General features: G+C 44.5%; 4 protein-coding genes and 1 long non-coding RNA gene across 5 annotated transcripts in view; all 5 read right to left on the bottom strand.

Annotated features, from left to right (window-relative positions):
- Window positions 1-387: 387 nt before the first annotated feature.
- On the bottom strand, window positions 388-7,795 carry LOC144075143 (immunoglobulin-like and fibronectin type III domain-containing protein 1). Its single transcript, XM_077601922.1, has 15 exons — window positions 7,657-7,795; window positions 7,463-7,573; window positions 7,233-7,395; window positions 6,895-7,167; window positions 5,013-5,137; window positions 4,681-4,822; window positions 4,303-4,596; window positions 3,916-4,212; window positions 3,663-3,842; window positions 3,077-3,205; window positions 2,692-3,000; window positions 2,540-2,625; window positions 2,270-2,462; window positions 1,875-2,171; window positions 388-725 (listed from the first exon to the last, which is right to left on the bottom strand). The coding sequence occupies exons 1-15, from the start codon at window positions 7,708-7,710 to the stop codon at window positions 388-390; spliced, it is 2,991 nt and encodes a 996-aa protein (XP_077458048.1). The 5' UTR covers window positions 7,711-7,795.
- A 100-nt stretch (window positions 7,796-7,895) lies between these two features.
- On the bottom strand, window positions 7,896-8,653 carry LOC144075142 (immunoglobulin-like and fibronectin type III domain-containing protein 1). The gene is made up of 5 exons (XM_077601920.1): window positions 8,521-8,653; window positions 8,324-8,460; window positions 8,133-8,232; window positions 8,017-8,058; window positions 7,896-7,945 (listed from the first exon to the last, which is right to left on the bottom strand). The coding sequence occupies exons 1-5, from the start codon at window positions 8,606-8,608 to the stop codon at window positions 7,896-7,898; spliced, it is 417 nt and encodes a 138-aa protein (XP_077458046.1). The 5' UTR covers window positions 8,609-8,653.
- Window positions 8,654-10,903: 2,250 nt separating this feature from the next.
- On the bottom strand, window positions 10,904-30,697 carry LOC144075141 (immunoglobulin-like and fibronectin type III domain-containing protein 1). The gene is made up of 24 exons (XM_077601919.1): window positions 30,671-30,697; window positions 28,592-28,667; window positions 25,291-25,410; window positions 24,503-24,645; window positions 24,329-24,428; window positions 24,213-24,257; window positions 23,383-23,419; window positions 23,060-23,249; window positions 22,836-22,974; window positions 21,734-22,009; window positions 20,481-20,885; window positions 15,616-15,719; window positions 15,331-15,534; window positions 14,771-14,912; window positions 14,399-14,692; window positions 13,609-13,905; window positions 13,284-13,463; window positions 13,076-13,204; window positions 12,688-12,996; window positions 12,505-12,590; window positions 12,129-12,321; window positions 11,736-12,032; window positions 11,340-11,666; window positions 10,904-11,070 (listed from the first exon to the last, which is right to left on the bottom strand). The coding sequence occupies exons 2-24, from the start codon at window positions 28,635-28,637 to the stop codon at window positions 11,066-11,068; spliced, it is 4,068 nt and encodes a 1,355-aa protein (XP_077458045.1). The 5' UTR covers window positions 28,638-28,667; window positions 30,671-30,697; the 3' UTR covers window positions 10,904-11,065.
- On the bottom strand, window positions 16,126-19,585 carry LOC144075704 (uncharacterized). The gene is made up of 3 exons (XR_013300609.1): window positions 17,881-19,585; window positions 17,041-17,145; window positions 16,126-16,315 (listed from the first exon to the last, which is right to left on the bottom strand). It is a non-coding gene; the product is annotated as an uncharacterized LOC144075704 (long non-coding RNA).
- Window positions 30,698-50,336: 19,639 nt separating the features above from the next.
- The window catches only part of grm4 (glutamate receptor, metabotropic 4), a 120,980-nt gene continuing 112,563 nt past the window's right edge, over window positions 50,337-58,753 (bottom strand). Inside the window, exons 10-11 of the mRNA XM_077603015.1 lie at window positions 55,416-55,662; window positions 50,337-52,745 (exon numbers count right to left, since the gene is read on the bottom strand). Coding sequence (XP_077459141.1) covers window positions 52,696-52,745; window positions 55,416-55,662 — 297 coding nt within the window. The 3' untranslated portion in view covers window positions 50,337-52,695. The remainder of the gene's footprint in view (window positions 52,746-55,415; window positions 55,663-58,753) is intronic.

Here is a 58,753-nt window from a genome sequence, read left to right as displayed (position 1 = left end):
CCGGAAAAAACCCACACAAGCCCAGCAAAAACATGCAAACTCCACACTGTGAGGAGCCCCTTGGGATTGAACCCTCGACCCCAGAACTGTGAGGCTGACACGCTAACCAGCCATTATTAGACAGACAAAATAAAATAACTAGTTGAAAGAAACAAACATATTTGATCGTAAATACAGTGTAACATAAAAAAGTGAATATTCTGGAGAAATAATGATAAACTACACATTTTTGCTTCTTATTTTTCTCCCACATTCCAACTCTTTATTTTGAATAGCAAGTAAAACTTAAAAGATACATGCAACTAGCAGTTTGTTGTCTGCAAAACTGACCGGCAAAGATGAAAACGAAACATGCTGAAAATGTTAGCCCTAGCTAACCAATACAAATTAGATTGCCCCCTTGACGAGCAGTTTAGTGGAACATTGTACCCGTCCCAGAGCGTTTTCCGCCATGACCACGTACTCCCCGCTGTCCTTGGGCCCCACCTTGAGGATGGCCATGGAGCACACCCCGCACGTGTTGCTGACGTAGTAGTTGCTGTCGGCGTTGATGCTGACGTGATTGCGGTACCAGGTGACCGAGGGTTTGGGATTGCCGGTCACCGCGCAGCTCATGTAGCACTCGTAGCTTTCCGTGGTTTGGCGCATTTTTAACGGCACGGAAAAGGCGGGGGCGGCCTGGAAATTGCAGTCCTTTGAGGCCGGCGCATTCAAAGAAAATGTTCCTGGAGGAAAGAAAATAGGAAGCGTCCATAATGGAGACCATTACTGTAATCGTTAGCTTGAAATATTCTGGCGCAATTTTAGCTGCAGTCTATTCCCCCGTCCTTCGCGTTCATGCCAGCACTGATGACAGGATTTTTTTTTTATGATTACCCTGACAGATTCTTGTATGTTTAGGGATGCTAGAAGTGACATTACACTTGATAGCTTCTAGGTAGGCATTGATCAGAAATCCCAATTGCCAGTAGGGATGTCACCATCTGATACTTGGTATTGGTATCGTGGCCTAGTGTGGGAATTTTTGGAGTCTCCATTTTGATCCAGTAGTCGCTTGCGTATTAGAACCGTGGAGTGAGACTACTTGACTCTCTTCTTAATTCTTTAAAGAGTAATCAGAGCATCTTGTAAAATTTCTAAACAAAGCATTTCTTAAGCAAGGCTGGCTTTACTACAACAAATATGATTTGTTATTTCCTGGTTACTTTTTTAAAAATCCATCTGAAAAGATGGGCATTGGTATCGGAAAAACGCATCCTGAAAAAATGACTCCAAAGTCAAAAATGAAGTATTACAAATCCCAAGCTATGTAAGTCGAGTACTTGTCAAAGACCAGAACTCATCTAGACCTCGACGAGACCCCCTAAAGTCAAAAATGAAGTATTACAAATCCCAAGCTATGTAAGTCGAGTACTTGTCAAAGACCAGAACTCATCTAGATCTCAACAAGACCTCCCTAAAATCCCAAACTTTATTTAATGTTTGTTTTTACAGTTGCATGAAAGTGCCTTGTGTAGTGGAGGATGTTCTGGCGACCACTCACCCAGCCCAAGTGTTTTAGTAGTAGTAGTAGTAGTAGTAGTAGTAGTAGTAGTAGTGGTTTTTAAAGTTGTGCAAAATCGAATGAAAATCCTGGGTCACCCCCCAACGGCCAGTACCAGACGTATAATGGCTTGAGGCGTTTGGAAATCTCGACAGTACCAGATCAAGACTTCAAATTTGGACGGTTGCGACACTCCTGGCGAAAATTGTCTTGTGTTGTCATTAACTCCAAAGATATCGGAGGCATGTTCATTTTTTTGCGACTTGATTTAAGATTTGCGATATGCTGAGACGTCACACGCTAAACAGACATTTAAAAAAAATCTACCTACCTTTTTCTCGCTTGACTTCCCAGTTTGGCGACTCGGAGGCTTTCGACGTGCCCATGTCGTTCTTGGCGTAGACGCGGAACTTGTACTGCCTTCCTGGTAAGATGTTGATGGCGGTGAACTTGTTGTTGAAAAGACGGTCCGCCAGCGTTTGCCAAGTGCGCTTGACCGAGTCTCGCTTGGCGACCGTGTAGTGCAGCCTGTCGTCCTTTTTTTCATCTGGAGACGCTGTCCAAGAGATGGTCACCGTAGAAGAAACGTTCTCCTCTAGCTCCACCGGACCTGGAGGCCTGGGGTCGTCTAGGAATATCGTCCACACGAAGGAAAATGGCAGGCTCTTAGAGGAGTCCAGTCTTTTTGCCATGGAAGACCCACCCCCCTGAAAAAATTCAAATTACCCGTGACTCTTATTTCAACCGTGCATGCCTCCTGACCAACGATATTCCTCAGGATGAGAGTGTAGATCCCGGAGTCTTGGCGCTCAGACGTGGCGATCATCAACCGCGATGACGTGTCGGAATTGCCCACCGTCACGTGCTTGGGAAGAGGCATCCCGTCCTTAAGCCACGTAATCGTGGGTAACGGAGAAGCCTGGTAGGAGACACCTTTAAGAATCGTCTCGTTATCCCCCCACCGCATAAAAATCAGCTAGTGCTTTGTTTTCCAACCTGGAAGTTATAGTTGATCCTGGTGCAGTTGCCGGCTCTCGTCACGACAAAGTTTTTCATTTTTCGGTCGGTAAAATGAGGCTTGACTGGGGTCAAAAAAGAAGACCGGGTCAGGTCGAGATAAAACTGGATCGGTGGACTCACTCACTCACCCGCCGGAGGCATCGCCGTGATGTAGCGGTCCAACTCTTGAGGTTCGCCGTCTCCGCCCTCGTTGTTGGCGATCACCCTCAGCCAGTACGTGGCCATTGACTTGAGACCCAAGACGGCGAAGGAGTTGGTGACGATGGCGCTGGAGTTGCAGCGAGACCATTCCGTGTTTTCGGTGGGCCGGATGTCCACAAAATAGCCCTTGGCCTCGTCCCGGATCCCCCCTTCCACCTTTGGTTTCGTCCAGTTCAGAGACGTGGTGCTGTACGTGGAATCCGTCACCTTCAAGTCTGTGACTTTTCCAGGGGGCCCTAAAATGGTCAACCAGCGTTACGGTACCGAGGTCGACTTGATGACGGACGGGTTGGATTTTGCCAGACTTCTTACTTTTGGGATCTCGTGCAAAAACAAAGTCAGAAGGCGCACTGGGCTCTCCGGCACCGGAAATGTTGATGGCCGTCACGCGGAACTCGTATTCGACGCCTTCCACGACGTCTTTGGCCGCGTAGTTTTTTCCTGGCGTTGAAGTACGGAGCAGTTCATTCAGATTGGAGTGCTGCTCCATTTTTTTTTATCAGCAAAAATTATTTACTACCACTCCTTTAGAATCTGTAGCGCCTTATGTATGAAACTCATTGAAGGTGAGCCTTATAGCGTGGAAAATACTATGGGAAACAAAAGTACTTAGTCCACAGTGGGTTTTAATGGAATTATTTTGGTTTTAATTTAATGTAGTGAATATAAATAAAAAAGAATAAAAATTGTTAAATGTTGAAGCGATTTCACGTAAACAAAGTGCAAAAACGAGTTCCCCTCCCAATTTGTGCTGTTAGCTTGAGATACAAAATGGCTTCCCAAAGATCCATTGAATAATCAAAATCAATTGATTAACCAGTTGCTAGATTTTAGAAAATGTAATCTTTTTTTTTTAAATCATGGCAATGAAAAAAAACCTTTGTCAGAAAATGTCTACCTTTGATGAGCTGATCTGGCGGGTTGAGGAGGCCCCACAGGTTACTTCCCTTTTTTCGCTTTTCCGCGTTGTAACCCAAAATGTCGCCGCCACCAGTGTTTGTCGGCGCAGACCACGCAAGGTGGATGCAGTCCTTAAAAGCAGCTACAATTTTCAAAGCGGTGGGCGGTCCAGGGTAGGCTACAAAAAGGAAAAACCAATCCATTTTCAAGTCCTTCAACTCATTATTTTGAGACGACTTATCCGTGCGTACCTTTGGTTCCCGCTTGAATGTGGCTTGTTTCCATCACCCCCCCGATTCCTTGCTGGTTCTCAGCACGGATGAGATAGCGGTACTTTCTTCCGTGATCCACATCGGAATCCCTGAATCTGGCCCGGGGCCCCGTCTCGCCCAACTTCTTCCAGCGGTTTCGGCCGATTTGTTGCCGTTCCAGGACATAGTTTGTTATCGGGGAGCCGCCGTCGTCTTTGGGGGGCCGCCATCCAAATTCGATGCAGCTGGCCGAACTTTCCACCACGTCCACGGGGCCGAGAGGCGCTGTCGGTTTGTCTGGGTTTCAAAGGCAAACTGCCCTGAGTCGGGATAGGCTCCAGCACCCCCAAGGACAAGCGGTAACAGAAAAGGAATGCGCACACGTACCCAGGACATCGAGGCGAGTGGCCGCTTCTTTGCTTCCAAATTCATTTTGAATCCTGATCTTAATTTCCCCCGAGGTTTGGCGGTCGCACTTGAGGAGCCGTAGGCGAGTGCGCGCCGCCGACCGCTCAATTTTGGTCCGCGGGCCTTCCGCCAGCTCTTCGCCTTCTTTGTACCAGCGGACTTTGGCGGGCTCCCGACCAACGTAGGACATCTCGAAGGCGGCGTCTCTTCCGCTCTTTACCACAAGCGGCTTTAAAAACTCACACAGGTCGTCTTTGTTGATTCTCAGGGGATCTGTGGGAAGAGCGTGTTTTTGTTTTATACTCTCTAGACTCGTTTGAAGATTTCTCGTCTTTTTAAATTCCCTCTCGGCCCTACCTTCAACAATCACCATGGCCTCGGTTTTACGCCCGTCGGCTTCAAAGCGGTACTTTCCGGAATCCTCTTCTTTGCAGTTTTGAAACACGAGCTTGCGATAGCTCCCCTCTTTGACAACGGAGACGTTGTCTGTGGATTTGATCTAAAAACAAATATACAGTCATCGTCGAAATGGTTGTCATTCGCCATCTAACCATCGACGGCCAATAAAAACTGGCAATTCCAGTTGTACGCCCTGAAAAGTCCCTCAAAATGAATCGTAAATAATCCAAAATTGACCGAAAGTGACACGCAAGCCCCCCAAAAATGGAAGTGAGGCAAAATGGACTGACCCGTCTGCCGTCTTTGAACCAGGTTCCTTCGCAGTGGTCGGCGCTTAGTCTGCAGACCAAGTGGGCCTCCGTGTCAAGGACGGCGTTGAGGTCGGAAAGACCACTGGTGAAGTAAACGCCCGTGTCTGCGGAGTAGAAGGTCAAAACGATGTCGCTAGGAACGGTCCCTCCCTCGCCTCGGTTCTAAGGGAAGCGGTTTTTCCTCAAGGTCTTACCCAGGACAGTATCTGGAACTGGTGGGCCTTTTCTCACTTTCTTCTTTTTCTCCACCCTTGGCTCCTCCTCTTCGATATCATTGAAGACTTTGGCAACGGCAGCGACCTTTGCCTTTTTAGCTTTTGACCTGTTTGTCTTAGGCTTTGATTCTTCTTCTATTTCAGCTGCTTCCTCCATTTCTTCTTCTTCTTCCTCTTCTATTTCTGCTTCTTCCTCCAATTCTTCTTCTTCTTCCTCTTCTATTTCTGCTTCCTCCTCTTCTTCTTCTTCTTCTTCTTCTGTTTCAACCTCTTCAGATTCCTCATGATGGATTTCAACGTCCTCCTTTTCTTCTCCTACCCGTTGCTCCTTTTCTGTCACGGCCGATTCTCCGATGGATTTTGTTTTTGCACCATCTTTCCTCTCCAGCTTCTCCACCTTGTTCTTCTTCTTTGCTTTCTCTTTCTCTTTTGCTTCGGCTTGGAGTTCTGGCTTTGCTTTCACTTGATTCACTGCTTTAGCCTTAGCCTTAGTGTTAGCGCCCCTTTCAGTTTGAGTTTTGGCTTCTGTTTTAGCTTGAACGTTAGTCTCTCCTATTCCTTTAGTCGCATCTTTTGCCTTTGTTGTCACTTTGCTATCTCTTTTTGCTTTAGTCATATCTTCAACCTCAGCCTTTACTTTCGTCTCTCTCTTTCTTTGAATGATGTCCTGAGCTTGAAGGCTAACTTGAGTCTCTTTATTTGTTATATTTTTATCCCACGCTTGAACTTGAACTTTAGCCTCTCCTTTTTCTTGACTTTCACCCCCGGCGTTATCTTCGACTTGAGTTACTTGTTTTGCTTTCGTCGTCGTAACTGCCATACTATCTTGAAATTTATACTGTCGTCTTGTTTGGGTTTTATCCTCTGTTTCAGTTTTAAACGCTCCAATTTTGGCTTCGGCCTGAACTTTAGCCTCTGCTTCCTCTTTAGCTTTAGCTTCCGCCTTATCTTTAGCCTCAACTTTTGCCTTAGCTTCCTCTTTAGCCTTTGCCTTAGCTTGAGCCTCAGCTTCCTCTTTAGCTTCTGTCTTACCTTCCTCCCTAGCTTTAGCCTCAGCTTCCGCTTTAGCTTCTGCCTTAGCTTCCTCCTTAGCTTTAGCCTCAGCTTCCTCCTTAGCTTTAGCCTCAGCTTCCGCTTTAGCTTCTGCCTTAGCTTCCGCTTTAGCTTCTGCCTCAGCTTCCTGTTTAGCTTCTGCCTCAGCTTCCGCTTTAGCTTCCGCCTTGGCCCTAGCCATCACTTGGTCTCGGTCCTTCTGTAATTTAGCCCGTTGCTCCTCCGCCACCTTTCGCAGAGCCGCTCCGCCGCCTCCTGCTCGCGTTGTTTTGCGAGCTTTCTTCTTTCCAACCCAGTTTGGGTCGTTGTCCTCTAATTCAACAAACCATACAGATAGGAGTCTTAGCCGTGTGCTGTTTGGCATGTTCATTTTACCCGTCGTTGCATTTTCCCTCGGGCTAATTCCACTTGCGCTCGTGTCTTTGCGATACGATTCGTATCGCGACTCACCAGTCTTGATCCGATTCCAGCTCGATTAATGCCGATATTACGCTTTGCAATTTTTGATCGACTCGAGAATTGCGCAAGGTCTTATCGCAGAATGGTTCTTTTTCAAATTATTTTTTCAATTTTTAAACACCTTGACCACATACCTTCCACGATGAGCCAAGCACTGCAAGACGCGAGGTCCGCCACGGCCGTGTAGATCCCCTTGTCCAACGGCAGGCAGTCCTTAACCACCAGAGAATGGACCAGCATGTCCTCCGACACCTCCATATGGTATTTGTCTCCTTGCTGTAGCGTGATGTTCTTGGCCATCCAGTCGAGTTTTTTCCTGGGCTGCGATACCACGCACTCGAACACGGCGTCTTCCCGTTCTTCGGCTTTCACGTCTTGGATCTTGACCAAGAAATCGGCGGTGGGAACTGCACCAACAGAACACGTTTGGCGTCAGGCGGAAGCCTGACACGGACTTTGGCGCCCATCTCACTTTTTAACTTGGTTGAGAAGATCTTGACTCCGTCGACCTCCACTTGGTATAATCCGGCGTCTTCCGTACGAATGCCGTTGATGCTGAACACAAACCTCTTGCCCACTTGCCTCAAGACGTGTTTCACCTCCACGTCGCTGTCAAAGGGAACCATGACGCCGTCCTGCCAAAACATTCGTTTTTTCCCCCCGTACTCACTCAAGTTTGCTTTTGAGAAGGAAGCGCCTGACCTTGTACAAGAAGATTTTGCTGGTGGGGTCTTTAAGGGACATTTCCAGTTCAAACTGCGCTCCGGTACCGATCATCTGAATGGGCTTTAGATTGCAAAGCCTCTCCACAACCTGTTTTTATTCACAAAGACGATGGTGAAACCGATCTGCGTAAAATTGCCACGTGACGTGACACGCCGTGGAAGGCAAATGACCTTTTCCCGCTCCTGTTCCCTCTCCAGCTTCTTTAGGTTGAGTTTCTTCAACATCCAACGGAAATCGGTCACGCCGTACTCCCCGCAGATGCTCTCGTAATCTTTTCTGTCCGCACTCAACAAAAGCTCCCAGAACGCCTGGTCGACGGCCGGTTTCGCTTCGGGGTCCGGTCCCGCGTCGGCCCTTGGCGAGACACCGAAAACCAACCGACACGTGGTGGGATATTGCCACACGCCACTTACGTGCTTCTCAAGAGCTTCTTGAAGTTTTCGGGTCCTTCTCGCATAGCTGGTTCGGGGAGAATTCCGTCAACGTACGCGTGACTCGGCACGGCCAACGGTGGCGGAGTTCGTGCGTACCTGTTCTAGATTTCTGCAAGGCTCTGCTCTTATTGTAACCAACTGGAAATGGGAGGAGGATCCCGTTTTTATTTCCCAGCGCCATTTGAATCCCATTCCCTCGTTCAGCCACTCACCCTCGATGACATTTAAGGCGGCGGTGACGACGGCTTTTCCGTACTCGTTCCTGGCAAAACATTTGTAGATGTCCGTGTGTTCCACCGCCACGTCCGGTATCTTGGCAAGAAACAAAAAAGATGCCGATCAGACAGTCACGGCAATCATCCCGTTCTCCGTCGGTGCATTTGGCTCGTTTTTGTGAACCGACTTGGAGCCGGTGCTCCCCGGAGTGCGCGTCGTAGACCATGTCGTAATCCCCTCCGTCCATTTCCCCATCGTTTCTGGTCCACGACACCGTCGGCGTCGGTCTGCCGACGACGATGGCTTTGAGGACGGCCAGCTTTCCTGGAAACCAGCCATCTGGTTGCTTCACCAAAAGGGAGCGGTGGCTTTTATATTTCTTACCTTCTTGAATGGTCAGCGCGATGGGTTTCCTGGTGAAATCTGGGGTGCTCTTGCCAGCGGGGACTTCCTCCACAAACTGAGTGATCATCACGCCTGGGACGGTGGATTTCTTTTTTATCCTCACTGTCCCAAAAATCATGGAATTGTTTGAAAACATTTGACGGACTGAATTTCATCCTTTCTGGGACTAAAAGTCACCTTGCCCAATGGCAGCCGGCTCCGCCTCCTTTGTGCGACATAGCTTAAACATTTTGATCAATGTTCACCGCTTGGACAGGCGTTCTCTGAAACACGAACACGGAATGAATTAGTGCAATAATGGAAGAATTGATCTTTTGTATTTAGCCGCGTGTAATTGGAATCTTTTGGAGGAAACTTGACTACATTCATTGTAGAAAACCAAATCAACAGTGTATAGTAAACTTGTTTATTGGTAACGTCTATCAAGTGTCATTTTAAAGTAAAGTCCCACCATTGGACACGAATAGCGGAGAGCTGACATCGGGGGATGGTCGTATAGAGGCAAATTTGAGAGGAACGGTTCAGATATCCACAAGCCAGTCAGTAACTCCACACGTGTGGCGTAAATGCCAGAAAGGCCATCCGTGGTCATCAAATACTCGCCGGCCACCTATAGATCATCGCAAGTGACCAGCGCCACTTTTTGCAGCCATTTTGTCATGCAACGCAGCTCATAAAGCCATCAGTCACGGAAAAATAACAAATTATACATGTATATACCGGACTATAAATCACACATTTTTCATAGTTTAGCTGATCCTGCGAATTATATTAGGGGCAGACAATAAGTACAGTACTACGTACTCTTCAGTTGGATTCATTAGTTTTTAAATGAATGTTGTAAATATATTTATCTACATATGTACATAAATGTGTCTTTTGTTTTTCTCTCTGACCGCCAACAGCTTATGTTGTGTTTATCACTAGTAGACGTCCAATCCATTTGAAGTGGGAGAGTGGCAGCAAACGGACGTGGGTTCATTCGCTGCCAGCCTCCTACTTCAAATAGGTTGGACATCTCGTGCCGTCAATACAGTTACAAATCTGTCCTTTCAAAGGCTTGACATGTCATTTGTTGTCTATTTCATTATTCTTGGGACTGTTTTATTTTATTTTTGCCGTTGTGGACGTCGTTCATGCACCTACCCCACCCACCCCCACACAATTTTATCTCAAGTTGTCGCCCTCCCCATTAATTAGCTGGTCCGCAGAGAGAAAAGAGTCTGGGACTGCTGGTTTACCAGTACACATTTGCTTTAAAATTGCATAAAGCGTTCATTTTGCGTCATAAGCAAAGGTACAAAATCGAACTCCCGAAAAGTTCTTTTGCATCTCGTGCTTTTTCCACTCACCCTTTTGCCACTGGAGTTTTCTCTCCTCCTCCTTTTCCCCCGCCGACGACGTGTCGTTGCCAACTGGATGGCGAGAGTGGCAGTGAAAACCTTGGAGAGGCAATCTTACCCTTGGCTTTTTCAACCTAGTCCTCCGGGATAGGTTTTCCCCACATGCTCTTTGGACCGAAAAAAGATAGGGTTTCCTAAAAAGGGGGGCGCGGGAGGATAGTAAACCATCACCCTTGGCCCCTCCCTCCCTCCCTCGTCACCCAAACGTTGACGTACAGTATTTTGTTGGAATTATTTAGCCGGAGCATCTTCGCCCTTAACCGGATAAATTCCGACCTTGAGTACTAACTAAAGCGACGACTCCAATCCACGTATACAAATGATAAAAATTCCCAATTTGATTTGATTTCTTCACCCCACGTCAAGGGCCCTTTGGCCTAAACCTGAGAAGTGGCCTCCCGCCGAGGGAAGAAATGTTTGACCCCTGCTTCTTCGCTGGGACTAAACTTGGACCTGGACCCCCTCTTAAAAAAAATATGCACTGCGAGGTAATACAAGAAGAGGTGGACATAAATTAGCTGCGATAAATTAGCTGCGTGTATACCTTCAGCAAGGGTCTGGGTCGTTTATACTTTTTGGCTATTTTCAGGCTTCATGAATGAAATTGAATTGAATGCTTATATTGTCATAATCCGAGTACAATGAGATTTAAAGCTTCAGCACAACGTTGAAAATTGAAGATTTGGAGATTTAATTTCTGTCAACTCGTTGGCCAGCGTCTGCGGTGCGAGACGTCCAATCCGCCACGCTGTCAATGGCACTGAAAGGGCCATTTGTAGGTCACTTCCTCTTCATTCTAGGGCAACTATACATCATTTCCTGTTCTGTACTTGGTGGTAAAAGCATTCAATCTCATTCTACTTGTATCATGACAATTAAAACAACATTCAATTCAATTCAAAATGAACAAACAAACAGTAGTAAGTGTCCCAAAACGCCCCAAAATCAACAGGACCACATAGTCTTTGAAGTATTTTTAATCTTTTGGGGGGTTATTGCAGGAAGCAATTTTAGGGGAAAATCAGAAGGGGTGTCAAAGAACAACATGCCGTTTCAACTGTGAAGATCAGCGCCAATCATTTCAGGCGAATGGCGGCTTTCCTTTCAAGTCTTCCGTCTTCTTAATCTGGAACACAGAAAAAAAAAAGGTGGAATTTTTGATGACTTTTTAGTCAACAAAACCGCATATACCAGGGGTGTCAAACTCTTGTGTTGGTGGGCCACATTCATGCCAACTAAAGCTCAGGCCAGTATGAACCAGCTACAAATTAGCAGTCAGGAAGTGACAGGGAGTGGCCCGCTAGGGAGTTGGATGGGACTCCCCATCGGGCCACTTCCACGTTTGACACCCCCGCCATTTACCACGCAGAAATCTCCCGCGGGGTAAGATCTCACCCCTCACGGTCAACTTGGTGGAGCACTCTGCTCTCCCAATGGGGTTTTCCGCGACCACCTTGTACTCTCCGGTGTCCTTGGCGCCGACCCTCAGGATGAGCAGGGAGCAGACCCCGCACGTGTTGGAGATGTAGTAGTTGGTGTTGGTGTTCAGGCTCACGTTGTTGCGAAGCCAGGTGACGTGGGGCGTCGGGTCGCCCTTCAAAGCGCAACTCATGTAGCATTCGTATCCTTGGGGAGCCGTGTGCATCTTCAGGGGCACCAGGAACTTGGGGGGGCACTGGAGATCGCAGGTCTTGGACCGGGGCATCCTCAGAGTGAACTTCTCTGAAAGAAACGGTCCATCGGAATGAGCTCCTTTTCGGGAACCAATACCGGTTTCCCCGGACAACCAACCTTTCTTGTTGGATATTAACCATTTGGGCGATTCGGAGGGTTTGGAGGAGCCCATGTCGTTCTTGGCGTAGACCCGGAATTGGTACTCTCTGCCCGGCATGATGTTGCAGGCGGTGAACTTGTTGTTGAAGATGCGATCGGCCACCGTGTTCCACGTTCGCTTGCTGGAGTCTCTCTTCATCACCATGTAATGCAACCTGTCGTCGCGTTTCTCGTCCGGGGAAGGCTGCCAACAAACGGTCACGGTGCCGGGCACGTGTTCCTCGATCTCCACCGGGCCTGGAGGTTTTGGCTCGTCTAGAAACGTGGACCCAAACAAAGGATTGGTACGGACATGCCGTTTGTCAAAGGTAGCGTTGCTCACTTATTTGCATTTGGAAATGGATCACTCACCCGTAACTCTTATTTCAATACTAAAGGTTTCCTGCCCCACAATGTTCTTGACGACGATGGTGTAGACGCCAGAGTCGGAGCGCTCGGCAGAAGGGATCAGGAGCTGCGAGGTCCCTTCCGCGTTGCTAACGGTCACTTTTTTCCCCACCGGCACGTCGTCCTTCAGCCACGTCACCTCGGGCCAAGGGGAGGCCTAGGGTTTTAAAAATGGATTGTCGGTAGGGATGTCCCGATGACATATTTTTCAGTATTTCTGAGAGACCCAGTTTTTGGAGCCCCTCAGTCTCAGAAGACTTGGATTTGGGTCCGAAAATAGGTCAACTGCGATCAGCAGATCGCTTGAAATGAAGCGTTTGCTCGTTTCTGAAAACCTCACCTCAAAATTCAATGTAAGTCGTGCCGAATTCCCGGCTCGCACCACCATGAAGCTCTTGATTTTGGTGTCGGTGAAGCGTGGTCTGACTGGGTAGACAAAAGAAAAGGCTTGTGTTTTGAAAGACCTTCATTTTCACCATAAAAAACGTTCGCTTGGTTCAAGCGTAAAAGTAAGCCTCTTCACCAGGGGGCGGCATGGCCAGGACGTAGTTGTCCAGTTCCTTGGGCGCTCCTTCTCCCCCGTCGTTGACGGCGATGACTCTCAGCCAGTACATGCCCAACGACTTCATGTTTTTCACCGTGTAGAAATTGGTGGTGACCGAGGTGGTACTGCAACGGGTCCATTCCGTGTTTTCCGCCGGCCGGATCTCCACAAAGTATCCCTTGGCTTCGTCCTCCACGCCTTCAATATCTTTGGGTTTGGCCCAAGCCAAGCACAGGGTGGTGTAGCTGGAGTCGGTCACCTTTAAATCGATGACCTTTCCGGGAGGTTCTGCCAAACGGTCAAAGCCAAGACTTTTCACGATGATCCCAACGAGTCGACCTCCATTTTTTTCCCGCCGGCCGCTTACTTTTGGGATCTCGGGCAAAGACAAAGTCGGAAGGCGTGCTGAACTCGCCCGCCCCGGAATTATTGATAGCCGACACGCGGAATTCGTATTCCATTCCCTCCACCACGTCTTTGACCGCATAGGCTTTGGCTGCGGGAGGTGTCAAAAATCGGCCTTCAAACGGCGATTTCCAAACGTCGGCGACCACAATTGGCATCGCTCCACTTACCTCTGATCAATTGCTCTGGCGGGTTGACTTGACCCCACAAATTGCTTCCTTTCTTGCGCTTTTCTAGGTTGTAACCCACGATGCTGGTCCCTCCCGTGTTGGCGGGGGGAGACCAGGAGAGGTTAATGCAGTCCTTGAAGGCGCTGGCGACTTTTGGGGGAGATGGGGGCCCAGGGTATGCTGGATAAAAAAATAAAATAATCGGTGCTTTTTCTGGGTAAAAAACAAACTAAATAATAATCGGCGCCTTTTCGGGTTTCTTTTGGCCCGTGAGACTCGTAGTACGGTTTTCAATCAGTACTTAGTGTGAGCGTGAAGGATTTACCTTTGGTCCCGGCTTGAATGTCTTCCGTTTCCATCATCTCACTGGTACCCATTAGAGTCTCCACCCTGATGCGGTAGCAGTACCTGCGCCCATGGTCCACGTCAGGGTCCCTGTATTTAGCCAGAGGACCGATGGGCCCCACCTTTTTCCAGGTGTTGCGCCCGACCTGTTGGCGCTCCAGGATATAATTGGCTATCTGGCAGCCGCCGGCGTCTTTGGGCGGCCGCCACTTGATCTCGATGGCCGAGGACGAAGCTTCCGCGATCTCCAGGGGGCCCATCGGGGGACTGGGTTTATCTGTCCCGAGAAAGGATTCAATGGATTTTTGACCATGTTTGAAAATACAGCCCATCCCATTCTCCAAATTGGGGGAATTGGGGTGGAGGTCCATGTCATTTTAGTCGCAGGCCACATCGTAGTTGCGGTTGCCATTAAAACTGTGTCTTAATAGCAATGGTTCTTTGGTCATTTTATTTGTTTTTGTTCAAAGCTTTTTAGACTTAAAGGACAATTTTTTTCTCACTAGGAAAATATGACCCTTTTTAAGCCGTTGACCGTCAATATATTTAAGAAATATATTTTTTTGTATTTAGATTCAAAGTCAAAGTGACGGGAAACTTTCCCTTGCCTTTATTTTTTAATGTACTTTTTGACTGGGGAAAAGCTTTGTATTTATTCTAAACTAGGCATAGGCTTGATTCCAATTGGATCCGAAAAGCCAAAGTGGACATGATTTATTAGCGTGGCCGGCAATGGAATTTGGGGGATGGAACGGCGGCACCGGACGCACCCAAAACGACGAGTTGCGTGATGGCCTCGGCAATCCCAAACTCATTTTTCAGCTTCAACTTGACTTCCCCGCTGTCCTTGCGCTGGAGCTTGATGAGAAGCAGGCGCGTGGAGCCCTCCGACATCTCCAGCTTGACGTTGGCCTCGTCCGAGAGTTCTTCGCCCTCCAGGAACCACTGCACTTTGATGGGCAGGCGTCCCACGTAGGCCAGCTTGAAGGTGGCTTTGTAACCCTTTTTCACCGTCACGGGAGCCAGAAAGGTTTTCAGTTCCTCCGGGTCAAACCGTGGCGGATCTGAGGAGAACAAAAAAATACATTAGAACTTTTACGGAAAGTGGAGCGTTTTGAATATCGCCCCGTCGCCACACTTGCCTTCCACGACCACCGTGGCTTCGGTCTTTCGTCCGTCTGCTTCGAATTTATATTTCCCGGCAAATTCTTCCGGGACTTTGTGCAGTTGGAGCTTATGGTAGCTCCCTTCTTTCAGAATGGTCATGCCCTCGTTGGACTTGATCTGGAAACAAACGTATTGTCCTGAGCCCAAGGGTCCGAGAACCAGCCTAATCTTGTTTATTATTCCTTCGCTGGACAAATTCTTGCGTAAAGATCTTTTTCGGCCGAACATTACCGAGGCTTTTGCACCAAAACAAACTAACAGAGCATTTTGAATTTGTTTTGCAGTGCTTTGATTTGAATTAAATGTTACTTGAAGCGTTATCTACTTTGATTGGGGCTTTGTTTTTAAAAAAAGGTTTTATGACCATTTGGATATTGTGACCAAAAAGTTCAGGTCCCAAGGTGGTCTATTAATACGTAATATTTCAAAAGAACAGCAGCCGTGGATTTTTCTTACCACAGCCTGTCCATTTTGGAGAAGCTTTTTGACTTGATCTTGAAAATATGCTATCTAAACAGTGTGTCCATTTGTTTACCTCTTCCCCGTCTTTGTACCAGATCCCCTCGCATTCCTCGCTGCTGAGCTTACACACCAGTTCTGCGTCTTCCCCGATGATGGCTTTACAGTCGGAGAGTCCCACGTGGAAGTGGACGCCCGGATCTGAGGACCGATCGAGCCACAGGTTAGCCACGCCCTCCGATGGTCGCAAACTTCCCCATCCGCACCGCAACGCACTTTCCTTGTTGACATCGGAACTCACTCACCTTCAGTCGCAATTCTATTGGGTCCTACGAACTTCCAAACCGAGATTCTACGCTACGACCGAGGAGGCTCCGCCCTTCAAAAATGTCTCTCGTCCCTCCTCGAACGACTCCGAAGTCGAATCGTACGACCGAGGTCGGCCAATCGCCCTTCGTCTCGACTCTGACGCCACGCAAGACCGCCGTGCCGTTCGGGTTCGTTTGAGTAATTGCCCTCAACGCGTTGACGAAGGGGCGGGAAGCAAGCGAGATGGTTAGCTAACATGAATGCACACGTAGCACAAACGGCGGTGAAAACACACACACAACACACACACACATCCATCAGACAATACGTTACCTCTGGTCATCGGGGCTAATTAAGACGCAGATGCATGGCGAGGGGTTCCCTGGCGGGGTGCCCTCGCGAGTGCATCCCATTGGATTAGCATATCCACCAAGGCACTCAAAGGTGAAATCAAGGCACTCCTGTCAAGAAACAATGACTGGAAAAGGTCATTTCTTCCAGTCGAGTTTGGACACACACACTGAAAGGAAAAACTCGGCCACAAGTCGTTAAAAGTCATTTTTTGGGGGGGGCTAGCCAATGACTTTTTCATTAAAATCCAAAAGTATTTTGGCATGCGGCGGCAACAAACGCCGTCTTACCGATGGTGGTGTCCTCGATCAGCGGGCCTTGCCTGACTCGGACGCGTTTGACCGCTGTGGCTTCTTCTTCTTCCTCCTCTTCCTCGTCCATCTCCATCGCTTTCTGACTTTCTGTGTCGGTCGGGTGTCGGAATGGCAGAGCATTATTATTTGCTCCATTTGAGTTTTTATAAAAGAGGAACAAAAGTGGGAAAAAATGGTCAGAAACAAAGCGTATTTCCGCAAAAGGAGGGAATTCATGCAAGTTGGTGTGTCGCTCAGTTGTGTGTTTTGCTGCTATTGTGGTGGCCTGGCTTCAAATCCAGGTTGGATTCAGTAGCCAATTATTATTATTATTTTTAAAGTTCAATTTCTATCTTGCTTTATATTGCTTGTCTTTGTGTAAATTGCATTGTTTTTTTCCTGATTGGAAAGGTTATTAGCTTTTGTTTTCATTGTCCCTTGCTAATGTCATGTGATTATAAGAACATTGAATTAGCTTGCGTTGAATTGCGCTATCCAACTCAATTAGCCTTTTCTACACGTGGCCGATAATTGCAAAAATATAGTCATTCCACACACAAGTACACACGCGCGCACACATCCATTTCACGTCCATGCTTAAATGCAGATTGCTTTTGAGACTAAAAATGCCCTCAAAAGCACAAATGTTTGACACGTGGTGACGCACACGTTTTTACACTTGACAAACACAATCACTGTTGATATGAGGCTTTTGTGATCAGTCAATGAAAATGGACTTTAAAAACAACCTTTGGAAATGCCATCCCCACTCGGACGCACATCAATATTTTAATTCTCGCTAAAGCCACGAAATGATCTGGGGAATTTCTTACCAACGTCAGCGTCTTTGCCGTCCGCAATTGTTTCTTTGGGAGGGTTTTCAAGAGCCTCAGACTTTTCACTCTTTTGCTCGGCCGTTTCCTCATCGTTTTCATTTCCTATTAGTGATAATAAATGGCACTTTTATCCAAAATATCCATGTGTTCCACGGCGAAACTATTCGCAATCGTCTCCGCTGTCGACTGAGATCGTTTTTTTTTTAACTAGGGATGTCCCCGGACCTGCACTCGGGTGCTAAAGATCGTGATTAAAATTTTAAGGCTGCTTCCAAGTGACTGTACAGTCCATACGTACAAGTATCTTTCCAAAATAATTAAAAATCTAATTTTTTTATTCCATACTGGCGGAAACAGCGGAGGGTGAAAGTTCTTGTAGCTCTCGTGGGAAGCTAACGCTAAAGCTAGCATCCTGATAGGAGGGTAGAAATCTCAGTGGTGTAGAAATATGCGTTTTTTTAAAGTATCTGTCGGGGACAGTTTGGGTATCGGCACCCCGATAAAATCAGCTGACTCGGATTTAAGGTAGAAAAAAATGCCATCGGGACATCCCTAGCTTTAACGCGCGGTCGTGTATTTGTTGTTAAATGTGTCAAAAGTGGGGTAAAAACACAAATAATTTTGCGGTTTAACTGTTTTTCGAGAGTGCGATTAAAAGTTTCTTTAAAAAAAAAATCAGGAGTTTAGGTCCAGAGGTCAAGATAGGTACGACATAAGGTCACGTTTAAGTAGCGATTTTCGTGCGGCGAACACTCCCAATATTTCCAATTCTTTGTGAATACCCCACTTTAATCCCCAGTTCTGACCGGCCGCTAATTTATCTGCAGCGTTTCTTACCCAAGACGGCGTCTTCCTCGTCCGCCAATTTCACTTGGGGAATTTGTTCTTTTTGGCCTTTGACTTTGGTCGTTTCCGAGCCTTCGTTCTTGCCTATTGGTGAACGATATCCGTTATCAAAAAAGCTTTCTGACCAGTCATCGCAAAAGAGATGGCATAGCGTTCCACTGCCCGATAAAAATGATCTAATATTTCCAACAAGCTTAGCTCTTTATTTTAGAGTCAACTGCTTTCTTACCGACAGCGACGTCTTTGGGCTCCGCCATTTTGGCTTTGGGAGGCATTGGTTTCGCCGCAGACTTTTGACTTGCCTCCTTTCCTAGTGGCGATAATACACGGCAGCTTCGTGAAAAAAATGGCGGCGCTTTTAACGAGATGTTTGTAAAACCGACATACGACTCTGCAAGTCAGCACAAGAGCCATTTAAACAAAAAAAAACATCAATTCTCCAAAGCGAGCCATTGACTTTTAACGGAAGTGTCTTCAAATCACGCGGGGCCTTTAAAATCAACTTTATAGGCACGGACGACGATGTATCCTGGTCTAAATTAACGGGGCTGCCTTTAACTTGGCCTTTTTATTCGAGTATGCAATTTATGGAATCCCAATTTCCTTCGGATTCCGCAATTTGGCTTGCGACCATGTTGGAAGTTTTTTTTTTTTTTTAAATTATCCTTGACTTTCCCATTGGTGATCATGAACCCTTTCACTGTGATTGACATTTCAGGTGCGACGGCTGAAATGGAGCGACAGCGTCCCATCCAGTTTGACTCCCAGTCCAAATGGCTCGATCCCACGTCAATTGTATCGCCGTCAATGCGTTAAAGCTCTACGCGCAACGTGAAAGGTTCGTATTTGATATTTGCTCTCATATCTGTTATTAATACACACTTTGACACGCACACTTTGTACTACTTACCTCCAAGTTGCAACTGAAACGTCAGCGGCCGTTCCGGTTTTTAATTTAGCGTCATTTTTGGGAAAACATCAATCAACTTTGAGACACACTTGATTGATGTCTTCTTCTTAGTTCAAAATAAAAATGACTTTAAAAAAAAAGGACCAGTGGCGGCTTGTCAAAATTTTAGGGGGAAAGTACAGACACCGCATACATCTAATCAAAGTGCCGTATTTCCGCACTATAAGATGCAACTAAAAGACTATAAGCCGATGACAATGGATCAATATCGGGTAATCGTTGAATGAAATTCCCTCTAGTTGGCTACAGCTCCATCTAGTGGATGGATAAAGGGATTTTATTACGACCATTACACCTTGAATGGGGGGGCCAGCCAATCGCAATTTAGCTTACAATTAGCCTAGCACGCATGTTTTTGGGGATGTGGGAGAAAACCCACGAAGGCAAGCCCGGGGAGAACATGCAAACTCCACCCTGGGATCAAACCCTTGACCCCAGGACTGCGAGGGCGCCGCGCTAACCACTTTACCACCGGTGTGTTTCATAATTGATATTTCCATTTTATTGAATGTTGCTCATTATTCGCCTGAGGCTTTTGAGAAATAATTATCAAGCAAGAGTAGGTTAGCTGCTAATTTAACACTCAAGTGATATTTGTTTTTGTAATTTAATGTTTACTTTAATCGGCTTTCCTTGGTGTCCTTTCATATTCTGACAATTGTCGTTTTTATTTTTTGCAATATGCGTTTCCCGGACAGTTATGTAGCTGTGCCCGTGCGACCTTCCCCCAAAATTGTTTTTTTAAATCACCAGCCGCCACTTTTTAGGACATGGATTGTCTTCAAGGGTAATGCTGCTGCAAATCCATGAAAAAGCAGACACGGTTAAACATTAAACAACACAAATAAGGCATAAAAGAGGAAAACAAAACTAGAACAGCAACATTTCACATGAATGAAATAGGGCTAATATCATATAGCAACAGTAAAAATGCTCCCAATTTTTGACCAGGTGAGCTCCTATTTTTGCTCCATGTGTGAAAACAAACAAATAAAAAATGGATTTTCTTTTTCTACCCCCCCTTAGGTCAAAGTCGATAAAAATACATTTTCTTTCTTGGTTGATGTCGGTAGACGGTCAAGGATGAGTGGCAGATGAAAAAAACATGGATTAGACGCCATCAAAAAAGTGTCCAAAACACAAAAAGATTCAAAGGAACGTGTGAAGAAAAATACTTTTATGGGGCGTCCATCCTCTAAATTGAAGTTTTTGTCCTTTTCAATGGGAATAAAAGCTTTATATTGAAAAGCCAAGTATATTTACAATTTAAAATATTTTTTCATAGGCATTGTAAACACTTTATATGGTGTGACGATGCAAGTTGTCGCATAATCTCTTATTACTAATTACAGGGAAGACTTTTTGATTTGTTTATTTATTTTTTGCTCTTAAAAAAAGATCAAAAATCAGCATTCTTCCTCGGACCTTTGTGACTGTCAGCTATAAATGTAGCCGCAAATCTTGGTTTATTATGGATTGGGACTTGAACGTTAGTGCCATTGGAAATTGGACTTTTTTTTCTGGGTATCAAACCCACGTTTGGTCACCGTGATGCCTCCGTTTGGAACGTTTTGGCCAGAAAAAAAACCCAAAAGTAATCAAATCTTACCATCCCACCTACCTTGAATGATCTCTTGGACGGGGGCCACTTCTCCCCCCGTGGCTTCCACTTCCTCGTGCGATTCTATGAATAAAGAACATTCCCCAACGTCTTCATCTTCTTCCACGGGAGCTTCGGAAGGCTCCTCCACCACTCTGGCTTCTGCCGTCTCTTTCCTGGGGGCGGCAGCTTTGGCCTCCGCCTTGGCCGGGACGGCCTCCTTTTTAGCCGCCGCCGGCGGCTCCTCACGCCGCGGGGGTTCCGGACTGGCGAGCGGTGGCGGTGGAGCCTTCTCGGCCGTCGCTAGCTTCACCCCCGTTTCTTTCTGCGGGCGTTCCTGCTTCTCCTCGGGCACCTTGGGCAAAACCCGGTCTTGGGCCATGCTTTTCTGAGGCGCTTGCTTTTCTTGGCCGCTCTCTTTAGTGGCTGGGGGATTCAAATGTATTGGGAGAGTTTACCTGATTAGTCTTTTGTTTTTATGCGAGCTCAAATAAAAATTGTCGTAACAAGAATGGATGTTTTTTTCACGTACGTCAAGATTTTCCTTCAGTTTACCGATTTATTGCTTTTATTTGCATGTGATATTTACATAGTCTTTTTAAAATTCACATTGGAGACGTGATTGTCTTTCATATTTCAATACGTCTCTATTTTAATGTCTTTCATATTTCAATACGTCTCTATTTTAACATTTTTTAAAACAAGAACGTTAAGTAGGTTCAATTTTTGGGGAACAGATTCTATATTTTGAGCTCAGCACGGAAAACGGAGCGAAAAGGGAATTCTAATTGCCTGGATTCAATTATGATTAAATATAGTATAGTATTGGATTGGTTTGGAATGTTCAAAAGGAAGAAACAAATAATGGATTTCCTTTTTCTTTCTTCACAGCAAAGAGTTCAAAATGGTGGAAAATGTTGAGCAAGGAGGCATAGCAATACGGCAAAGAGTTAAGAATTGTGGAAAATGAGACATTAGCTTTTAAGCTATAGCAACAAGTCCCAAACAAGGCCAAGATCAACAAATGACGGTAAGACAATTCCATTGAAATTTTCATATTTCTTGTGTACGTATTTTCTGTTTGATTGCATCGTTTTCGATCCGACGAAAGGCTACTCTCGTTCTTCGTTATTGACCGTTCTGCGAGGAACTCATGCTATAAATTGAGGTTTTTACCATTTCTACCCCACATTTGGGCCACATCGCACTGATTTTTTTTCTTCCGTTGACGTTTCTTTTCATCGAAAAAAAAGGATACGTGTCGGATTTCTCACCTCCCACGATAAGCCGGGCGCTGCAGTACTTGTCTCCCGCCACCGCGGCGTAGACGCCGGTGTCCGGCGGCGAGCAGTCGCGTACGATCAGCTGGTGGGTGAGCTTGTCTTGCGAAACGCCGATCTGAAACTTTTCTCCGTCGGTCAGGGGCCCGTCCTTGCCCACCCATTGGACCTCGTCCAGAGGTTCGGCCAAGACGCATGTAAAGATGGCGTCCTCCTGTCTTTCCGTTGCCTCGGCCTCTTGGATTTTAACATCAAAGTCCACATTGGCTTCTGAGGAATGACCAAAGACGTTGGGTCAATGTTTCCGTACACGTGTCAGATAAAACTTGCTTTTTTTTGGTCCAAATGCCCCACGTATCGTCATTTTTCTTATTTCCATTCTGAATTGAAACTAAAAGAAAAGGGACACCTGCATTAAAAAGGCATATCCATGTGAAATGTGCAATACTTAACCAACGTTTAACAAAACTAACAAGAGACAGACAGAAAATATGTTAAGTGCGTAAAATGTTGCCTCTGGTAGTCAAAACAACAATTTAGAGTTCCCCCCCCCCCCAAGCCCTCCCCCCCCCCCCAGCAATGTCGTTCTTGAATTGAATATATTTCTTGTTATTTATATCTTTGACGATGAAGACTCGTATGAATGGCGTTATTAAGTATGAGTAATATACGACTCGCTAATGCAATTGGAACAAATTGTGTCGATATGGATCTGGCGTTGCTATTTTCAATTGCTGTGCAGGCATTACTCACACGCAGTTGGCAGGGGAGCCGCTATGCTAATTTTGAGAGGAAGTAGGGACATCTTTTGGCCGATTATAGCATTGGTAGAATGCTTTATATCGTTTTAGATCGTTTGGGTAAGCACCGTAGTCCCTAGGAAGGAGTTTTTTGGGGGGAAATATAAACAGCTGCACACCCAAAATAATGGGAATTCATTGTCCAAAATGTGAACATAGTCTCTAGTTAGGCTAACTCGGCAGCGTATGAAATGACCTGCGGGAACTATCCAATTACCGCTTTTTTGTGTATTTGTAAAATCCTGAAAAAATATCATGGAAATGATATCTATACGTTGACATTTCTGATGGCGTACCTTCAATGTCAAGACTCGATCCCCGTTCCACTTGCACAGAGTCGATCTCGGCACGGTATTTTTTGCTAACTTTGGCTAACTTCGGAGGAGGTTTCACGTCATCATATTCTCGTCTTTCCAAGGGCGCCGTTTCCTCGTCCTGCCATGATGGTAAATGATGAGCACAAATGATTTGTAAAATGAAAGAATAAAAGGACGTAAAGAAGAAGGGGGGGCCGGCGTACCTCGGCGTCGTCAAAGTCTTCTTCCTCTTGCTTCATCTGCTTGAGTCTCTTCAACATCCCGCGGAAGTTGGTGAAGCCGTACTCCATGCAGATGCGCTCGTAGTCTTTCTTGTCCGCGTTCATCAGGATTTCCAAAATCTTCTCTTCGGGAATCGCCGCTTTGTCGTCGTGCGCTCCGACCTGGGGCGCTCTGTCGGAATAAAAACCTTATTTTAAAACTTGGATTTGCTCAAAAGAAGTTCAAGTATTTGAAGGGAAACGGCAAAACATTTTGTATGTATGGGAATAACATTGAAGGTAAGATTTGCCTCAGATTTACTTACCGTTTTTTAAGCTTTTTTCGGAGGAAATCGGGGATTTCTGTCAGGCGGAAAATAAACAGAATTCTTTTGTAGTCATGAAAACAAAAATATAGAAAACACCTAGTGCAATCATTTGGCTAATATGTTAAAAATGCACATTTCTGATACACGATAATGGGGCAAAATTGAAATAAGTCAATATTTGATACTATTTCCTTATGAATGACATCACACACCCATTGTCATATTTGTTTTAGTTGATAAATGTTTCCTTGCGTAACTCTTACTGACGATGAGTATGTCATTTTTGGGTTTAACGCCGCCCATTATTTCAGGTCTAATTAGTATCTTAATTTCTGTACCTGTGCAAAATATGCCTTTTTAATCCCATGTCTTGTGTGCCAATGCGTGACAAGTAGGCAGGTCAATCTGAAATACTCAATTTTTATTGGCTAAACTAGATTAGATGAGATTAAACTTTATTCATCCTGTAGCAATAGCAACGGCATTATTTTTTTTATTTTTTTTTCCTATTTCCCGGATTGTTATCGTTCATTGACATTTTCTATTTTATCTTTACCTGCGCTTTCTATTCTCCGATACTTCCCTTCCTATTGATTTCACTGCATTAACCGTATTAACAGTTCTGCTTGACTTGGTGTTTATTTCTGCACATTTTTGAGTCACTTGCTGTAGATTTTGAGGCACTCCCACTTTTTGGGCCACTTCCTGTTCTCTTTTGGACCATTTCCGTTGATTTTTAGGGCATCCCCACGAGAAAGCAACTCCGATCGTACACTAGCCAGCCGGCGTATTTCACACGAAAGCCGTTCTTGGCTGTTTGTCCTTACCGTCGCCGTACGTCTTTTGCAGTTCCTTGGTTTTGGAGAAGCCCACTGTCAAGCCAAAACAAAGAGCGTTATATCTTCACCCGCGTTCTTAAAAGTCGGAGCGACGGCCAAAATACCTTCGATGACGGTGAGGAGCGCGGTGCAAATGGCTCGACCGTAATCGTTGGTGGCGTAGCACTTGTAGGTGTCGGCATCCTCCGGGACCACCTTGGGGAACTGGACAAGCACGGGAGTTTTTAGGATGACCCCACGTGGTTTTTGCTCCGTCGACGCCGTCTCGTCGGCCTTACCTCCAAAGTGTGCTCGTGGGACGATTCGTTGTAATTTTGCCGGCAGGTGTCTGGGTGGAAAACGATTTGTCCCCCGGCCCGGGTCCACGTGACCACGGGTTTGGGATTCCCCACCACGATGGCTTTGAACAAGGTGCTTTTGCCTTTTGAACGGGAGGATACAGGAAGTAAGAGTAAGATAGAAGAAGTGAGTGGAGATGGAGACATTTTTTGGGGTGTTGGGGTTGTTCTGGGATGTTATTATATATGTGCATATTGGGACAGGTCACCATGTTGAAGGCTGAGGACTGTTGATCTGAGTTCGCAACCAAGATCTGCGAAGGACTCTTAAATTGCTTTGACTTGGATTCCGGCAGATGGCGATCATCGAATCAACCTCCGAAAATACTCGCATATTGTTTAAAAATACGGTCGCTCAGTATGAAATTATTATGCTTACTTGTGCAAATTGTTACGCAGTTGTTTTGGTTTCCGATCCGCTCGGGTCACCTTGTATGCTTACTTGTGCAAATTCTTACGCAGGCGTTTTTGGTTTCCGACCTGATATGCAATTGGTGTGGCAGTTGTTTTTTGACCTTAATGGTGTTATTCGCTTAAGCGTTTTGATTATGCGCGACTAAATGGACAGAGGAGGATGCCGTTTCTTCGGAATGTCACGGTGGCGAGGACGAGCCAGGACGATTCTCACTTGCAAGTTTCAACGCTGGAATGTGTCAGCGATGTCTCTCTGTTTTTATTAAAGTATATCTATTAGTAAACCTATCAGGGTGGAAACATTGGAAACTCACCTTCTTGAATGGTGATGGCGATGGGTTTGCGGGAGAAATCCGGGGTTGTGGTTCCCTCGGGAAGTTTCTCCACAAACTGGGTGATCATGACTCCCGGAACTTTGGACTTTTTCTTGATGGCTATTACAACGGCAAAGGTTTTTGGAATTATTCACCGCCATTGGCTAAGAATGTGCCGTGGTAGTTAGTCCAAGCTATATCCAAACAAACGTCGGTGGCGGCAGGCGTCCAATCCGGGTTGACCGGGACCGGACGTCTATCGCCGTCGATTGCGGTCCGAGAGGTAACGAGAGATTTGAAAAGTTTGGGATACACGAGAAAGTTTTAGGACCACTCAAAAATTGTTGGGAAGGTTTTAGGACCACTCAAAAATTGTTGGGAAATTTTGCATTTGAATTTCCAACTATTGGATTTAAAAAATATCTATTTTTGCCGAATAATACCCAGAACTATTTCTACTAAATGCAATGCTGTTGGACTTGATTTAGATTTAGCAGCACTATTGGGTCACTTCCTGTCGATTTTGCCTTATTTCCTGTTAATTTTGGCGCCTGTATGGGTTACATCCTGCAGATTAGGGCATTTTTTGGTCTCCCTAGCTGGGCACTTGCTGTTGATTTTGTGGCATTTCCCATGAGAAATAAACAGTGATTGCGCCTCCTAATAACACTGTGAAGTTCATTTGATTTGATTAAATTTCATTTAAACGACTTGAGTTTAGACGTTTCACTTTTTGGCTCAATTTCAAGGACATGGAGTCCAAGGGCCTCATTTTCAATCAACTAACGGCTATAACTTCCTGGCTAACATTAGCATTTAAATAGCTTTCCAGTACCGACACTGCCATTTAAATATGAATATCCGCCATCTAAAAGTCAATTGAAAATAGCTTTCGAGTACATTGTAGCTTCATTTGGAAATTCCAAATTCAAGGCATAAAAAAACGGCCAAGGGCTTTTAAACAGTAGAGAAAATGTCTCGGGCGCTAGGTAAACATTTGTGAGTACCAACGCCAAACGCTGAGCCTTATTACAGAATTACAGTAATGACCATTTCAACAGCAGGAAGGCTATACTGTAAGGCGCCACCATTTTGAGCTTCTCAAATCTCCAAGATTGACAAAAGAGGGCAAATCAACCTTTCTAAGGATTCCATTTGCTCGCCGATGGCACGTAGGCCTTTTCTTGCAACCCCAGTGCGCGTTAATGACGTTTCTGACTGCGCCATCCCATCATCGCATCGCCGGCAATTCACTTTGTAAGGCTGACAGCAGATTTCCCAAATACCGTCGGTGCAGTATTTCACCTGCTTCGTTCGCCTAAATCTTGACTTGTCAAGTGCCTTTTTTATTTTAACGCTGGTTAAAATAAAGCACAATGTAACAAATCCCAGCCGAGATTTGTTAAGAGATGAGTGTGTTGTGGGAGTTCTACAGTAATCCCTCGCTTTTCACGGTTAATCCGTTAGGTAACCAGCCGTATTAAGTACATTTCCGCAAAGTAGTAACCATATACACATGAAGTAGTGTATATTATTTTGCGGGCCTACCAGTAAATGTTTTGCAGGCTAGTACTTATTACTGTAATTACTAGCTACAGTCGTACCTCGACTTACAAAATCTATTGGTTTGGTTCCACAACTTTTTTCGTAACTTGAAAATTTCGTAAGTAGATGTGTACTTTATATGTAAATTCACTCATTGGTTCCACGGTCCTCACATCATTAAACCCTTTGAAATTGGTCAAATGTCCCAATTTTATATGGAAGATGTGAGGAAACACGCTAAAATGAGAGAAAATTATAAGGAAAAGATCTGTTCATGTCTTAAATTTGATAAAGAATATGTAACCACAGTGATAGTTCCCTCCGCGGCCGTTAGTATTGTAGACGTAATACCCATGTTAGTGCCGCCTGATGGCGGCAAGAGCCCGTTCTACCAGGGCCGAAAGCCGTCCACTTTGTAGTACATTTTAGAGTTTTACGTTAGCTAAAATAGGGTATTTAAGTGTATACTTGTGATCATTTTTCTTATGTAAATGATGGTTGGTACTGTAGGACTCTGTGTTAGTCATAGTGGATGAGAGTACAGCATTGTAGCAGAGTGATGGTTAGCATTGATTACGTTGACTTGGCACAGGGACAAATCATGCGGCACATTGTATATTTTCAAGAAAATATATATTTTGGCCTTTAAATGTAAGCCTTTGCGCGGAGGCCAGATATTGATTGTGTTAGATTCATAGCCGCTATGATTAATTGCCATACGAGTTAGCTCGGGTCGCTAATTTAGCGAACGCCAGCCAGAAAAGTTTCAGGAAAGTTTCAGTTTTAGGAGGTTAAAATCGCCATATTAGGAGAATCAAGTCATATGTTGTAATATCACGGGATTAAAGTCGTAACGTTACAAGATTCAAGTTGTAGCATTTGGCGTCGCATTAGCAAGAAAAGGCAGCATTAGCAGCCGTTAGCTTTGGTTTCGCCAAGGAACCATTGGGTTCATCCAAGCCCACGTCGCTCACGCATGCGACCAATCCAAACGTAGCAGTGCACTTACACACAGTGAATTGTTTAAGATCGGCACTTTCCACCCACGCCGCCTCGCCTACCTTTGTCGCCCGCTGGACTTCCTTCCCAATCGTGGATTTAACACGCGACGGCGGGAGCACGGGAAGAGGAACAGGACAGTTTAGTAGGACAAGATTTTGGACCAAAAAAGACGCACTGGGATGGGAGCCACACAAATCCAACACAACGCTATTCAGACGCACAATGGTTAGTCACAAAATCAACAACACTGCGAACATGGCTTGGGTTTGAACGCTAGCTTCCTTCTAGCTAGCTACATTCGCGATTGCAGGACGAAAGCTTACTTTTGGTAAAAAAGCTAATTCTATGAGGGTCATTTACGCCTCATTCCTTTTTTTTTCTTCCCTCTTGGACACTCAGGACGAATTTCTCTCCCCCACTGAGATAACTTTTTGCTTTTGGCGTCTTCATTAAGAGCAGCAAACGAAGATGAAATGATCTTTTCTTGAGATTTTCTTGCCTCCTGAAAAGAGTTTACATGCATGCATTTCTTGGATCCCGTTTTTTTCAGCTTTTCTGTGAAATTGTCTTTCCTGAGGGTAGAAAAAAACCGATGCCGATGTCGAAATTTTTTTTTTAAGGTTGGCGACAGTTGTAATTAAACAAGGAAAAAGTCCTTTCATGATCAGATCCTGTGAAACAATGTTTAAAAGTTCTGCTTCTACTTCTGCAAAATCAACCATGATTTTGACATTTTTTTTTGTGGCGTACTCACCCTTCTGCCCAGCGGCAGTTGGATTGGTCACATTTGATTTTTCCATGGTCTTTCTGTTGGAAGATTTCCAAGGCTTCTGTCACCAAAAACAAGAGGAAAATCATCAACCATAATCGCTGAAAATAATCCTCCATTTCCTTCATTTGTTCTACCAATAGAAGATTACAGTAATCTTTGGAATATCGTGGTTAATGTAGACCAAACATGGCCGCGATAATCGAAAAATTGCAAAGTAGGGTCACCACTATTAAAAAAAAAAATATTTTAGATAGAGTGAAGCCAGAGCCGCATTCATTTAGGCCAGGAACCGCATGTGGCTCTCGGGCCGCGTGTTCGCCACCCCTGAACTAGACATTGATCCATAGTTATAGCCGAGCCAAAAATGACATACGTTCAACATGTGGCTGTCGTTGTAGTAGTTCGTAGTAGTTGGGGGTCGTGTTGTACATCTACTAGATGTCGCTGTAGTGATTAGGAGTTGTATTATACATCCACTAGATGGAGCTGTAGCTAACCACAGGGAATGAACCAATTTGGATCCATTGGCGGGGAAATTGAAGTCTTATAGTGCGGAAAATACGGTAGCCGCCGTGCATTTTAGGCCAGCGATGGCTTTCTTTAGCTTCCATCCAGTTGGACAAATGTGCGGCGTGTTAAGTACAATGTTGGCCTCTAGCACAACACAATGTGGTTGATGAATAGCAAATATGCTTGTCAGAAGGCACACTTGGCGGATTTTGGCAGCCGGCCTCTTTTCATCCTTTTTAGACGTTTATGCCTTTTGCTGAGGCGCCCGTCTTTTTACCAACAAACTATTTGTCCAGATGAAGAGTGCCAGGCAGACGACGCCTCTGCCAGACACTTGCGCTTTCAAAGCGCAGCCATGATTTATGCCCAGCGTTACATTTGCTTTATTGTTATGACGGAGCTAAAAATCATGCGGCGGAACCGCCCACGTCCAAGCCACGTTCAATCCTTCAAAGTTTGTCCTCTCCGGCCGCCTTTTGATACATTGCCAATCATCAAAAGGTGTGCGACTTTTTCCTCACCCTTAAAAGTGCCTTAAAATCGTTGTATTTGACAATTTCTCGCATATTTTTAGCTCATTGTTTATCCCCCAGAACGAGCACATTGCATCGTGGGTACAAAGTCAAGACACAATGCTAACGAATACCAGAACAAAAAAGTGCTTCTGCCTAAACAAGACATGGGAAAAACTATCCATGCCATCCGTCATTTTTAGCAGATTGGATTATCACTCTGGTACATTTACGTGTCTTGACAAAACCACTCCATATTTGGAAGTTCCTTCCAAACTGCCCCCAAATATTCTAATTAACGCCTACTTTTGTCCGTCGGAAAGTAGTTTGATACTGGAGTCAGATATCTATTCACTCCTTTCCTGTCCGAACGCACCCCGAAACTCTCCGTATAGTTTGCCTTCAAATCCCCCCAGAACACAAAACCAGCGCACGGCGTTGTCGGTTCGAGGCCAAGACATAACGCTAACAATCTCCACATTTGCTTAATTGCTGCCGCAGCGGGCTGACAAAGGGCTAGCCGTAAAAAAATCTGCTTGTTATTTGTGGCGGCGAACTTCTGGCTCAGCTTTCAGAATGTTGTTTGACCCGCCATCACAATTGGACTCGCCGGGCGTCAGCTGCTTGTTTTGTTTTGTTTTCACCGCGTGAAAAAAAAAACGATCTATCTTATCCCCACGCTAACCCTCCTCTCTTAAGGCCACGTATCAATTTGATACCGCCGCGTAAAGTTCACGCGGCCCCGACACCCTGGCGGCTCTGCGCCGCCCGCCAGCGACTTACCAGATTAGAAAGCGTGACATTCAAGGCGGGAGAGGGCGCGGCGTGCCTGTTAAGAAATGCATTTTTCTTTTACGTCAAATCCATCCCAGGCCACGCCAACGTGGGCAGATTTTTACGGGGCTTTTAAGACGGAGCGCCCGATGGCCATCGGCGTTACCACGCCGGCCGGCCGTTTACGGCCGCCCCGAGTCGTGTAAAATAAAAAAAGCTAGAAATGACGAGCCGGCGTTTAGTCCTAATGCACCTGGCCACCTACCTGTTGGTGTTCCTCGCTGCTTTTTAATGTTTTTTTTTAGCTAGGATGCTAATTTTGCCAGCGTAGTAGATCCTCCACCTCGGTGCTAGCGGCGTGCACTTGCGCGTTTTGTGCTTGTGGCTGCCGGCGCTTTGGACTTTTTTGTATTTACTCCAGACCGAGCCAAGGTGGGCGGCTTCGACGCGGGGAGGGGGTGTCCGTGAAAGGGTGGGTCAAAGAGACGCTTGGACATCTGGCGCAGAATTATTATTTGTCACACGGTTGAAGGTGCGGGGTTTTCTTGCGAGGATGGAGGCACTTTTGAAATATTTTTCTACTCCTGATTTGATATTTTAGAGCAGTTTGCAAAGTTTCATTTGGCGTGAAAAGGATTTCCGTTTTAGTTTATATTTTCCCAAGAAACTACCGTGATGAACGATAGTACCGTTGATTTTCTTTCCTGTTCGCTTTATCGAAGCAACCTTGAAATATTTTTCCTTGCTTGAGTTGATATTTGACATCAATGTCAACGAGTAAACTGATTTCAAGTCAAGTTTGGCTGGAAAACTCAAGTCAAAGTTGACAGGCTTTCCGTTTAACAATCATTGTCACCATATTTTTTTGGGACGACGCATTTCCTCAAACTATCGTGATGAACGATAACATTGTTGCTTCCGCTTCCTGCTAACAAAATCTTACCACATCAATGAATCATATCTTTACAAATGAGATTAGGAGCTTTGATGAGTTATCTATCTAAAGCCAAAAACATTGTCATCAATTTGTAAGAAAAACTATCGTTGGCTGTTTTCCATATGGGACGCTAAAGCCATTTAGTCATCATCACCACGAGCCTCGCCTCGCCTCGCCTCGCCATTCATTGGTTGTTCCACTATAAAAAGAAGACTTCCAATCAGCAGACCTGACTCTATTTTTAGTACTCTTCTCTAATTTGATCCTGTTACTATGGCGAACACGATGAACTGAGCTTAAAGAAAGTCATTGAATCGTTGATTCATCGCCATATACATGCGTGCGTATGTCTAGATATTTCATTTTGCGCGGCCTATTTACGGGCCGCTCGTACTTGACGGCCAGACCTCATAAATCCGGTCAACTTCCGAGAAGCCGGCCGGCGCTTAGCAAAACCAACCAAAGTGACATCATATCTCGACGTACGCCCCCGTAAATCAGGGTTGGGCGCGTGATGGTTTTTTATCGCCGCCCGCTAATCCATTGACATCCCCAGCTTTGACGTGTATTATTTTTAGGACTCGGCGCACGCTAATCTTCGCCGGGCATTGTCTGCAGACGCCCGAGTCCGAGTCTGAGTCCGCATCGTTCCCCGTGTTGCAGCCGTTGGGGTTTCATGCCACGAACGTTGATGGTCACGAATACACGACGAGAGAGGAATGTCAAAATTAACGCAGAAACCACGCCATCGCTCCAAAGATGACCTTTTCAGCATTTGAGCCAACTCGATTCAGAAGTCCCGCAATGACGTGCCAACCCTTCCAGTTTTCCTCCGAGACTGTTGGGGTTATTCTGGATAATATTATAGATGTCTGCATTTGAAGGACTTTTGTATAAGAGTGTCTTTAATTTGAGACTGGGGCAAACTCGAGGTCACCCTGCTGGCTCCAGCTAGTTGACGTAACACCTCACCCTCCAAGGACTGTTTACTGGGAGATACACCTGGCAACCCAGATGCAAGTTCGCAATGAAGATCTACGAAGGACTCATAAATTGCTTTGACTGGGACGTTTACCTTATAAAGAAATTATTATGCTTATAGTGCAAATTCTTACGCAGGTGTTTTGGTTTCGATCTAATATGAGCAGTTGTTTTTTGACCTTAATGGTGTTATTCGGTTAGCTTATGCAATTGTTTTGAATCAGATGACATGAAATGTTTTGAGTATATCGCAACTAAATGGAGAGAAGAGTATGCCGCTTGTCAGAAATCCTTTTGAACGAAGGCACGTTATGAGTGATTTCTCCTTGCAAGTTGTAATCAGTGTATGTTAAAGATATCTCCTGTTTGATTAAAATTGTATTAATGATTAATCCATCACCCAGAATTTTAGCCAACTGGATTGAAAAGTCCCGCAACGACGTGCCAACCCTTCCCGTTTTTTTCCTCCGCCGAGACTCTCGGGGTCGAGTTGCAGCCGCGGTCGTTAATGGGATCACGAGTGGCTGCTTAAATTTAGCAGGTTAGCTGAGGGCTAACGGGCTCAGATTTGCCCACTCTGGCCATTTCCCGGGACGCTCGCTTTGAGCCAAATGGACTTGGACGAGCGGCCCAGCCGCAACATGAGAATTGCGTCCTTTCCGGCCAAGGAGAGACGGTGCAAAATTGGCGAGGTAGCCAGCTAGCTAGATTGCTAGCAGCGTGTCGAAACGGGGCCTGCCAACCTTCTGGAATTTCCCATGAGATTTGGGATTTTTTATTGTTCGTCACGGTCATATTTATGCAACAATATCTACCCGGAAGGCAAGAAGATGGTTGGGCCAGATATCTTACAAAACGTGTACAAACGGATTTGCCAAACCAAAGAGTCCAGTTTTTTTTTTTAATCTCTTTGCATTTGTGACTTCAGTTTTTACTTTAAATGGATACTGTACCTAAAAATAGAACACTTTCCCTGGGTGATATAGACAAGCTAATCTTATTATTTGGCAGTTTTAACATGCGCGTGCTATGATTAAAAAAACAAAAAATGATATCCCAATTACGGAACAGTATTAAGGACACGAAAGAAGAAAAAAAGAAGGGCCAGCATTTTGATTTTAGACTCAGAATTCAGAGAATATAAGACGAATTGTTGGAAAAAAAGTCTGAATTCTGACTTAAAATTCAATTTATTCTGAGATTAAAGTCAGACATAACCGTTGTTGATTTGCGTACCTTATATATTTTGATCATTTCCAACTAGAATTAACGACAGAATTTACGGCGCGAGTACTTGCAAGGATGAGAAATGTAAAGCCGAAAGCCTCTCGCCCCTGACAGACAATTCAAAACATTGAAGATGGCATTCCAAGCAGGCGCCAAATGGGATTCTTTTCACTCTGGAAGGCATCCTAGAACAGGACAGGGATGTCAAACTCACGTCGGTTGGTCGGTCGGTCGGCGGGGCGGGGCGGGCCAAGTTCATGCCAACTGGGTTCTCATGCCAGTTTATTCTTAGCCCAACAAACAAGTTGACTGACTTGTCGGGCAATCGACGTCCAATCCATTTGGACTGGCGTTCCTTCCCATTTGTTGTTCAATAGCCTTTTTTGATGCAACATTTTTAAGAGTGATGCACGTTACATGATTTCACCAACTATCGTCTTTTTGAAATACGATTTTCAACACAGCGTACAGTATTTGGGTATTTTATGCATTATTATTTTTTAGTATTGATGGTATTTTATGCATTTTTTTTGTTTTTAGTATTGATGGTATTTTATGCATTTTTTTGTTTTTAGTATTGATGGTATTTTATGCATTTTTTTGTTTTTTAGTATTGATGGTATTTTATGCATTTTTTTTTAGTATTTATGGTTACAAAACTTTGAAACCATAGAAACATTCACTTTACAATTATTTCCCCCCCGCCGTCGACTAAACTCATATTTTTTTTCTTCCTTACTCATTGCATACTTTGCACTCCCGCCTGGTTAATTATGGATCCTATTTAAATGAAGCGTGCCTGCCCCAATAACCCATTTTAGTGGGCTAGGTATTGTTTTAAAATAAGATGTGCCGATACGTGCCCTAAAAATGAGACCAATTTGAGCATAAGTGTCGTGACAATATATTCCAATAAGCCACCCGTTCCATTGTAATAAATGTTTATTCTTAAATAAAAGAAAGTATTTTTAAAATAGAATTTGGTTTGCCAGATGCGTATCATCGATAAATCACGTTCCGAGACATTTACTTCCAATTTTTCATCTTTCTCTAAAAACACAGTCGCTTTCATTTCATTTTAATGTCTATCAAATATTTTTGGACGACTTATTTACGTGTGCACTTTATGTTAAAGCTTTAAATCTCATTGTCTAATGACATTAAAGCCATTAAATTCAGTTTCATTTGAAAGTTTGCCAAGTGTCGAATATCAAATAGAGGACAAAGCTAATGACTATCAAAATAGTTCATTTGATTGGCCAATAAAATTTCAATTGTTGGCAAATATGAAGCTCCATTTTTCAAGTTTTTCAAGTTTTTGTCATTTTTCACCAGGAAGAAAAAATATTTAAACGGACCAACTATCATCAAGCTAAACTAAAAGCCAATATCAAAACTTTATTTCCCCAAATGATTTCTATATTATTCTTTTTATTTGGCGGCACAGCGCTCTAGTGGTTAGCAAGTCGGGCCCAAAGTTCCGGGGTCGCGGGTTCGATACCCCTGTGTCGAGTTTGCATGGATTGCGTGGATTTTCTCTAGATTACTACGGTTTCCTTTCACAACACCAAAACATGCATGCTAGGCTAATTGTATGCTAATGTATATGCTAAATTGTCCCTGGTTGTTTGTCTCGTCGTGCTCTGCGATTGGGAGTGAGCTGGGATAGGCTCCGGCACCCCCTGAATTGTTTTCGACTGCATTTTTTTTGGGTTTGTATTTCCATTTAGCCGCCACTTTTATTGATTTCTTTTTTAAATTTTACATGGCTAGCTTCGATTCCTCTATACCGAATGGAAAAACAGTGCAGGTGCAAAACTATTTAGAAGAAGTAGTGACGAAATGATGAAGCATATCAATTTAAATAGAGAATTGCAAGCGTTCCAAAAAGATGGATTGGATGCGTGGGCGTTCATTTGTCAGGGTGTCTCATCGCCAGGTCTAACGCGCAAGAGCGGGTGGCGTTCATTCCCTCGGGGTGGGATCGCTCCTGATTTCAGCGGCGTCGCTGCGGCCCGCCGATAAGCCTGACTTCCTCTGTGATATGATATGAAAGCGTAGCGCGGGATCGGTCGCCGCGCTGGCTTTGTACGGGATGTCTCGGTGACACGGAAGCGCGTGTTCCTCGCTGCTCGTGGGGTGCCTGCCTTTCAAGTCCCATTTTTTTATCTCCTTGTTTATGTACCAAGGAAGCCAAGTTCTTTTCATATTTCCTTGCCGTGTGCAGTAATCCCTCGAAAATGGCGGCTTCACGATATCGCAGATTTTTTTCTGGGGATTTTTTTTGTAAGTTCATAATGTGAAAATCCACGCTGAAACTGCCATGCGGAAGCCACTGCCCTTCCGCTTGCTACTAGTACTCAGCACTGAAGTAAAAAAATGTTTTTTGAATGTTCCTAAAAATGTGAAAATCCACGCTGAAATTGAATTGTATTTTTTTTTTAAATAAGGGTGACCCTACTTGGCGCTTTTTCACACGCACACACACAACTCCAGTTGCTTTTAACCTGGCCTTCCTTGCCGTGACCGCGGTCATAAAACGGTTGCTCCCAGCGTCACTCACGCGAAGCTCCGGGGAAGCTCGTAAAAGCGCCACCTGTTGCGCGTAGGTGTCGAGACGCTTTGGTTGGCGCTACCGCAAACTCCACCCATTCGTCGCCTCCACCTGATCCATTTTTTCCCAATTCGCTGTCATAGAAGAAGGGTCAAACCTGTGACGGTTTTATCTCGGTGTCCATTTTAAGCGTGTGCGGTCGTTTGTTGCCGTCTTTTGGTCGCCGGACTTTTGGTCGCGGTCTTTTGGTCGCCCGGACCCAAAAGACCGGCGACCAAAAGACCGGCGACAAAACAAGGTAAAACAAGACGGTCTACGCATGAATAAAAGCCAACAATGGCCATGAGCACTTTCACTGAGCCGACGTGTGAGTGTAGAAGAGTTTGTATGTACATGCGTTGTCCCTTTAAGAAGCTACTACGTCAGTTCAGTCAGGGTCAAGAACAAGTTCTCCAACAAAAAACAATCAAAGTTTGGGAAATTTGGAGCTTTTCTTTAGCCTAATAATTAATAGGGCATTAAGTATGACTAAATAGTCATTCGCAGTTTGTATTTAGGGAATTTGAGCAACCATTTAAATGGAAATTATCAATAACCTTCCGGGCGACCAAAAGACCAGCGACCAAAGGACCGAGTACCATTTTAAGGATCTTTAGAACATTCGAAGCTGAAGAGTTTAGAACCAGAGGTGTCAAAGGTGCGGCCCGCGGGGGGGCAGGAATGGTCCACCAGGGCTCTAGATCGGTGGGTTGTTCTGCCTGAGAAGCCCACTCTGTTGCTCATTCACAAGCTTTGAATTTTTTTGACAAAACAAAACCAGATGAGTTGTGTGAGAATGGTGAATTTCCAACCAAAACAAACGACGCCACGTTGTTGGTGTGTGGCATTTCTCTTGGACTGCATTTCACGGACCAACAGAAATTCCACAAAGGAAACAAGCCCCGAGCCGGATTGCAACTCCAAATGTCAAAAGTCCAAGGCGACGGTTTGTCCGTGTCCCACAAGTCGCCATGGGAACGATGATCCAAATCATGAAGGGAATTGTCACTCTCCCATTGGCCAGATTTAGCAAACACGGAGCGAGGAGCAATAAAGAGAAGAAACAAAGCCCAACTGTTTTGGAGATTTTACAGCTTGGGAACACAACCAACATGATCCCCAAAATGATGATAGCCAAAAGTAGCCCTTTTTAATTAGCGTGTAGCAGCACATTTCTCCGGCAAGATGTCCACGCCAGAATAAAACCAACCCTCCTGTCTCTCCAAAAAGACCAAAAAAACAAAAAGGAACCAACAGGAAAGGACCCTTAAGTGGCTTTAAACCAACAGGAAGTGACTTAAAAATGCCCAAAAGAGACAATAGTGTACAGTAAGTGACTATATTGGCCCGAATATAAGACGATGTTTTTACATTGAAATAAAACTGAAAAGGTCTCGGTCGTCTTACATTCGGGGTCTAGACCAGTGGTGGCCAAGTCCGGTCCTGGAGAGACCCTGTCATCCATTCAGTTTTTTCCATGTCCCCCTCCACCAACACACCCGAATCAAATCATCGGGATCGGTATACCCGAATACGGGATGAAATAAATAATCTAATCAAGATTCTGGACAGTTTGCTAATTGATGAGTTGGTCATTTGATTCAGGTGTGCTAGAGGAGGAGGGAGGGACTGGATTGGGGCTCTTGAGGACCGGACTTGACCACCCTTGGTCGACCATAGATGGCGCCAGATATGTTTGAAGCCAATGCTGAACACTTTAATGGTTAATGGGGCTATTTCAATCTTGTGCTTTTATCACCGTCGATTGGTTCATTTCCATTTCAAAAACAAGACGCCATTTTTGTTCGCTAGCATAACAGTAGCATAAGTCAAGCCGAGCTCCCCACGTCATTGTAAAGAAAACCACGCCGTCTCCCGAAAATAAATCACGAGTTGCCCAAGCATGACGACAATCTCGTTACCCCGAGCTCCTCTCCGATTGGCCGACGATACCAGTGGCTTTCGTCAGGGAATCGGTGAACACGGTCGGGCTTAACCCTAACCGCGCAAACAACACGTTTGTCAACACCAGAAATGAGTTGCGGCTTTGTGTGTGTGTGCGCGCGCGTTCGTGTGTGTTTGAGCACAGCTAGCAGTTTTTAAAATAGTCCTGAAAGTGATGGCAACAAACGGCTCAGATTTCCGTCCAGACAAAGTGACGACAAGATTTTTTTGGAATATGCGCTGTTGGGAATGGGAGCAAAGCGTTCCTCGAATAGCAGCGTCCGTGACTCATAAACGCCTAGCGAAAAAGTTGGGGAAATGCACATAAGCACCACCAGATGGCAACAATAACAAAAACCTTTTTTTTCCTTCTCCAGGCTAAATGGAGCTATTCCCTTCACCTCAACATGGCTCAAAATGGCCATTTTCATGTCAGACATGGCACAAGTCCAAGCTCCCAAACAGTGACTAGGTGAGTTTTTTATCTCTTTGGATATTTTAACATTTTCAATCGGTCCAAACAAAACAAAAAACACGATTCACGCCATTGACATTATTTGTTTATACAATGTTGTTAATAACTCCAAATTTGATGAAGCAACAAAAGGGTGTTTTTCCGAAAACTCAAAATACTCTAGTACTTTATTTTGAATATTTGTCCTTGTTTTTAGTAGAAATAAAAATAAATCAACTATGAGCGGATCAATGCCCAGATTGAATTGAATGCATTTATTGTCATGACACAAGTAAAAGTCCACAAATGACAACAAACTAACAAACAGACAAATATAGAATCAATCTTCCATCTGTCAATCATCTGTAGTCATAGAATCAATAAATACGTCATAAATCTGCAGTCAACAAAATAACACGTCAACAAGTAGTGCACAAATAACAACAACTGAAACAAATGAACAGATAAATAATCAATAACAATCAATAAGATAGCAAATGAGTAGTCATTATACCAAAGTACAAATCAGTCCAATGACTTGACTAATGAGACCTATTTAAAGTCCAAATGCTCTTCATTTTGACATTTGACATCCTCATAAATAAATAGCAGTCCGTCCGCCCTGTGCACTATGTTGATATCCCCAACCACTAGATGGCACTGTGACCCCTGTGCCTCGTGTCAAGCTTTCATCAAAAACACAGATGAATAGCTCAAGATAGCCTAAATGCCGCAGGCACGCTTTCCAAAGCCCCCGAAACCCGCCCCCTTCAATTTATACTGGCTGAATTACCATGCATTTTATTATTATTATTATTATTATGATTTTTTTGGGCCGTATTCGGTGAAGTAGTGATTGCACTCCCGTCACGTGGCACGCTAGAGTTTGTTGATTGATGCACGACAGGAAGACGTTCATTTCTTAATTGGCGCCGTTCAAACAAGAGAGCAAATGAGATGGCGTTTGTTTTTGGATCCTTTGAAAAGAGAAAACGGGACAATTGCGTCATTTTCCGCTCGGCTCTTGTATTTTTAATCGTGCGTTCTCACGTGGGTGATTAACGGCTTGTTTTACAAATGGAAAGGGGCGTGCTTTGGTTTCAGCGTGAATCCAGTTGTCTCTACCGAAGGAAATTGTTGCTTGGAATTAGCTTGCGTGCAAATGCATTCATTGGTCTTGCTTTAGTTAAAGTGCCAAAATGGCTTCCAATTTGAGACTTTTGACTGGACTGAGCCGCAAATGCTCGTCTTTTTCTTTTCTTTGTCCAATAAACCCCCCCAAAAAGCGCACTTTTTAATCCCGCTTTGCTGTTGGCCAAAGAAAAGACAAAGCCGTAACCCAAAGTGATGCTACGCTAAGTCGCCTTTTTCATCTTTGCTTTCTGTGCTGTGGTGGCTAGCATTTCATTTTTTTGCGCCTTTCAAACTAATTCAATTATTTGACCAAAAAAAAATGACGTTGAAAAAGGCTCTGAAGTGACAAATAAGCAAATGTGACACAATGAAACAACAAGGCTTTAGTTGCTGTGTACACCAATAAATAAAAAAAATCCCGTTTTTTTAAATTTCTCAGATAGTTTAAGATATTTTTCAATTCCGTCGATCCGATGTTCTGCGAGCCCGAGATAATTCCTTGTCGGCCCGGCGCTCTCTCTCCTGGTGATTTTTGCCTCCGGTTTGAGCTTGTACCATAAAATCTCCCCGGCCGGAATCATGTTCTTCAGGACTTTCTTGCTCCCTTGACTCACTTTCACTTTCTATTTCCTATTCCGACTCGTCGCGTAGTAAAGATAACGATTCTCCGCTACCGTTATCCGTTGAATCAATGGTCAGTCAGTCGGCCCTCGGCTGCAATCCTTGGCGTCGTTTTCAACTCTGCAGCCAGCCCCTTACGTAAATGATTTTTTCCATTCATTTTCTGAACCACTTATACTCGCAAGGGTGCCGGAGCCTATCCCAGCTAACTAGCGAGGGGCCGCACCCTGAATCGTTGGCCAGACAATCGCAAGGCTCGAAGAGACAAAGGACAACCAATCATACCTAATTTAGATTCTGTAATTAGCTTAGCATGCATTATTTGGGGATGTGGGAGGAAACTGGTGTTCCCGGAGAAAACCCACACAAGCCCTTCATTGCGAACTTGCATCTGGGTGTCTGGGTTGCATGGAGGTGTATCTCCCAGTAAACAGTCCTTGGAGGGTGAGGTGTTACGTCAACAAGCTGGAGCCAGCAGGGTGACCTCGAGTTTGCCCCAGTCTCAAATTAAAGACACTCTTATACAAAAGTCATTCAAATGCATACATCTTTAATATTATCCAGAATAACCCCAACAATAAGTAGAGGTACGACTGTAGTTATGGCTCCGTTTCAGTTGATTAGATGTTGAATGACTCTTTGAGAGGATTCTCTGGTCAAAAGGCGCGATGGCGGCGGGACGGCTTCTCCCGTCCGTCCTCCCCGGCGGCAAAAGCGCTCCGCAAAGGCGGCGAACAAACAAGGCGCGGCCGGGCCGGGCCGTAATTCATCAAAAGGCTGCGGCGGGCGGCGTTATTAATCTCTCTGTCTCAGCCATCATAACTCTTCCTTATACTAGCCATTTGAGTAGTGCAGTGTTGCCGGGGACAGGAGCGATAACTCTGCCGTAATAATGGACCTCAGCGCAGCCGTCCTGATGGATGAGCCTCCTTCCTTCCTCCCGACAAATTTGCCTTCAAAACACTTGGCTGATGAAAATTTCCTTCCCTTCTCGGGACAAAATATCCAATCGTAACCACCCACACCCCCTCGCGTTCCCTTGGAGCACCCCCCAGGTATCGCCCCGCCGACGGATTTCACCGGATGCTCCGGGGAAGAGACGAGAATGGATTGGACCCCCCCCCACGCGTGGGAGGCGGAGTTCGTCCCGAGAGCGCCAGAGGTTAGCCTTAGCGAGCGCCAGACGCTTTTATTTCAACGGGATAAATACTTTAAAGCGCCCGTCCTTCCGGGAGGGTGCGTGCTCGGGTTACTCTTTTAGCACGCTAACATTAGCCGCGGGCGGCGTGGAGTCGCCGCCCTCCCTCCCGCCGTGGCGCAGAGGAATCAGCCAGCTAATATGGCCAGAGTATTAAGGGCAAGACGAGGAGGGTTTGTTTATGTGGCTCGCGCTTGGCTTTGTTTACGGTCGATTAAAAAAGGAACGGGGTCTTTGATACTCGCACTAAAACACCATCTATGGCACAAGGGTTAGGAACCGTTCCATATTTTTACTTTTTGTTTTGTTGAGAGCCGTACTCAGAATTTAAAATCATATTCTTTCTTATTAAAACCACTTTTAAAGTAGAAAAGGTCGGAATGATTTTGAAATTATGCTATTGCTAATCAATGAGTATCAACGAGCGTATGCATGAAGGAAGGTCTAATTAAAAAAAATAGGATTAAAAAGGCGCTGAGGTTGTTTTATTGTTAGGGCTATTTGGCCAAACCCAACTTTTAGCTATTATTGTGATAGGTTTATTATTAATACACTTGAATCAAAACAGGGAGACATCATTAACATACTCTGGCACACTTGCAAGGATGATTCTGAAGAGCGGCATCCTCCTCTGTCCATTTAGTCGCGCATAATTCAAAACATCTAAGGTCATCTGATTCAAACAATTGCATAAGCTAATCGAATAACACCATCGAGGTCAAAAACAACTGCAACAATATCGCGTATCAGGTATTCATTAATAAAAATTAAGGTCGGAACTCGATGATCGCCATCTGCTCCGGAATCCAAGTCCAAGCAATTTAAGAGTCCTTCGCAGATCTTTATTGCGAACTTGCATCTGGGTAAAAGGTCGAGGTGTATCTCCCAGTAAACAGTCCTTGGAGCAAAGGATACGGTGAGGTGTTACGTCAACAAGCTGGAGCCAGCTGACCTTGAGCTCGCTCGGTGATTACTTAAAATATAGCCCAAATTAAATTATAACTTTGTTACCTATAAAATGCTTAATGAACATATAGCAACATCCCAGAAGAAATCCACCATATTGTACTTTTTTGCTTCATTTCATTGAACCCGTTGACTGCAATAGATGTCCAATTTTACCGCCTTACCAGCCCAAAAGGGATCCTCAACAATTGATGAGCTATCCAGTTGATAGATCATTTATAGACATCCAACTTTTCTCACGGCGGACATTGTTTTTTCACGATTAATTTTGTCAGAGGCGGCGGCGGCCCCCCACCCGAAGAAATTCCCGAGTACGGGAAGAAATAAAGTTCTAATCTAATCTAATGAGATGGGACGTCGTAGCCCGCCAACCAAACCGAGTTTGACACGCCGTCGGTCGGTTTCAACTATGCGGAGGCAAACCGTTCCATAAATGGTCTTAGTCCAATTTCAATTGTCCAAGTTGGACATCTCTGCCTGTATTGAAAATTGGGCCTTTGCTTTCAACACCATAGGACAAAAAAACATGACAATTTGCCCCCTTGCGTTTTTTTGCTCAAATTATTTTGTCGCGGACATTGAAAGGTTGAAAAATAGGTGGTGACGTGGCAGGTCGGGAAATGCGTCCGTCATATATCACGGTGTAATTTTGCCCCATTCAATATCCCCCCCTCCCCCTCCCTCTTTCCTTCCTTCCTTCCTTCCATTTCCCGACCTTGGAAGTGCATCAGGCTAAAGAAGTATTTATGTCCCGTTGAAAATATTACTGCAGACTTATGACTGCATTTATCATATATCGTGTGTCCCCACCGCAGCGCCTCAGAAAAAAAGAAATAAATAAAAAAAAGCAAATGGATCACTCTTGGTAGAATTATCATATTGTAGCGCGTGCCAGAAGTCACAACATCCATCCCGGAGAGTCAAATAGACAATTTCCGATATTAAAATAAAGTCGGCTCCAAAAATCGTATATTCTTCTTCTTCCTGCGCTTACTTTCTTGGCAAACTCAATCCCGCCATTAAAGCCACGCAGTCGGAAACTTCCACTTTGTCTCGGAAAATAAAGAATTTTCTTTGAATTGGCATTACTTTCGGGCATTTTTAGAGGGACGTAACGTTGGAGGAAAGTGCTCTATTTTAATAATAAAAATTGTGCTTGAATTGAATAGATTTTGCAGTTGTTCAATGGGTCAAATGGAAAATTGACATTTTTACTTTTAACAATGCTTTAATGCGCACGTTGAGGTTTTTAGAAATTCCTCTATTTTTAAATTTCTACACAAAAGTAATACACTTTGTTTGGAGGCGGAGTCACGAAGGGTTAAAGCTAACAAAGCCTTTCTAAAAGATGTTTTATTCTATTAAAATATGGTCACAAATGTTGTCGCACTTTAATAACCAAAGGCCACGGCAGCGTGTCGTGTTTTTGAAGCGCCGGCTGGCTGTAAAGTGTTTACGGAGGAAGGACGAGCTTTGGGCGCCGCCTCCCTCGCCTTTTCCAAAAGCCTTGAAAGCGCCCCCCCCGCCCAAAAAATAAAAAATAACCTTGAACGCTTCTGAATGGGACTTTTGCTTGATAAACTGGAATTCAGCAACGGTTCCACTGCGTAAAAAAGCTTGCTTTTCTCTTCCACTATACTCTTATATGTATTAATTAGGGATGTCTAATCCCATTTTTTTTGAGAATCTGCCCAATCCGATACTCAGGAAATGTAGTAATTAATGGGGAAAAAGTTAGGAAATGTCTTTGAGTGTGGATTTGAATAGGAATGGTTGGCTGGCAGTTCCCGTTTCAAATGGATTGGACGTCTTCTCATTTTGATTGACGGCAAAAGCCTGAAAATCCCCTTTATTGCCCCTACCAAGATGGCCGCCCTGATTCGATGCTCCCATCACAGTCAATGCATTGGCATTAACTCATAAATTGCCTACTTCTCAAGATTCTTTTATCCATGTAACACCATCCCCTATATTCTCAGTCCATTCCGCGTCCAATCCATTTGAAGAGGGAGAGTCGGAACTTGAACAAAGGCACAAAATTTAGACTTGAAACTGACCGGGTGTCTGCTAGTCAAGCAACTGGCAACAGATGAGCGATTGGACGCTACACGATTTGACCTCATTATCTTTTTGGCTGCCGGCGGCGGCCATCTTGTTTTGCGCTAGGATCTCCAAATATACATATTGTACGTTATTTCTTAGTACTCCCTCATACGGTTTTAGTCCCACAGAGGTACCAAAACTGGGGTCAGTATTGGTGCAGCACCAGTAAAAATAGTAATTGTTTTTTTTATTTTATATTGGTCATAATAACGGAAGCATTAGCAATAAAAGCAGTGTCGCTAGTAGAAGCATTTGTAGTAGCTACAATAATATAACAGCGTAATCCGTGACTTTTTAAACTTGATTTTTTTTGTCGTCAACCCAATATTCCGGCCCCGGAGGCGACCCAGCCCGATATTTTAAACGTTTGTTGACGAGAGTGTACACAAAGGCGGAGCGTCATAGCATGTTAAACGTACTCCGGCGCATATTTGCTTAGCGCGCGCCTCCCGTTGCGACGCTAAATTTAAAAGATGCCTCGGGTACAAAAGCTCATCCTGTTTTGCCTTTTTTCTTTTAAATTCATCTGCGTTCAAACATTTGAAATGATCCCAAAGGATGCGCCGTTGCTTTCTATTTGCCCGACGTCGGCCGGTGGAGTGTGGCGGAGAGTTAGCTACTAAAACGGGAAATAAAATCCGCGTGGAAAGGTCAGATGTGTCCGCCTTGATTTGAAAAGACTGGAAAGGAGAATGCTAACTCGGAAGCAAAAAAAGTTGGGAATATAACTTCGTTTCCTACCTATGACTGGCACTCTTTTCTTGCTATGTCCCAAAATTTCTACGTAAATTAGCATCCTTGCTAACCATAAAAAAGTTGGGAATATAACTTGTTTTCCTAGCAATGACTTGCACTCTTTTCATGCGACGTCCCAAGATTTTTACGTAAATTAGCACCCTTGCTAACCATAGAGCTAACATTAGCCTTGCCTCGTGTTTTACTCTCAAATGGCATGGCGTTATTGATCATAATCAGTTGCCGTGGCCTGGAAACGTCATCTGGGAATCTCGCCATCGCCGCCGTGACCGCAAACACGGTTCGAACTCTCGGACAAATGGAACAATCCACTTTTACCTACACTGCCCTCTTGTTGTCACCAGCAGCAGGCTCGATAAATCACTTTTTTTCGGCCCATTTGGAGAGCGACTTCAACTCTTTGTCGACTTGACCCACTTTGGTGAGGATGCGTTGCGTTGCGTGTCCACGTGAATTCGATTGTTCTAGTGGTAGTGTCCCTCTTGAGAGGAAACATGGATTTTTTTCCTGTAGTCCTCAATGTCAAAGTCTTTGGGTGTTACTGCAGTTCATCTTTAAAAGAAAAAAGCAAGCCGACTCATGGGCCAGACGTCACTTCTGTAGAAAATAATCTATGGGGATCGGAGCCTGTATGAACTCGATTGCTCTCGTGGTGTCCCTCTTGAGTGGAAACATGGATTTTTCCCGCAGTCCTCGTTGTCCATGTTGGGGTGTTACTGCAGTTCAACTTCAAAAAAAACAACTCACTAGTTTTGCAGAAAATATTCAGATAAAAACAATTGTAAAGACTACTTACTGGCTTCTCCTTTCCTAGTCTTTAATTCACAAACATATGAAGGCTTTTATCGTGTCATTCCGATTTCCCGTTTAATTATTATCCGATTAAATGATTGAATTTTGGGGTCCAAAAAAACACAAATTAAAATCCCGTCTGCCACACTGACCAAGCTAAACGGAAGAAAAACACGCCGTAACAACCGTAGCTTTCCTTTCGATACCGAAATTGGACTAAAACTGTTTTTTTCCGCTTTTTGGGAGGTTGAATTGACAAAGAAAATATATAAATATTGTGGCTCAACCAATGGAATTCAGTCAAATTTCGAATGGAAAAAATTGATGGAGACGGAGCTACTCTGGCGCCAAGACGGAAAAATAGAAAATGGGACGCTTGAGTTGTCTGTAGCGTAACCAGGGAAGAAGAAGAAGAAGAAGAAGAAGAAGAAGAAGAAGAAGAAGAAGAAGAAGAAGAAGAAGAAGAAGAAGAAGAAGAATGGCTTGGGGTGATTGAGCTCAAGTCAACTGAGAGGAGAAATGTTGCAGTGAGCGCTTGTAAGCCTCTGTCCAATGTCACGCCGCTTGTTAGCATGGCCTACTTTCGCGCACCTCCTCGCACTCTAGCACGTGTCTTCAACCTGCGACTCGCCTAAACCTTCGCCGGGTTCCATTCCAAGAGGCGGGTCCAATCCAAACTCCGCTCCACCTTTTTTATTGGCCTAAAGCAAACAATGGTCATATCGTTGAAAATAGCCCACATGAGAATCTTGAATTGACTCTACGTTCTGTTGCATTTCTTATATGTAACACTAGATGGAGTGAGCCCATCGCCAATCGTTGTAGGAAATTGTAGTTTCCCTTTTAGGTAAAGTTATGGGAAATTGAATTTATTGAGATAAATTGAGCTATCGATTTGCTTGATCTTTTGTAGTGGATGGAATTGTTTTTTCTTAAGTGAGTTGCAGTCATGGAAATCGAAATACCTCGACTTACAAAATGACTTTATCCAGAAGTGGTTTTGGAACTTTTTCTCAAGTAGGATAGGTTGCATCTGAAAGTCAGGGTGGAGGCGGGGCCTATAGAGCCAAGAAAGGTATCAAAATGTCAAACAAAATTAGAATGAAGTTTAGTGTAAAGTGAGATTAAACTTATTTTTGAGTGTGTCTGCATCGTCATCCAAGTTCATATCAATTTGTTTATGTTATGTTAGTTATGACAAGTTTGGAATATTTTGAGGTCGTATTCAAATTGAACAAAACTTTATTGATACCGGTGGCAAATTAAAAGGGAACAGCACAGTCCTCCACATAAGTTTACGATATATCCGTAACACACTGCATGAATATGTAAGTAAGGGGGGAGAAATAGATATATGAATGACCAGAGGTATGATTTGCGAGAGTTCAGGGGGAGAACAGCCTCTTGGGGGGGGGTCTTTGCGGCCGGGGGGAGAGTGGATTTTAATGATTGCAGCAGTAGCAATTCAATGGGAGCCTTAGAAGTAACCTTAGGGAAAAAGAGAATACATTTATTTTTAATAAGATACAGTTTAATATTATGTTTCTTGTTGCTTGTTGTCTATGGAAAATATTTCTGAAGACAAAAAATCGTACAAATATAAATAATATATCTACCAATATTTATATATCCATTCATTTTCTGTACCGCTTATGTTCACAAGGGTGGCAAGGGGTGCCGGAGCCCATCCCGGCCAACGACACCCTGAATCGGTGGCCAGCCAATCGCGATCGTTGTACAATCACAGTCATATCTAGGAGCAATTTAGCATCCAATTAGCATGTTTTAGCGGGTGGGAGGAAACCGGAGTACCTGGAGAAAACCCACCCAAGCCCGGGGAGAACACACAAACGTCCAAAAGCGATTATTTCCGGACGTGGAATCGAACCGTCGACCCCGACGCGCTAACCACTTACCATTCAAAAATAACGCTAATATTTACCCCAAGCAGGCACAGAAATGTTTAGGTTAAAACAATTCAAATAATATGGATGTCCATGATCCAATCACAAGTCCTCGTCATTTTGTCAGAATTTATTAATTTTTTTACTGGCGACATAGCAACAAAAACTATAAAGACGTACAAGTATACGGTGAGAGAAAATGCAAAGAAATGTATATGTTGTGGCTGCTTTGGATGGTGAGCAGGATGGATTCCTCCGCAATATTCACGGTCCGCTGTTTCCTAGCAACCGCATCCCTAGCGCGCACCACGTCGTCCGTCGATGCCTCTCGCATCCCGAGACCGACGCTCGGATTTCGTCGGCCGGCTCTCCGGCTTACGTAGCCGCCGGCCACGAGCCGCCGAGCGTTCGGTCACGTGTCGGCCCGCTGCGTCGCCTCCGGCCGCGGCCGCTTTTTTCTGGGTTTTTTAAAATTTTTTTTTTGCACGGCGGCGACGGCGGGAGAGCCCAACGTTGACGACAGCCGAGAGAGAGCTCCTTGGAAAAGCACCCGCCGGCCTCTCATTAACGCAATGCGGGAAACGTTGGCGCCGCGTCCCGGGCCGACCGAGGCGCCGCCCGTCCGTGCCCATTCTGTCACCTCGGGCGGAAATGGAGAGTCGCTAGACGCTTTTTTGTCATTCTTTCTGGCCAGCGCAAAACTCAGGACCTGCTTTTATTCTGCTTTTTGCACGACAAAGCGCTCGTAACATAATATAAACAAATTGAATACACTAAACTTCATTCTTATTTGGTTTGACATTTTGATACCTTTCTTGGCTCTATTGGCCCCGCCTCCACCCTGACTTTCAGATGCAACCCATCGAGGGTTGTTTGCTTTTGTCTTCCCTTCAAAATATTCCCAAAATGATGCACACAAATATCCTCACAATAGGATAACGCAAGACCTGGAATTACTCTAGCGAGGCTTCACTTTAGTAAGTGGTTTTTTGATCGATTTAGTCCATGACTGAATATTATAAAGACCCATCAGATAGTCCTTTAGTTTATTTTCACATTTTTTGTGGTGTTTGTGACACATATTCACTGTATGTTTGGTATGGAGCTACGTACGCACGCTTCCAGAAAAGTCCAGATACAGTGAAGGTTTCAAACATAGCAACATACGATGCCTTTCAGTCACTGCAGTAAGACCTTGAGATATGAGCTTAATGCGTTGCGGGAGCCGAACTCGTGTCAATTCACTTGTATCTCAAATGAATTTTTCCCATATAAAATAAGGAAACACAGTCCTACCTCTACTTACGAATGCCGCTAGGTACGAAAGTTTCAGGTTACAAAATCTTTTTAAATGCAAATGAGTGACTCGAGATACAAAAAAGAGACTTTTTGCATGGCAACGCCCTCGTAACATTACATAAACAAATGGAAATGAACTTTGATGATGATGCAGACACTCAAAAATAAGTTGAATCTAACCTTACACTAAACGTAATTCTAATTTGGTTTGACATTTTGATACCTTTCTTGGCTCTATTGGCCCCGCCTCCACCCTGACTTTCAGACTATCGAGGGTTGTTTGCTTTTGTCTTCCCTTCAAAATATTCCCAAAATGATGCACACAAATGTCCTCACAATAGGATAACGCACGACTACTTGCCAACGAAAAGTAATATATACTCCTCTCGTATTAGCGAACAAGCTCCGCCATTCGCACTGACTAAAGGGGAAAAAAACACTGAAAAAAATGCCACGCTCCGCCCAGTGCTCGCAGAGATATTACACAATTACTCAATTGCTCGTATGTCGGAGCACTCGTATGTCGAGGTATCACTGTATTGTAATTCAATGTAAAATGTACCCCTACTTTTGAAAAAGTTCCAAAACCACTTTTGGATGAAGTCATTTTGTAAGTCAAGGTATTTAGATTTCCATGACTGCTCCGCCCAGTGGCCATGATGTTGTTATGAGCAGCCTCTCGCGTCCGCTGTATGCTCACATATCGAAATTTTTCTGGTATATCAAGATAAATATTTGCTCAAAAATTTACTCGAATCTCATATGTCTCGTATGTCAAGGTACCACTGTATCTTCAATTAAAATGTCAATCTATCGTTTTTTTCGTTTTAAGAATTGACGGAAGTCCACAATTTTCTTAGAATTTTAAGTATTTTTTGAAACTAATCAAATTCCATGGGAGCTTTAAAGCATGCATGATTCTCCATTTTGAAAGAAATTCTTCCAACATTTGCCAAATTGGTCCTCCAGACGCTTGGCGTGACGTCGGTAGAGAACGGCGGCCACAAAAATAGGAACAGGGAGTTTGAAAACATTTTAATAGAAATAAAATGTTGTATCAAAAAAATAAACATGCTTCACACACTTATTTTGGATTTTTTCTCTTTTTTGGGGAACAAATACATCATCAGATAAGCCAGGCACTGTACTTTTTTTGTCTGTTTTTGTACATTTTCTTTCTTGTTTTGGATTACGTGGTGGGGACACAAAGCAGACATCACCCGCATATTGAATCACATTGAACGGAATCGGCCCAAACAAAAACCACACGTGAAAACGACGCCTTTCGTACCACGTTTTCATTCGTTCATTTATAGAAAAATCTTTTTTTAAAACTTGAATATAGCCATATTTCTCCATATATTGACTCCACGGGTGCCATTTGGCGTCGTCGTTTCGTCAATCCAAATGATTGGTACGCGTCCAATCCACTTCCAGGGGCAAGTTTCCACATTTTTGTTGACTGCGCTGCCATCCTTCCCACTTCCAATGGATTGGATGTCGATGGCAGGCAATGAGTTAAAAATAAGTTTATCACTGAAAGACATCTGATCCATTTGAAGTGGTATTCCGTGTTTGGTCACTTGCTGTCGACCCTCCCACTTTAAATGGATTGGACGTCTTAGGTCTGAAAGGGCAGACATTCATTTGAAAAAAAAAAAAAAATCAAAAACGGCAACCTAAACAAATCAACGACATAAATTTCCATTTGAATCAAAATCTATTGACGAACGACTGACGGAACGGACGACAAAAGAAACCCATGTAAATCCTAATTTGACTTGATTTTTTGTCACTTGTCAGCCGCCATTCCCAATCGTTGACCAGCTGCCGACACTCCCGCTTCGAATAGCTTGGACGCTGTGATGGTCTCAAGTAAATTCCCGTCTTTTTTGTCACTTGCCTTTACGAATGCCTCGTTTCGAAATCATCGCCTCCAAACTCAGACGGACTTGACGTCTATCGCCGTCGTCGGCTCGAACCAGAAACCGAAAGTTTGAGCCTTTTTAAAGCGGAGCCACGTCAGAGGACACGGACGGAGACTTGCGTAATGAATTTTGCGAGTACGCTTTCTCCTATTAGCCATATACGTATGAATATCAGTCACCTTCAGGGCTGTATGGCGGTGGCGGCGGCGACGGGCTACTTACTCTCAAGGACATCCTTCATCCTTCATCTTAATTCTTCCTCTTAATGGATCTGTACAGCCAGGCTTTTCTTTCTTTTCTTTTCTTTCTTTTCTTTCTTAGCATTGACGGGAAATGGCGGCTGCCACCGGTCTTCTGTCGTATTTTGCCATCCATCGGAAATCCAAATTCGGGAGATTTACGCAAGCATCAAATTCCGAGTCCGCCCAAAAACGATTGAAAAGTGCCGTGGTACCTCTACATACGCAACGAGAAAATTGTTGCCTCTATTCTTATTCTGATTTTAAATTCCTTTCCAGATGACTTGTCCGTAATTGGCTTGGTTTTTATCAAATAAAATTCCCCCCAAAAAATGTGATTTCTGCTCCTGTACAACTTTTATATATTTTCAGCTTGTGAAACTTATCTCCGAGTGCGACTTATCGTCCCCAAAATATACGTAAAATGCATCTCAACTTACGAAAAATCCAAGATCCGAAACCCTTTCCGGTACGAGTTAATTTCGTAAGCGATTAAAAAGGCATGCAAAATATCTGGAATTCCTTTCACCGGGTTATTGAGGTGAATATTATTTGTGTATCGAGTACCGGGAACATTTTTTGGGGGGAGTCACGTTTAGATGATCTCAACAGTAAACATTGGTCGCACAATTTGGCAAAAAAAAAAGCTACGCTAGCTAGCAAAATCTGACAGAACACCGGGCAGTGAGCGAAGGCGAGGCAAGGCGTGGAGGGAGGCTGAGACCAATCCGTCTATCCGTCCGTCCGTCCGTCCGTCCGATGGAACGCGGCGTACACAAACAGTGAGCGACGAGACCATTTGGAAGGCACCCCCGAAGGACCGAGTTAAAACGCATTCCGAATACACAGCAACGACACGACGAACTTATCATGCACGGCACGCTCGGTCCAATAGAACTCGGTTAATGAACGAGGGGGAGTGGCCACAGCGATTGGGCGCTCGGGTGACTCGCCGGAACGAACGCCGGCGTCTGTCAGCTTTCGTTCGGGTGAATGGAAAGGAAAATTTTCGGCCGGCGCTCGGTCCCCGCCCGGGTGGCATTCATGCAGGTTTTTTGTTGTTGTTGTTGTTGTTTTTCTTTTGAAACGATACGAGATGGCGCCTCAGTGGCGTTCCGCCCCCCACGAGTCCATCCCGTCATTTCCGTCCGTAGGAAAATGAGGCTCCTGTCGAGTCAGGTGGGAATCCCCATTTGGGGGAAATGGCCACTCCGTTAGATGGCGTGGTTGCTGTAGCTGATGTACGTCTGCTTTGTGGAGAAACCTGCCAAAGAGAAAGGAAATGTCACTATTTGGTCTTATCTGCTTCACTGGGAACCTTTTAATGAGAGATGGCACGTTTAATATCTGTTACCGTTAAATACAAGGCTACCAGAAATGATTTTGATGTTCGACGAATCGCCGATTTTGTCCACGGTACATCAACTAATCATTTTATGCGCTGTGGTGTTAGCCTGGATTTGATATTTTTGTTGGATCTTATAGCAATCGCTTAGAAACAAAATTGGATAAGAATTTTATGTAATTGTTTCCAAAGGAAAGGGAGATAGCTGGAAATATTTTGTTGTCATTAATAACGATAGTCAGTTGGCTTTAAGTTGATTGGTGACCCCCCAAAAATCGGAATGTTGACTATTTTTTATTATATATGTACGTATACATATGTATATGTACATATATGTACGTATATGTATGTACGTATATGCAGAGTAATCCCTTGAATATCGTGGTTAATGTAGACCAGACATAATAATCGAAAAGTAGGGTAGGTAGGGTTTTTGTATTTGTATTTTTGTAAAGTTCATGTTTCAAAAATGTGAAAATCCATGCTGAAACTCGTAAGTGGAAAACAGTCTTGCTTACTAGGACTCAGCAGAGAAGAAAAAAATTAATAATTAATAGCAGAAAAAAATTGCAAAGTCGTGAATTCACGATAATCCAGGGATTACGGTACGTATATGTATATACATAATTCTATCGAAGAAATAAACAATATTAATTTTTCCTTTTTGTAAATCATGATGAAATGATGTATTTACTATTAAGGCTAAAAAGGATGTTTTGGGGTAAACATTGAATTTCTTGATTTACTTGGCTCAATCAAATGAGGATGTCAAATTGTGGACTTTTCTAGCATTTACGATTCTTCTTTTCGCTTTTTTCCCGGCAGGGCAAGGATAAAAAAAAAGTAAAAAGCAGCTAGCATAACCCAATCATTGGCTAATCGCTGCGAAAACTCCTTCCAAAACAGCCCGAAAACCCTCCAATTTGTCCTCATTTTCAATAGTTAGTTTCCCCACGCGGGTCGGCTACGTAAATCCCGCCGATTCCCCCGACCGCCGCCGTCCCCAGACGGCGCCAGCCAATCCGCCGAGGTGGCGCCGATAAATCCCGACGGTGCGCGTATCGGTCGCCCGTCGGCACGCCGGCAGGAATTTTTCAATCCTATCAAGTGGTAAATCCGGTCCGCCGATGACAATGACGAATGGCGCTTATTCAAATAGCCGCGACAACAATCCCGTCGGGCTAAATTGCCGCCGGCGACCGCTCGGACACGCTCGGCTTATTGGAGCAAAAGGCCCAGTAAGCCATCAAATTGGAGCCGGCGTAACACCGTCCCGTGACGCATCACCCTCGACGACCTTTTATTTCTCCATATGAAATTCAATGGCACCCACGCGGCACTAGCCTGACGTAAATCTCATTTCTTTCTTTTTTGTGGCAGTTTTATGCTGCGTTCAGACTGGTCGCTTCCCCCTAAAAAATCGTTATTGAATAATTGCTTGTGCTAGGGCGGCGTGGTGGCGTACGTGCGGTGACGCCATGACGCTAGTTTGAGATGATGGAATTGTCGCGCCAGAAATGACATGTCCTTGACAGATTTTTAGATCCCTGTCAAGTTGGATTGGACATCTAGCGCTGTCGATTGCAGTGTGTGTGTTAATATACAGACATTTTAAGTCAAAGTTTCTAGTCAACTAGTAATAGTAGTAGTGGTATATTTTCGCAAATTTGACTTGTCATTCCTATTGAGTACAAATGGACCATATGGTGATGGATACCAAGACTTTCAATTATTAATATGGGCCATTTTGCCTAATTTGTGTGGGGAAAGGTCACCAATTGTGGTCCTCGTGGGCACCCGTCCACTCTTTTTTCCACCTTTCCCTTCTCCAACACGCCTGAATCAAATATAGTACGACAATATGACATTGATCCGTTTCGGAGTTGGGATTGTAAGAAGAAATCGTCCAATGGTGGCCAATAGAAATGATGGTTATAGTCATAGAATTAAAGTTTGAAATAAGCACGTTAGTTTCTGAACGGAGTGTCTCGGTGACACCCCGACGTTGACCAATAGCAGAGCAGCATCTTAGAGATGTATGAATTTTGGAACTATTTGGCTGTGCGAGAGAAATTCTTGTTGATGCCGTGAGATGGAAAAAAAATTGCAATCAGGAGACGAAAAAATGTCTTATTCCACTAGTTAACGTGGAAAAATACGTAAGGTAGGGACACCGTAAGGCAGGAAAAATTACGTAACAAGGGGCGGAAAAAAAATCATATTCCACTTGGTAACGTGAAAAATATGTATGTCAGGGCGCCGTAAGACGGGAAAAACTCTGTAACAAGGGGAGGTAAAAAAAGCAACGTCATATCCCACTGCGGACTTACGAGCTTTCCCCTTAACCAGATTACGCACGTTTGAAATTGAATATAGAAAATAGCGAGGGTTGACAATTGTAATCCGTCGTGGCGACAATCCCCGCGGCGGCCCAAATGAACAACGGTGGGCGTTTAGCATCGTCGCTCGCGCTAGTATTAAATGACTCCCTTCCTTCCAATTTGGGCCTCCATTTGCTTTTCACGGCAAAGGACAACAAAGGAGGAAAAAGGATCCATCAAAGCATCGTCCCGATTGGTCGGCGCTTACTTTGCGTCTCCAAACTCTCGCACAGCTCCGTCTTGGCTTCGCCGTTGGGCCGCAGCCCCGCCTTGGGGTTGAACTTGTTGGACATGGTGGCGGCGGTGACCACGGCCTTGAGGCTGCGGGTACGCTTGGGCACGTTCTGCTCCGGGTGGAACAGGACCACGTAGACCTTGGGCATGTAGAGCAGGCCCAGGGACACCGAGGCGCTCAGGCTTACCGAGATGGTCAGCGTGGTGGTCTGGATGTACATCTGCCGGGGAAGACAAAAAGCCCCGCGTTAACCCTTTCGCTTGGACGCCTCCCCCGAGGCCAAGTAACCAGATGCGGTCTTGGGTTTCTCATTAGCGCGTCCAATGAGCCGTTAGTCGGACAAGCTGCCGTCCAAGTAGAAAAAAAACGAGCGGGACTTCCTCGTTTCTTATCAAAGAGCCACTTGAATCAAAGACACCCGTCTTTGGTTTTAATCTCGTTGACCGCCAACGGCTTTTGTTGTTGTTTTTGAAGCAAAATGCCGTTTGTACGCTAATGAACAGCTGCATAATTTTGTCCGTTGATCCCTATTTTAGCGTAGAATGTTTGTTGGAAATGTCTGATGAATTGAAAACTATCCTCTCAAAAAAGCAACTTGAACTCCAGAGACGACTCGTTCTATATTTCATTTCTATTTTGGCATTCTTTGGCTCATGGGACTTAAAGTTTGAAAAATAGGTCATCAGGCCCCTTTCCGATCATGACTTGCTTGATTGGCGACCGGTCATTTTTAATCCACGTTGGGTCATTTTCCGGGCCCAGAAAAATGGAATGGTCTCAAACTGGTGATGACCATCAACCAAATAGCGTAAAAAAATGATCCGATTTGCCATTTAGACATCCAGATAAACGTGGCAAAATAAGAGAGAAGACACTTGTCTTGACTTTCAAGGACGGCACTCAAACATGGCGTCCAAACACCGAGCAGAAACGGCTTTGACGGTTGAGTTTGGTGGTTTATGGTGCATTAATTGTCCCTTATCGCCCCTGGAAGATCAACCATTCTCATATTTATCTGATTCTTTGGTGCTCATTTTCGTAGCCACAAGTTCTCATGATGCTACAAGAAGGCCTACTAGTGCATAAAAACCTGCTCGTGTAAATATTTGATCAGATTTTTCCTTTTATAGTGGAAGCTCTTCCTCCTCGCCGGGTGTTTTGGGAGCTCCAGTGGCGAGATCCCTCCCCGCGGACCCCTTGATCAAAGCCGCGTAACATTTAAAACCCACGTGGGCTCCGCTTTAATGTTTTCTTATCATGAGCCGGTCTCGTGCCGAAGAAGTGGCGCGGGATCGGCCGCGGTGCGCTCGTGGGGTAGGCGGACCTTCTCGTTGGCAAGTGGTCGTGCGTTATCCTATATTATATTGTCAGGACAACATTTGTGTGCATCATTTTGGGAATATTTTGAAGTGAAGAAAAAAAAGCAAACAACCCTCGATAGGTTGCATCTGAAAGTCAGGGTGGAGGCGGGGCCAATAGAGCCAAGAAAGGTACCAAAATGTCAAACCAAATTAGAATTACGTTTAGTGTAAGGTTAGAGTCAACTTATTTTTGAGTGTTTCTGCATCGTCATCCGAGTTCATTTCAATTTGTTTATGTTATGTTACGAGCGCGTTGCCGTGCAAAAATTCTCTCTCTCAGACCTGAACTTGGATGGCCATTTTATCACTTATGTGATGTACTTATCTCACTAGCTTATCGCTAACTCAGCCTACTAGCGCCTAAAAGTGAGCCAGAATGAATCATCGGTTTCTGTCTGCTAAATACAAAACGGAATACGCTATCCAACCATATCTAATTTATCCAAGCATTCATTTTTAGCACATTTTGAACATTGCTATGGCGTATAACCAAAATATTCATGGGGAATCCAGAATGCTTCCGCCACCGTCTTCAAAAAATGGCACCAGTACTTGTATTAAGTTCATTTTGTCTTCTTATTATAATATGTTTTAACTGCAACATATTACAGAAGTGTTACAGATTTTCACGTGATGAATTTTGCTCCCCAATTAAATGTTCCTGGCCTTTGCCTTTCCAAAATAAACAGCTCTAACGATCAATTAAAGCGAAGATTGTCACCGATCAATTGAGGTTTGACGAGTATTTGCCAGCACTCTGTTCATTAAAGCCCAGTAATTGGCTTCTGTCACGGCCACGCGGCTCCGCCCCTTGATTTTGACGGACATTGATTTGAAGCAAATCCGACGAGGCCTTTTGCCGCAGCGTCGAGGATTATGACGGCTTTGCGTCTCGTGGCGTTAATCCTATCCCATCGACCGTGTTTTCGGCACGTACCTTTAACGTTTCTCGCGGGGTCGCCCGCCGACTTCCTGCTAAATAAAAAAGACGGCGACAGATCGGAATACTAAAAAAAACATCCTACTTTGTTTCGGTTAGCATCACATGTCATCTGGGATTTTATTCCCTTAATTGATGGGGAAATCTGGAATAGTAACATTTTGGGTCAACCGCTTCTCCTCACAAGGGTTGCGGGGGTGCTGGAGCCTATCCTGCTTTGATGTCCAAACGCGTTGCTCTTTGCATCTTTCTGTCGTTATTTGAAATGTATTCATCGCAAGTTAAATTCAAAACAAATAACAAAAGATTCATTCATTCATTTTCTTCTCCTCAAAAAGGTCACGGGGGGGGGTGCTGGAGCCTATCCGAGCAAACTACGGGCACTGGGTGGGGGGCCAATCGCAGGTCACAAGGAGACAAACAACGAATAATTCGGAGCTAGGGGCGGTTTAGCATATAATTAGCCTAGCATGTATGTTTTGAGGACGTGGGAGGAAACCGGAGTGCCCGGAGAAAATCCACGCCAGCCCGTGAGGAAGTTCACGGGGGTGCTGCAGCAACTTTGGGCACTCAGAGTAAACTAACCAATCTTAGGGTGCGCACTTGTACTTGCGATCCGTTCAACGTTCGATTAGCCTAGCATGAATATTTTGGGGATGGGGAAGAAAACCGGAGTACCCGAAGACAAATTTGTAAATGACACACAACCGCCAGTCCCGCTTCAAATGGATTGGACGTGTATATCCGTCAGAAGTAGCTTATGAATTAACGACTTAGTCAAGAGATTTCGTCGCTGATTTTTCAACTGTCAGCGAACGCGTTCAAAGCCGTGCATCTCCTTTTCGGTTGATTAGGGAACTTTGGAACAAGCATGTATTCATTTTAGATCTCGGCAACGTAAACAACATTAAGGTGGATCCCCTGATTGGCTGAAATTGCCTCATTAGCGCCCGCGCAACGCAGCCAAACAAACCTGGCCCCTGAATAAAAATGCGCTCCTAATTTAAGAA

This window comes from Stigmatopora argus, chromosome 6 (assembly GCF_051989625.1).
Source record: "Stigmatopora argus isolate UIUO_Sarg chromosome 6, RoL_Sarg_1.0, whole genome shotgun sequence".
NCBI classification, from domain to species: domain Eukaryota; kingdom Metazoa; phylum Chordata; class Actinopteri; order Syngnathiformes; family Syngnathidae; genus Stigmatopora; species Stigmatopora argus.
Note: the sequence above shows the minus strand (reverse complement) of the source record. Positions and strands in the feature narration are given on the sequence as shown.

Excerpts from the sequence above, each read along its gene's own strand:
- LOC144075143 (XM_077601922.1), bottom strand. The coding sequence starts at position 7,710 with ATGTTGAAGAAACTCAACCTAAAGAAGCTGGAGAGGGAACAGGAGCGG. Across the intron at positions 7,396-7,462 it reads GCAAAATCTTCTTGTACAAG|GACGGCGTCATGGTTCCCTT; the intron begins GTCAGGCGCTTC and ends ATGTTTTGGCAG. Across the intron at positions 2,172-2,269 it reads GGTTGAAATAAGAGTCACGG|ACGACCCCAGGCCTCCAGGT; the intron begins GTAATTTGAATT and ends CGATATTCCTAG.
- LOC144075142 (XM_077601920.1), bottom strand. The coding sequence starts at position 8,608 with ATGATCACTCAGTTTGTGGAGGAAGTCCCCGCTGGCAAGAGCACCCCA. Across the intron at positions 8,461-8,520 it reads CGCGCTGACCATTCAAGAAG|GAAAGCTGGCCGTCCTCAAA; the intron begins GTAAGAAATATA and ends GCTGGTTTCCAG. Across the intron at positions 8,233-8,323 it reads CCGGGGAGCACCGGCTCCAA|ATACCGGACGTGGCGGTGGA; the intron begins GTCGGTTCACAA and ends TTTCTTGCCAAG.
- LOC144075141 (XM_077601919.1), bottom strand. The coding sequence starts at position 28,637 with ATGGAAAAATCAAATGTGACCAATCCAACTGCCGCTGGGCAGAAGG. Across the intron at positions 23,420-24,212 it reads GCAAAAGACGTACGGCGACG|AAATCCCCGATTTCCTCCGA; the intron begins GTAAGGACAAAC and ends TCCGCCTGACAG. Across the intron at positions 15,720-20,480 it reads CGTCCAAGAGATCATTCAAG|AGTCGAGACGAAGGGCGATT; the intron begins GTAGGTGGGATG and ends GCGTGGCGTCAG.